The 72,089-nt window shown below is 46.8% G+C and overlaps 2 protein-coding genes across 2 annotated transcripts; both read left to right on the plus strand.

Moving 5' to 3' along the window:
- Positions 1–10,402: 10,402 nt before the first annotated feature.
- Positions 10,403–26,819, plus strand: LOC119448767 (sodium-dependent acetylcholine transporter). Its single transcript, XM_037711987.1, has 10 exons — positions 10,403–10,493; positions 12,704–12,835; positions 13,502–13,677; positions 16,868–17,043; positions 18,033–18,159; positions 19,732–19,866; positions 23,597–23,700; positions 25,383–25,507; positions 26,194–26,306; positions 26,811–26,819. The coding sequence occupies exons 1-10, from the start codon at positions 10,403–10,405 to the stop codon at positions 26,817–26,819; spliced, it is 1,188 nt and encodes a 395-aa protein (XP_037567915.1).
- Positions 26,820–49,723: 22,904 nt separating this feature from the next.
- On the plus strand, positions 49,724–65,012 carry LOC119448768 (uncharacterized). Its single transcript, XM_037711988.1, has 6 exons — positions 49,724–49,843; positions 55,482–55,634; positions 59,959–60,979; positions 61,478–61,644; positions 64,640–64,729; positions 64,773–65,012. The coding sequence occupies exons 1-6, from the start codon at positions 49,724–49,726 to the stop codon at positions 65,010–65,012; spliced, it is 1,791 nt and encodes a 596-aa protein (XP_037567916.1).
- Positions 65,013–72,089: the final 7,077 nt, after the last annotated feature.

A 72,089-nucleotide genomic window follows, 5' to 3' on the forward strand; every position in this document is an offset into this window, starting at 1 on the left:
CTTGCTGGGTAGCCCAGAGTTGGTCGTCGAGTTGGGAGCTGCGCAGGGCGGCGTGCCATCTCGACGAGAGGGTCACGGTATTATTTGTCGGGTATTGGTTTTTACATTCCCATAGCATGTGGGGAAGCGATGCTGCCTCAGTCTTGCAGATCTTGCAAATGTTACTAGGGTAGGTGTCCGGGTAGATCCTGTGGTAACGTGTTAGTGAGGGGTACGTGTTTGTCTGTAACAGGCGAAGGGTGGTTGCCTGTGCTCTGTTTAGCTTGTGATGAGGGATGGGGAAGGTTCTTCTGTTAAGATAGAATGATTTCGTGAGGTCGTTGTAGCTGGTGAGGCGATCGCGTTCCGCGGGTGCACCTGCGCTGTCTCCGGCACGGTTGACAAGGCCTCGTGCTACGGAGTGAGCAACCTCGTTGAGGTTGGTGAGGTGCGGATGTACGTCGCCAGCGTGCGCTGGGAACCAGACGAGAGTGATTTGCTTCTCAAGTGAGTGAGGGGCTTGGTTTAGGATGCGTAGCGCTTGTTTTGAAATACGACCTTTGATGTAATTGCTGATTGCCGTGCGGGAATCGCTCACGATGGTATGGCAGTCCGGATCAAGGGTGGCCAGGGCGATGGCCACTTCCTCGGCCGTCTCGGCGTTTTGGGTTACGATGCTGGCGGCATGTTTGAGCGAGCCGCTTACTGTGGTAGCCGCGGCGAAGCGGTGCCCGTCTTGATATTCAGCTGCGTCGACGAAGGTGACGCCCGTGGTGTCGCCATAGGCTTTAATGAGGGAGGCAGCCCTTGCCTTTCGACGTTCTTTATTGTAGTCCGGATGCATGTTTTTGGGAATAGGGTCGGCATGTAGCCAAGTCTGTACGTCGCGTGGAATTGGGTATTTCTCTCCATGTTGACGGTGGTAGGTGATGCCGAGTTTAGTTAGAATGTGCCGGCCCGTTTCTGTGAGGGTGAGACGCTCCAGATGAGACCGACGCTGTGCTTCGATTAATTCGTCTAGGGTGTTATGGAGTCCTAATTGGAGTAAAAATTCAGTGCTGGTGTTGTTTGGCAGTCCTAAGGCTAGCTTGTAGGCGCCGCGTATAATGATGTCCAATTTAGTCTTTTCAGCTTTGTACCAATTATGGAAGGCGGCGACGTATGTGATGTGACAGATGACGAACGACTGAACAAGGCGAATGACACTTTCTTCCTTCATGCCCTGTCGCCGGTTGGTCACCCGTTTCAGCAGCCGCGATGTATTGGCCGTCTGTCGGAGGATCTTGGATATAGCCGTTGAATTTGCGCCGTTGGCTTCGATGGTCATGCCGAGAACCCGGATAGTGGAGACCACGGGTATGGTTCCACCATCCCTCATGTGGAGTTGGATTTCCTCGTAGCGGCGTTTATGCGTAGATCGTAGTGGTGGGCGTCCACGGAGCGTGGGGCGGTATAAGAGGAGCTCTGACTTGTCGGGGGAACATCGGAGTCCCGTGCCTTCGAGATAATTTTCGACGGCATCGATGGCGTCTTGCAGAGCGGTTTCAATTTGTCCATCGCTGCCCGTAGTGGTCCAGATGGTAATGTCGTCGGCATAGATGGTGTGTTCTATGCCGTCGAGCTTCTGTAGTTCCTGTGCTAATCCGAGCATGACCAAATTGAACAGCATTGGGGAAATGACAGAGCCTTGTGGGGTTCCCGCGCATCCGAGAGTGAATTTCTCCGATTGAATATCTCCAACCGAGAGGAATGCCCTTCGGTTGGATAGAAAGTCTCGTACGTAGTTGTAGGTGCGCTCGCCGAGGTTTAGTAGGGAGATGCGTTCGAGGATAGTAGAGTGCGCGACACTATCGAAGGCGCGCTCGATATCGAGGCCCAAGATCGCCTTCGTGTGTCGGGATTTGTCGTCGAGGATTTGATGCTTGAGTTGGAGCATGGCGTCCTGGGCTGAGAGATGAGCTCTAAAGCCGATGATTGAGTACGGGTATGCGGACGTATCTTCGAGGTGAGAGTTTATGCGGGTAAGGAGTGCATGCTCCATAACCTTGCCGACGCACGAGGTTAACGAGATGGGGCGGAGATTGGCAAGGCTAGATGGCTTGCCAGGTTTTGGAATCAAAATTACCTTGGCCGTTTTCCATGATGAGGGAATGGACCCTTGCCGCCAGCAGTCGTTTATGTACTCGGTGAGTTGTTCCACCGAGGGGTCGTCTAGGTTTCTCAGAGCTTTGTTGGTGACGCCGTCCGGACCTGGGGCTGAACGGCTGTTCAATTTGCGCAGAGCAGCGTGTACCTCGGCCACGCTGAAGTCCTCATCGAGGGCTGAGTTCGAGGACCCCGTGTACGGGCCGTGAGGCTTTGCTGGCCCGGAGGGGATGTACTTTTGGCATAAGGTATTTGTGACGTGGTCCTGGCCGTGCGTCTTGGTTTCTGTGAATGAAGAAGAAGTCATTTCTTTTACTGCGTGCCCCATACCGCTCCATAATGGGGAAGAAGACCTGTTGTGCTGTGGGGTGTGTTTAGAGACTTGAACAAGCCGTTCGATCGGCTCGCTTGCCTGCTCTCCGAATTTTGCCCAAGAATTGAGTAGTTGCTTGATTGTTACCTGTTTTGCTAGTGCTGTTGTTGTTGTTTATTAAGTGCATTTTGTGCTAATCAGACCAGACAGATGCGCTTTTCTTCACCAGGGCCAGGGGCTTTCCTCTGGTCCACTTCTACTCCTCTGCAGGAGTTACCTGTGGATCTTTTATTGCGATAGCAATTATATGGACACTCAAAAGCAGATTTCTGCCGTCGGCGTCGCCGTCGCCATGAGGTTCCGTATGACGTCATTTGGAGAAGAAATCGTCGCCGATGATGATGATAAGTGGTTCTTGAGGGAAAGGGAAAGGTTGGCGCTATCTTCTGCAGCCCTTGAGGGAGCACGGCTCAACGAACGCTGTATGTGCGAGTGAAAGGGCGCGAGGGGCGCCTCTTTCACGGGGAGTGAACGCACGGCGGAGAACAAACGCGCGTTCTGCGCCGTGCTCGCTTAAGGGCTGCAGAAGTAGGCGTCTCTGTTCTCCTTCACAATCACCATGTATGTAGAGCAAACGCGCCTTCTTCAGACGAGCGAGAGGCCGTGGGGGAGGGGGAGGGAAGGGAGGCGACGTTTAGCTGCGGAACGCAGTGCCTATTTATATCAGAGGCTCCGGCAACAGTCACCAACGCCGCACGCATTTTGAGCGAACGCGGGCAAAACGCCTATGGCGTCGACAACAGTTCTGCGTGTTGCCGATGCTGCTGCATGTCCAAGTTCATACAGCTGATAAAGCTAATATCATTACTCCGTATAGCTCTCTACAAGTTTGCTATCGCAATTGATGCTTCGCCTTTCAGGTGAAACTGCGACAACTTTTTCTACACAACGGCATCAAATCGGTTCCTCTGGCTGTCATTCAAACCAATGAAGGCGTCATACGGATGAAGAATCTAAAAGCGATTGAGTCGGAATTGCGGTCGGCGACGAACGTACCATTTCGAGAGCATCACGGGGGTCCGCCAGTTTGGCAGAGGAGGTATTCTCTGCTTGTCCGCAGACCAGCCTTGTGAACAGGACCTTCTAAAGTGCTCGCTGTTTGCTTCCGATCCGGGGAGCCCATTTATTCATCCCCATCTGGCATTTTTGAAAGGGCTTGTCCCTGGTGCAGATGTAAACATGACACCAGCTGAAGTATTAAAGATGTTTTCACCGGCCGGCGCAATTTCAGTTTATCGGTGTGGACGTGTGGTCGACAAGAACACGATTCCTACTGAGTCGGTCATAGTCACACTTGCTGGGACAATTCGACCATCAGAAATTAAGAATTGGCCCCCTAATCTACTGAGTGGAACATCTATCCCCTCGTCCCCTCCAATGTGTAAAGTGCTGGAGTTATGGACACACTTCGAAAGAATGTGGGTCTAAACCCAAGTGCCGAGTTTGTGGTGAGGATCACTATGCCAGCTAGTACAAAAGCAAGGAAGAAAGGTGTTGCCTCTGCAATGACGCGCACTCTGCTGATTATTCCAATTGCTCTGCAAAGGCACGAGAAATGCAAATCCTAGAAATTGTGGAACGCAGACGTTGTTCACGTAGAGAAGCTATCGATGAAATTCAGGCGAGGACAAAAGGATACGCTGGGGTCACAGCCCGTCAGACGGCTCCAACGGACGCGTCTCTGTCACTATCTATCGCTGATGCTGTCAAAAGGGCAATGAAAAAGGCCATGGAGCGCCTAGCTGTAAACATTTGCGAGTCCTTGACACAAATCTTAACCAGTTGGCACAGATGTTCGTTACAACGACAGATATCAGTATAACTGCTCGAACTACTGACTGTCCACAGCAATTAATTGAAGTAGCTCCCAATCTAACGTCCAAGATGCCGAAACTGCAGGCCTATCTGTCGATGTCAACCAGAGTCAAGGTGAAGGCATTAATGATGACACACAGGGCTCAGATGAAATGGACATGGATCCCCGATCGTTAAAACGATGTAGATCCCCTTTGACAAAAAAAAGCTACCACAATTATTCACTCCAAGACCAAAAACTACCTGAAAGATAGCCTACAAAGGAAGATTTCTTAAAAGAAAGCATTTTAACTAAGACTGTTACTGAATAAATTTTATCGCAATCATAGGATTTCTTTAAAATTTTAATTGGGGATTGCCGATCAATTCACTCTGCCATAACAGATTTATTGTATTTATCCTCGAAATTCTCCCCAGATATAAGGCTTTGCAAGAAACCTGCCTTTCAAGGCGTCAGTCTTTTCACTGAAATAATACCGATCTTTCCTACTCGACCATCCATCGAAAGGTGGAGGTTTAGCATTCTTGCCACTAATAGAATTACCATCAAGGTGAAGATTTCATATAAACATATGTCTACTGACAATGAAATTTTTGCCTTAGATATAACTGTACCGAGGTGCCTACCTTTTTCGTTAGTAAACTTATATACTTCCCTGCGGGTGTGCAGAACACTCGATGTTTGGATTCCGTTGTGACCTCATGGTGTAAGGACAAAATTCTTGTTAGAGATTTCAACTCCCCTCACACGTGTTGGGGCTTGCGAACAGACCAATGTGGGAAACGCTTGGGGATTGGTCCGTGGATAACAATCTGTCTTGTCTGAATACTAGAATTCCTACATTTTTTTTGCAATCGGTCCCACTCTGCCTTGAATTTAAGTTTCGTCAGCTCGTCTTTGACTATTTCATCCTACATGGCACTGGACTGTGCCGCCAACATTGGCTACTTTCCACTTAAGTTTGAAATTGCTTGCCCGATAATGCCATCATGCTCTAAGGTCCACGTATTTCGCTAAATTATAATAAATTTAGAACTGATTTAAAGGTACATTTGGATTCTCTTTCAGAAGAACATGAAGACACAAAAACTGTGCGCTGTAATCAAATGAATATACAAAAAAGCAGAATTTAGGGTTGAATCTGCGAAGAGAGCATCTTATAGTCCTTGGTGAAATACAGACTGTAATCGAAACCACCGACGACGAAAGGCAGCTTGGAAGCCGCTTCTTTATAACCATTGCCCGAAAACTTAGCTTGATTACAAATTTCACGCTGCTGTATTTAAGCGCACCGTCGCTCAAGCTAAAGAAGAGTACGATAGGAAACACTACGATTTCCTTACAAAACCTAAAAACACAAGAGCGCTGCTTAGATATATGAGATATCGCAAAATTCTGCCACCACCAAATAATATTGACTTTGTAAATCTGTCTTCAGATGAAGTGACAAAATTCCTAGACCTCATTGCTAAAGGCTTGCAGAGTAGTATAACGTCATCCCCTATGCCAAATAATTTCCAAAAACCAACCCCAACGTCGGTCTTTATACTGAGGTTACATTGCCTGAATTAGCTCAAGTGATTCAAAACTTACCCTTGGCAGCTCCTGTTTCTGATGGAATTGCAAATACAAACACAACATTGATTACAAACACAACAAATACATGTGATAAAAATTTTATTCGATCTATCTCCTCGTGACCTCCTAAACATTATAAACTATTCATTAAAGAATGCCTTGAATACCATGCGATTGGAACGTAGATAAAGTTATCCGGATACCTAAAAAACGTGGAGTAGGGTACACCATAGAAAATATCGAACCTATTTCTATGACTTCTAATAGGGTCAAGCTCATAGAAAGGGTATAACATTGTAGAATTACTATCTGTTTGACGGATAATTTAACAATAAATACAAATCATTTAGGCATCAGAGTTGATTGCTCCATATGGTGTGCCATTGCTGACTTAGAGAGCCGCATACAACTTGCTCAAAAAGGAGACGATATTCTGCTATATGACAGCGTTGAACATCAGATTTTGTTGAATATCCTAGAGTCATAATTTCCCAGACTATATTATGGCGTGGTTGGCAGAATTTTTGAGATCAAGAAAATTTTATTGTTTTAAGGATGGCTGGCTCCTCGTCTAAATTCAGACAGACTCGGGTTGCTCACCAAGGGGCAGTACGGTCTCCAATATTATCCGATATATTAATGAGCTCAATCCCAACTTGTCACGACGTGCAAGTTTACGTTTATGCAGACGACATTGCATTCTTTGCAGCTGACAGTGACATTTACGCTTTATACCAAAAAATGAAAAGATACATGAGTATGCTTGAGATATGGCTTCAGACAATCTGTATGTCATTAAACGTAGGCAAAAGTGAAATCTTGGTCTTCCCACTCACGGATCTGATTGCGATTTCTATATCTTATAAACAAGAACCGATTCCCCCAATTGAATCTCTAAAATATCTGGGAATCATCTATGATAGCAAACTCAACTGGAGTCCTCACATAGAAATTGTAGCATCTAAGGCACAACGGGCTTTAGGTCTACAGGCACAACAGGCTTTAGTTCTACTGCGCAGACTAAGCAACCGACAATATGGGCTACATAGGTATTCTACATATTACAATATTACAATTCGGCTGTGTATTGCTTATTCCCAGGCAGCCCTGCTTATAAAAGTAAGCCTCTGGTTCTTTTGAAGTGTGAAGCGCTGCGCCTGTGTCCGGGACTCCCCAGGTTTGTGGCAAACAATGTTCTTTATCAGGAACCGCAATTGCCTTAATTGCCCCGCAGATTCCGCATCTTAACAATACAAACGTTTCTGAAATTTTACAACTTTCTGATTAGACAATCTGAATATGTCTTTATCAATGATCCAAACTCCTTCTTTCTTGCTCATTGGCCACGATTTCACACCCCACAGATTGTTTTTGTGCAAAAGCAATTAGACAGACTAAATGTGAACATCCGAGACGTAATCCCATCAAATTACCCAAATATATATATTAACATTGAATTCGATGATATTTTCCCACAAAATCCTAAGTTTCAATCCATCAGGTTACATAACCGGCTGCAAGAGTACTTTGCACACGTACACAGAATTAGCATAATAGCCACAGACGCTTCCGTTAACGACGATAAGACGGGCGTAGGCATTTTATCGCTTTTGCTTGGCTGGTCATTCTCTTTGAGACTGCCAGATTTCCCTCCCGTCTTTGAAGCTGAGCTCTTGGCAATAATTCTAGCGCTGCGGAAACTCCCTTTGAATTGAAACCAGTGCAATTATTATTACAGAATTTCTTGCCGTATGTAATTCGCTTACAGCTTCAACCAATTCATCACCTCTAAAGACGCTTCTAACATTAGTTCCCCATAGCTGAATCTTATAAATTTATTATGGGTACCAGATCACCGTGGATTATATTTAAATGAAATGGCCGATTCATTAGCGTGAACATCCCTGAATGGGCCGATAATATCGGTCCTTGCAATAGTGGCGCACATAACAGCGATCACATCGAAAATTTTCAATTAGTAGAGATGTCCCTGAATCAAGAACGACATCGACTGAATTTCAGCACCTAAAATTTAAGTCGAAAAAATTGGAGAATGCTAAGCTTCGCTTTTAAGAGTTGGAGCATGCTAGCGTTATCGGGCCCCGTTCGCATCGCGTATTTCCTTGTGAGTAGGCTTCACTGCAACACTGAACGTGGGAAAGCCAGCTTACAAAGACCAAGCTTACACCGATCCCCTTAAAGTTGGCTTCACTTTTCAAATGAAATGCACTGATGGCAAGACTTTTTTTTCAGGGGCAATATAAGTAGTCTTATACTAAAAAGTGAAGGCCTCTAGGACCTTTTTATTAATTTATTAATGGTTTGTTATTGCCCCGACACGCGCGCGTGTGCCAATTTGACCTGCCGGGGACGCGACCGCCATATGGATATGAATTTCGCAACTAACCTATCCGAGCGCGCCACTGTTGGTACGGTATAAATGCTGGAAAAGGGGTTTGTGTTTGAGTTTCCTCGTAACATAATTATGTTTTCTCGTACATTCAAATTACAATCCGACACCACCATGTCTGTAGGTTATGGTTAAGTCGTACTTTACCATTTTTGTGACAGATTTTACTGTGAGAAATTAAATTTTTGTTCACTAACACCTTGTGCCACGCGGAAGGGCCTGCGCGGTCGGGGCGGTTCGGGATGATTTTCTCCACCACGGACGCCGACGCCGACGCCGGATTTCCTGCGACACGGGGCCCTTAACGCTATCGCGTTAATACAGTGGTGTCCATCAAGACAGTCGGAAGTAATGATCCCATAATTACGCTGCTGTGTCTCCCCATTAAATTTATATCTACACCGGACTTGTCTGGCGAAATCGCCCCTCTGTCAATACTGCCAAGAACCAGAATCCCTAGATCACTATTTTTTTGTCATGCCGCCGGTATAAATTACTAAGAAAAAGATTCTAGATATTCCGCTTGCCAAACTAGGGTTAACCTTAACATCAGAAATAATACTAACTTTCGGTGCGTCAGCTGTGGTCTTTAGCAACAAAGATGTATTTTATGCCGTTTGGGGTTTCATTCCGTCAACAAAACGAATAGCATTTTAAATACCTAGTTTTACAATTCTCTTAGTGATATCTGAGTGTTCAATCATAGCCTTGCTATTATAAATTGTGCTATTTAGAGAAAAATTAATCTGTCTGTTTTGATTACTAAATTGCACAGTAATTGTAGTTTCTAGAAAGGACGAGGAGAGAAAGAGAGGAAGCAGAAAGAGTATCTCAAAAGTTCAGGTGCCCAGTTCTTGCCCAATCCCCCAGAGTGGGTGCGTGCCTTGTTTTGAGGATATCATCATCATCATTACTGCGCGTGCGTGACTGATTAAGAAGAACAACGCAGGTTTGGCCAAGGCTTCGTTTTTGCGGTGGCGCGCACCTATTACGCTGCTCCAGGTACCATGGCTGATTCGCAAGGCGCTAGTAAGGTGAGAGTTTGCCTTGCAACACATACCAGATAAGGGGGAGGGGGGAAGCTTTATTCAAGGCGAGACGAAGAATGTTTTCACAGTATGTGTCGAGATATTTGTCTGTGGTACGTGCCTCTGAAGCAAGGGAGAGGGAGAGAGATAAATTTATTTGAAGAAATTTAGTGGGGCTAAATTTGGAATCTTTGCATTGGAATTACCGATGCCGGGTAACTCAGAGCCAGTTGCAAACGTGACGCTGTTTTCTGAAATTGCCAGGGTTGCGCTACAGACCAAGAACGTTCCCGCATGTGCACAGAGAGCTCCTCTTGGTTTATTTTCTTTTAATATTGTCTGGTGCAAGGCAGCCAACCGTATTTAGGCTGTCAACATTGCTATCAGTCATCTCTTATTTCTCTATAAATTTTCAGAAATACAGGGGAGGATGATTCGGAAAAGCGCCACGAAAAATGTTCGAGCTTCTCGCAGACATTTAAATGCGTTCATACACTTTGCCTGCTCTAAATATTGAATGTTCCGTCACCTGTAGGTGCGGACACTGGTAACAAGTTCATAAATTTTCCCGTGCATGACTCAAGCTAACGAAATTATAGATTATAAATCGACGCTACGTCCGAAGTTCACAGACTCCTTATACAATATACGTAAAAAAAAACTTTTGAGTCATATGGCAGTTCAATAGGAGTCAAATTCACAGTTCGCACCGCATCACTCTTTGTCAGGTGTTTCACGTAACTTGAACCAAATATAAAAAAATAGCATGGTACACCTTAGCCAAATGAAACCAACGGCGTATTGTTAGTAGTCACCTTAAGGCAGGCTACATTTGAAGTTAGATTGTACTTTAAGTACGATAAGTTAATTAATTAAATCAATTATTGCAATATTTTAATGAATTTTTAAGTCTAAAACCGTAGTGGAAACGTCGTAGAGCGTACTCAGAAAGACCCGAATGAAATCCCTCACTGCTACGGCTTTTGTTTACAACACCTCCTTTGGCCAACAACACTCTTTCTCTTTCGAAGAGTTCACCGAAACTAAGTTGGGGACCCGGAACCTACCATAGCATGGCGCACAAGTTGGTCACCCTGTTCGCCATGACGGCCGGGAGCGCCAACGCGACCCAGTTTCCCATGATGGTCGTCGCCTACGGGGGAGGTAAGACATTTACCGAAATCAATCCTTCATGCGTATTAACCATGTATATTTAATGCTCATATCACGCTGGCTATGAGGCGCAGTGGTGCAGACAGTAGGACCAACAACAAATGTGGAACGTTTTAGCCTGCTCTTGGCACAGAAAAGTGCCCCCCCCCCCCCCCCCCCTTCTTTCTTGGGATACAAGCGGTTCGTCATAGAAATGCAAGATATGTGCGCCCTACCGCAGCGTTCCATGTGCACTGCAATCCAATCACTCCATATGTTATTCGTACGATTCCTTTTCAATTGATATTGATAAGGAATCCGTGTTTACAAGGGATGTGCATGACGCCGGTGCGGCTTAGAAATCCGCTGTTTCTGGAGATATAGTAGACGGTGACTGGGTGGACGTCACGAAGCTTTGTCCGCAGCTTCAGAATACACGCAAAAGCGCTTTCTGGGCTGATTAAGCTACGTCCAAACAGCGCGAGCAGAGTATGTGGTGCTTGCTCTCAAAGCGCGGGGCTAAATATGTATTCGAGGCTATGCAAACTTTCCGCTCATGAATTGATTCAGGATTATGGTGTTATAGTATTCGTTATTTATTTGGAAAATAACTTGAAGCAGCGACTTGTCACGTTTCTGACTCAATAATGTTCCTCGGTGTGGTCACTATCTCATCATTTTCTGCCTGATCACTCGTGGGTGTGCTCAGTCCCGTTAGATTTCTTCTTGCTACGCACAAGGCTTGAAACGTAGCTGTTCTGTACATTGTAATACCTTGTAGCAAATCCGTATTATCGGTAGTAACTCGCTTACTCTTGTGGACCGTCAAGAAACACTCAGCTTCGACCATTCGTGCGCTATCGGTGTAGTACCGTCACTCATTGTGCGTATATAGTGCACATATATGCAAGTATGCCACATTCACTTATTCTTGATACGTCGGCGAATGAGTGGGTGTAAGTTTCCGTGCTGGTTGGGATAGATGTGTGTAGATACTGTGCGCGAAACCTACTATGACAGAAAGCGGCACTACTCCCGTTATGATTGTTTAACGAGCGGTACTCACTCTTGCCGACGTACCGGGGCTGGAGCCCTTTCTTTGAAGGTCAGCAATACAACGCTGGCGTGTGAGCAAACCTGTGTATCCTCGAGGAAAGCCGTACATCTCGAAGTGTCGGAAACATGTACGGACAGTTGCAGCAGCGGTCCGTGAACTTGGCCCCACATATTCATTACATTCCATAATATGCCAGTCACTGTTTTTGCAGCGAACTACTGCACACGTCTTCAATCCACATGATTCAAACCAACATGAATGGATCACAGTGCGTTAACGAAAACCCAGTTGCATTTCCGACAGCTGATAGCACAGAAGCAAGGTAGAAGCGGTAATGGTTTCGTATTAGTGCGCGGTCGCTGAGGAGACGTATGGCGGGCCGCCGTAAGCGCCACCTCGTTTCTCTAGAACAAACTGCTCCGCAAAAAGGGTCAATAGCGTCGCCATCTTGCCTCCATTGGCTTCTGTGTAAATAAATTGTAAATAGCCTTGGGCATCAGCTACACGTAACAGTATATACGAAAAGCATACCGAACATATATAGAATTATTAGAATGGCTTACGGAATGTTTTAGTAGGGGCTGCCTGGAGCACTCTGAAAAGTAGCACCCCCAAGGCGGTTAAAGGAAACCAAGCACAGCTTATTAGCGGTATTCCAAAGACAAGAAACACTGATTTTAACTTTGTCCAGGTCCATCACCTTTAATCAACTGACACTTCAGCCTGTTTCGTACATTGCTGCAATGGTCGGTTAATTTAGCACGGACATTTGCATATGTGAATATCAGCATGCGAGGGCCTATATGAAAGACCACCTCATATCGTTAACGTATTACCAAGTTAAGCCAGCGATGCTCACGTCATGGCTAAAACACGTTAGAGCAACCATGCATATAAACGTTCACAAGTAGTTTACGGAAGCTGGCTTCCCCACGGGATCCGGCCATATCCTTGTCCTCTCTTTGCGCTCGGATGTTCCTTCTTATTTCTTAAAAACACGGCTGAACCACTACGCTTGCCAGCAATTCTCTGTGGTAAATTCGATGAATAGTGAGTTTCTCGTTTTCTGAAAGATAGTTTTTGTTAAAGTCGGAGAAATCCTATGACTGTGAATGCCTATTGCGCATTAAAGAATCTGCGGTCATGCCTATTCCTTTCCGTGCAGTGCCTTTCCTGCTGGCCTACTTTGCTTTCCTGGGCTTCGTGGCGTTTCCCGCCATGCGCCTGGAAAGCAACCTGGCCCAATTCGCCGGAGACGGAAACAGGGGCATCTTCAGCACAGTTCCTCTGTTCTTCGGTAAGTGGAGTCCACTTCAGTCACTTTGTAACTACAGCATTTACAGAAGTATGCTTTCGGTAGGCTAAGAAAAGGGAGTTGCAACAGATCTGCAGTGTTCCGCGGTTGCAGGAAGCAAAGTAGTATTTGTACTCGCACTAGTCGTTTTTTAAAAGCTCCATTCAAAGTACCGTGTAAGTGCTTGCTTACAACAGATAAAATGAAGGGTTGTTTTGCTAACATTTCATGAACTTTAGATTAAGATGCAGCACACATTCAAACGAATGTGCTTTTCGGACTGCACTCGTATTAAATATTTTGCTGGTCGTGTTGCTGGTAAAATTGTCGAATTAGAAATTGTTCTTGTCATCAAATATTTTCATTATCCCTTTAACTTGCTCTAAGTGGGCGTAGTTGGCCAAAAGGGTGGGCGATATCTTAGTTTAAGGAAAGAAAATGTTCACGTAGAATGAATATCAGCTGCTATGCTTCGTATACACTTCCCTTCACTGTGAGGTTACCACGAGAGGGATAACGCGATAACAGCTATACTTCTTGAATAGAGATCACTGGTCTAAATCAGGACTTCACGCCTGGTCAATAATACAGTGTCAGTTAGTGTTCTTTAAAATAGGTGTACGCCATTCGTTATTACCAATAACTACTCGTGAACGATATATGGTGCAGGCATAGGCTACACAATAACGGCGTTCGTCGTGTCTCATGCGGTGGCCGACACCATGGCGCTGTCAGACGCCCTGGCATTGCTCATGACCTGGACTAGGTCGTTCGACTGGCACCACGACTGCCCCGGAGGGTGGATGACACGCAACTTCTCTTGCTACGCAATTCTACGCGGATCGGTGGGTATAGTGCGCCGTTGTGTGACAATATCGAAAAAAAAGTCTGGCAGAAACCATCTCAGGGTTAGTGTCGACGTTTATGCCATTAGCATCGAAGCAATGTAGCAACTCACCATATTGCTGCCACCGCCGAAACGTGTCATGTATGGCGCGTGTACTGCACCCGTGCTGCTATCTCTCGCTTCCCTCTCGACGCGCTACGCCATCTGGCGGCGCGTGTCTGAACATGTTCTCAGAAAAGAGTGTCGGAACATATATGACACTATTTCGACTCAACCCAACACCAGATAAATTTTAAAATTGTAATTGAGCAGCGGCACGCACCCACTGACACATACCAAACAAATTGGTGTGAAAGAGCTTTGTTGAGTGGCACATACACACTGCATTCGTGGCGAATCCCGCTAAAGCGTCTATAGCTGTTGGGATGGAGGAATCCGTGTGACGCAGATTCGATGATATGCAGCACCGGTCAGTTGGTTGGCTGGTCGGTCAAGTATATCGCCGGATACTATTATCAATATATGTGTATTTCTTCCAGAACTTAAAACGCAATCAACATTGACCGACAAATGTCGCAGTTTCGCCCGAAAGGCGAAGCATCAATTGAGATAGCAAATTAGTAAAGAGCTATACGGAGTAAGGACAGTAGTTTCATCGGCTGTATAAACTTGGACGCATTCGCTTACTAACTGAATTAACAAGCATGGTGTCAGCGCGCACAAGCAAACTTGAATAGATCGCACCCGATGACCGCACACAACTGCTGTCAAAGCGCTGGCGTGAGCGAGCGCGCCAGCAGCAGCGAGTGAAGGTTCGCGCGGTATATTGCTTCAACGAAAACGGAGCGGCGAAAGTACAGCACATACAAAGGTAGCAGTCGTGTTGCAGATCGTTGGAAGATACGGTGCGCGCGACCAGCCGCCCCCGCTCAATGTACGCAGTTGCTCGCAGAGCAGAAGCCCCTCCCGCGCTGCCTTCCCGCTTTCCTCTTTTCGCCTGCGAGATTCCAGTTCCCCTAGCGCCCGGTCGCAAGATACGCATTTGGCGCCGCAGCACAATGTCGCCCCCCCCCCCCCGCCCCTCCCTCCCTTCCATCCCCCCACGGCCTTTCGCTCAACGGAAGAAGGCGCGTTTGCACTCCACTGTGCGTTCGCTCCCCGTGAAAGCGCGCGTCCCTCACATGCTTTCTCGCGCGCATACAGCATAGAGCGCGCGGCGACGATTTTATCGCCCTTGGACTTTATACGGAACCTCACGGCGACGATGAAGGCGACGGCAGAAATCCGCTTGGAGTGTCTATATAATTGCTATCACATTAATATTTCAGCGAGCGCACCTCTGTTCCGCGCATTCAACTGATACGCGCGTATCGTACCACAAGACTTGTATACAGGGTGTCCCGACTATCATGCACGAGATTTAAAAATATGCAAATGCCACGTGCCTGGACAGAACCAAGGTAATGTTGTTTGCCATCGCTTGGAGGTAATCAGATTATTTTATGCATTCCACCTAACTAGATAATTAGGCTTAATTAATCATTTTCTCAAATATTATAATTAGATGAAAAGTGTCAATGAGAAATTTGTAGAGAAACATGAACTCCCGATACAGCTTTCTGTTGCTCAGTACCTGCTACATGAAAATTTTTCTGAGCGTGAAAAAAGCTCGCGAATACACACAACACTGCCGCGCGACTGACCACACACATTGTTACCAAAATTACAGCTATCCGTAAGTTACCTAAGGCGATGGCCTAATGGCGCCTCCATGTATAGGTTGTCTAAAGATATCCACGGGCGTTAAAAACAACTACTGGGTACTTGAAGTTTGTACCGAAGAAAGCTGACTGGTTTCGGGTTTTATCTGCTAGGTGCATTAAGACGAGGTGTAAGCTTTGGCGACCTTGGGACCCTCTTTGGTTATGCAGCCCGCAGAAACCTAAAGAAGGATCTGATATAATCTGAAGGATGTGACCTGATGGTGGGCCTACTCTTCTACGGGAGGGCACATAGTGTTTTGGGCATCTGACGCAGTGCTTTAGAACACACATCAAGCGCTTGCACAACTTGGCGCTTACTGAGGCCTCGTCGTCGAACTGATGAGCTTGCTTTTTTGTGTCGCACCCTGGAAAATTAAGCCGAATTGACTCAGAGCCAATGAACTGTATTACATTGGTTACTATAGCATTGTGGCATTGACGTAGTAACTCCCTGCGTGCTCTGTGATGTCACTTATTACTTTATTCTTCTCCTGCGTTTATGCTACTTTGCAGAACTATCACCGTTGCTCACGTTGCTCTGGCTATGTTTCTCAGAATGTTTCTTTATAAAATCTGTGAAATGTCCAGCAGTATTTATTACAACGACAAAGCAGTTCCTCTAATACGTACGTCTTATAGGTCCCTTCGCCTAATACAGGAGTACGAGAACTTATATTCTATGAAATCGCTAAGCAGCGTAAGTTTGCGCACACTAAAGCTATGCACTACAGGACTTCTAGTAAACGCGTGAAATATATGCGCACCACAATACACCGGATGGTGTACTTTCTGGGTAGCCCTCTCCGTCAACCATGTATTACGTATCGTCAATTACGTTACATACTCTAGGCCGCATTGGTTAGCCCTTCTGCGAAACCGACTCACGTTTACGATCGCCTTCACGTACACTCACCGCCGCTGTGTTGCACTTGCACTTCAGCCTCCTTAAAATCTGTAAAAGGTGCAGTCGTGGGTAGCCCGACCTATGGCGATTAATTTGCCCTTTTAAGTCAGTGCTAGCACACATTTCCCAGATTCGCGTTGCGGCTAACCTCCACTCACACTCACTGGCGCTTACGTTCAGATCCAATGACACCTAGTGGCATTCACTCACACCTACGATTGTAGAATGGATGAATGTGTGTGTGTGATAACCAGCGTACCTACCTATGGCAAATATAGCACCTATTATGGTGTCACAAGCGTTCACCGGTGTTTTGCGGTCACTCTAACGGCTACTTACACCCGCACTCACTCACATTCACGCCGAGTAACGATAAATAGTGCAAACGTATGACGTTAGAGTGAGTGTGACCGTCAGCGAACCCATTTGCAGGTAAGTTTGCAGGATGTGTGAAGAATATGACTTCGTTCCCGGATGACCCGAGCATGGCCGTTTAATCTTACCGTTCATATCTCGCGTAGACACCGTGCAAGCTGGCGAGGGATGAGCTCACTGACACCTTCGGCCAAGGCATGTCGACTGAGGGCCTCCCAGTAGCTAGCGGGAACCGAGTGCTTCTTGTGCCTTCCAGACACTACAAGGCTGAGGCGGACGGTTGCATTCCGGACTTGCCTGACACAGCAGCGCCATATCACTTGTGAGTGGTCGAGGGTAATTGTTTCATTTCACCGTAGAAGGCGGAGGTGCCACAGGACTGTTATTCGTGAATTCCCAAATGTTGGTCCTCTCCTCGGCGAGGAAGCTGTGTGAAAGAATGCAAGGATTAACAAAATGTAATGGAGGCGCTAGTTATATGATATAAAACATGTTTGAACCATTGCTATGAAATTTGTCCCCAGAACAGCGTTTTTTGAACAACAATGTTACAATCAAGTTAAATAATTCTAAATCATGAATGCGCAAAATGCGGATACATTTGATAACGTGAAGATCACGTGTGTTAGATACACGTTTGTCACATGTTACACAATGAAAGGATAGTGAATAGCAGGAACATTTTAGATAAAGTGTGCTTATTACGAAAGATAATTACGAACGAGAATATATAGTGATTAGCAAGTTTACGTTGTGAAGAAGCATATTTCGAAGGTTAGAAAGTCATACTGAAGTGCATGTAGTGAGGTGGCTGTTTAGCTTATTCAATAAGGTTAGTAATTTATAAACTAATGGAGGCACTTTTCATAACAAAAAGAGTCTGCTTCCACATATTTGGCGTTAAGCCTCCTCTCGATATCACGGTCGGTGTGTTACGCCATGGTTTATATGACATCAAGTAAAGGTTAAACAGATCTCAATGCTGAATTGTAACTATAGCTGCGTAAAAGCAGCACGGCAAGTAGTGGGCTATTTATAAATTGCTCCTGTATTACTTCCGTTGTTGGTGCCTTGAAGCTATGACAGAAATATAACATCACAGCCATAAGGCTGTTCTATCAATCTGAAGGTGGCAGTATCGCTGTTAATTCAAAATTTGAAAATGCGCATGTGTGTAAGTGTTACCATAATAATGTACAAATACATCAGTCTATGATGTTATAATGTAACTGGGAGTGCGATTGCTGTACGCCCGGAAGGCTGTATTCCCAATAGATCACAAGGCATGTCTTGCATGCAACTTGCACACAGCCGTCGGCAGGCGATCTGGGAGCAGGGGGCGTTCGACCTATTCCGGACAGAGCCGGTGTTTGCCATCGCCGTCATCTGGCTGCTGGTGTTCGCGATCGCTCACAGAGGATTCCTGAAGCTCAAGACAGTAGGTGTTCGTTCCGTTGACGTTAACTCTTTGAAATCTGCTGCCCTGCTTTATTGAAGGAAGAAAAAGAAGTCGCAGTTTCGCCTGAAAGGCGAAGCATCGACTGCGATAGCAAATTAGTGGACAGCGATACAAATTAAGTGTAATAGTTTTATCGGCCATATGAACTTGTAGACATAGGCACACTAAATTAACAAGCATGGTGTCACGCGCGCACATGCAAACATGAACGTATCTCACTCAATGTCCGCGAAAACTCGCTGTCAAAACGCTGGAGTGAGCCAGCGTGCCAGCAGCAGTGAGCGAATTGAGCTTCGGGTCGGCGCTCGCAATCGGAAGTCGTGGCGTCTACGTTAACATCCAAAATGAAATTTGAACTGCGCGCCAAGGTGACATTTCGAAGACGGAGTGTTGTGGCCTCGCCCCACTCTGCCGTAGCCTTCGCCGTGCAAGGCATTTAAGAAGGAACGGGAGCACATCGGAGGTCATGTTTTATTGCTAATAACTCCGCTTCGGCTGAACGCATTGGAGTACTGTTTGCGGCAAAGTATTTCTGAAATAGCCTGTTTTGAGTTCAAATGCCTTTCTCCACTTCGATAAAGTGGTTCAGGAATCGTTCAAAAGAACGCCTCAGCTCCAATCTCTTGCTCACCTCTGCGGAGTCCTTATAGTAAAGTGAACGGTAGCGCCACGCCTTGACGGAAGTAATATCTGCTCTGCAATGACTACCCTTGTTAATGGCTGTATTGAAGTGAACGTAGAACATGCTTGACTACAATATTACAGTTCCGAATGACAAAATGATGTTATTGACAGGTAGTCCCTACTTGAATCTAGGGAGGATGTCGCCCTTCAATATATAGCCAGTAGTAGGGCCATACGTTTCTTTCAAGTTCCATGGTTTATGAACACGAACCACATATCATTAGGGCTCATAGTAAATCCCGAATAAATATACATGTAACGAGCTTTGTGTCCTCAGAAACCATACCGTTTCAAAGGGGAGGAACATATTGTATTTGTTCATTTGTCGGCTAGTGTTCTCGAATATGCTCTTCGAAGCCTGTATATTCTGGAGCAGCACACGCTGGAATGCTAGTAGGTAGAGTCGAAGAGAAGATTCTAGGCGAGCCGCACTTTGTGAGCATGGGCTTGACAGGTATGCATGAGAGTAAGTGCACCGTATACCGTAATTGAGTGAGTGTCTCCAGTGTCACTCAACCCAATTGGTGGGAGTCAAAGAGAGGGAAGTGATAAGCGAAAGTCAGGGAAGTTAAGCGGGCTGTGTCGGGTTGGCTACCCTGCACTGGTGAAGTGGGAATGTGTAATAAAAGATAAGGGGGATAGAGCTTCGGAGTATGCACGGACACACTCGCAATGTAGCGTTCATTGCTGTGTTCGTCGCAAGCGGCCGTAAAGGCTGCTTCTAGGAAACAGCAATGCCGCTGTTCGCTAGGCAGTAGTATAGGGCGTATCTCTTCAGAGGGCGTTTGTAACCTTACCTGTTGTACAAGGGATTGGGCACTAAGTATTAAGCGGCTATATGACGTCAACATATATACTATTTCACAGTTCTTCTACGCCATCATTCTCCTGCACGTTGTTACTACGCTGATGCTCCTGGGAAGGGCCTCCACGTTGACCGGCGCCACCAGTGGGCTCCGGCTGTTCCTGCGAACCAACTGGACATCCGTCAGCAATCTGGAGGTACATTACACGGATTGCACAGATTCGTTCCTCAATGAAGACTCAGCTTGTTTTCTGCATATGTGCCGACTACAGGGCGATCTTCAGCCCAGAAGGTCATCGTGTGGCGTCTAAAAACAAACAATACGAACAAACACGGCAACGTATTGACAGTATGGACGGCGGTGTAAGCGGAAATATTTAACAGCATTGGGATGCAATATGTGAGAAATATAAAATATGAATTAATTCCTCTGATAAAACTCAGGCTGGAAAAAATGGATTCGTGAAAACACCAAAGCCCATCGCTTTTGGATATATTGAATAGATTTTGAATTCAGTCTAATTGCTGGCATTTAACGGTAGTTCTAATAAGAATAGTTAGTGCTTCTTTTTTGTCGAAAAGGTACGCATATTCCTATGAAAGTCCTTTAGCTGCCTTAAAGCAGCCTAGTAAAACTGCGTCCGGTCGCCTGTACATAAATGATTGTTAGAAGTGCGGTTCAACATGGTAGACACATGTTCTACTCCATAGTTATGGCAATGAATTCCACAAATACATTAATAAAGGTTTTACGAATGGCATTGTTTCTAAAGCTCTGAAGGTAGTTAGATTGCTGGTTTTATTTTCTGTAGATACCACGCATTGGTATCGGACAAAGCGCGTATGTTTTACTGAACCTTCAGCTGCAGTAGTAATAGATAAGATTGAATGAATTCTGGAGTTTTATGTGCCAGAAAGCACGATTTGATTACGAGACACGCCGTAGTGGGAGACTTCTGATTAATTTTGACCACCAGGGAATCTTTAACGTGCCCCCAGTGTGTCAGACACAGGCGTTTTTGCATTTCGCCTCCATCTAAATGCGGCCGCTGCGGCCGGGACTCGATCCCACGACCTCGTGCTTAGCAGCGCAAAACCATAGCCGTGAAGCCACCGCGGTGGGCATAGATAAGCTTGGTAAACACTTAGGGAAAAACTGCGGAAGTTTTGCACGCTGTTTACATTTATATCGTATGAGATGTAGAAGTAGCCGCTTTGCACTTCGGCCTGTCCAGGTACAAGCTGCAGCTGACGATCTTTCATGTCACAAAGCATACAATTAGCATTCGTGAAAGATGCTTCGTAGTGTATGCCTTGAAAATTGAGAATTAGAGGCCGGATCTTTAGGCAGTAAAAAGCGCATTTTAGGCGCCAAAAATAGGCAGGCAAAACAACGTTTTAGGCCTCCAACGTCGTAAATATAGGCACAATAAATTTTTACATCAATGCGTATAATTTCAAACGAAGACGTGCGCGACCTGTATCTGTGACAGGAAAACAAGAAATGTTATTGTTTATGATGGCACAAATGCGCCAACAGTTGAACATAGCCGTGCAATTGTCCCATAAAACTGCTCGACTAATGGCGATCAATTGGCTTAATTCAACAAGCATACTGCTCATATTCATGTTCAATGGCGACTGTACTCGAGTGTCTCATTTAGTAAAACAGGCATGAAAAAGAATACTTGAAAGCGGGGGCTACTGGTTAAAAAAAGCGCTACTTTATGTCTGCCTTACGCAATTAAATTAAGATACACCAAAAACAGACAAATTATAAATGCAAGAGAGACTACGATTTATTATGAAATTGACATGTTCTTACAGTAGGACTCTTTGGTACAACTCTGGCAATTTTCTCATATACAATGACATTATCCGAATTGTACACACAACACGTCCCAACACTGCCAAATACACTTGGCCCATTTGAAGTGCACATGTTTGAAGAAATCTATTTGGAGAGCACGTGGAACGTAGTCTAAGAATCACTGTGAAGATTGTGGAAACAATAGCAAATTACCACCATCTCCTGATTTTTGGATTCAAAATTGTGCATGTTGTCACTTGGCATCTTGTACGCTGAGAAGGAACGCTCAATGGGCGCTGAACACCTTACAAAGTAAATTACAAACACAACAATTCACATCACATTTTCTTTCTTCGTTTCCTATTCACTCTCCTTTCCCCTGACGGCCCTCCGCGGTTTCGCATTCGCCAACCGCTCGCGCCATGTCAGCTCAGCGGCGTATACTGGCCGGCGCGTCCCATTTCATTGCTTCTAGCGGTTGTTTTCCGGGAGTTGGTTTAACTAGAGGACTAGGTTGAACCCCATAGAGTTCCGAACAATGTTGCTCGGTAACATGAATAACGATCTCTAACTGCACTCGAAAGCGAAACTTGAGGCTAAATCGTGTTCATAAAGGCGCCGATATTTAAAATAGGCATTTATAGGCGTTTATAGGCATTTAGGCACAAACGCCGAAATAGGCATTTATAGGCACTATAAAAACACTATAAAGGCCCTCCTTAACCTCTAATTCATGCTCATATATCAAATAAGGTGATAGGAGTGCAAGGAACAAAAAAGGCATTTGCCTAAAATCCGGTCTCTATTGATGATGGTGGCCGGACATCTCTAAATAATTGCCGGTCATTCAAATAGAACGGCTTGTGTTTATGCAGCCTGTATACCAATTAGTTGTAATTTATTATTTGGCCAGTTTAGTTACGTTTGCGTTCCTCTAGAAAAATGTCTGGTGTTGTAGTGTCACACTTTCCGCCTTCTATTGAACACAAATATATACAAGCAGCGGGTGACATGCTGTTTTTATGTTTCATGTTTCATCACTGCCATTGACATGGTGCTTCAATAATTGAAGGCCGATATTTCAAACTTGCAAGGCTTTCAAAGGTCACACGTACGGACGTGTGATTGCGAGTCGTATTACGTCCATGAATAGTCGTATTACATCCATGAAGCTTTGTTTGCCTATTTCTCACGCTTTTCGGGTGCTGGCTGTTGGTTGCTGTCTGTCATCCACGATTGGCCGGTCCCTGGTATAGTTCGAACCTGTACGGCGTATAGTGCAAGCGAAGAGGAGGCCCGGGGCGACCGGTGACGCATGCAAGCGCGGAAATGAGCTCGAACTCAAACAGGCCACTGTCGTCATGGTGTAGTCGTCATTTCATCGCTTTCATCCCATACTGTGACCATTCCTTTGTTTTCAAGCCATAGTCATCATTCCGGCGGCTTCAATTTGTTGTCGTCACATCGTTGTCAATCCGTCGTTATGAAGCCGTGGTCTTCGTTCCGGCCGTCTCCATTATTTTAAACATTTCCTTTCATTAGATTGCGACGGTATAATTACCATTATGCCATCGCATTATCGCTATCGTCTTCGCTCCGTAATGACTGAACCGTCGTAACGATACTGTCGTCATTCTATCGTCATCGTGCTGTCATAGTCATTCATTCGTCGCCATGCTGTCGTCGTGACGCAGTCGTTGTCATGCACTTGTGGTCACACCAACGTCGTGGTGCCGCAATGGTCGTTCCATCGTCGTCTTTCAGTCGTCCTCATTCCACCGTCGTCGTCCCATTATCGTTATGCCATCTACGTCAAGCGGTCCAAATTATGCCATTGTCGTAATTCCAACATCGTCCTCCCATTCTCATCATACCGTAGTCGGCATGCCAGCTGTGTTCCGTTAACGCAGCCACTAAATGCCTGTGACAGGGAGGGTGGGGCGTCCCAAAACATTCACTCCCTTATTTCAACTTGAGAACTCTTACACCGTGTACATCAGGTGGTTAATGTTTTGGTCTCATTAACATGTGAAGATCAGTTGACCCAGAGATCAACGAAGAACGTGACTGAAATACTTGCATGAAATATTTGCATAAATGCCGGAGTTTTATTGCAGATGTGGTCAAACGCCTTGTACGTGTCACTGGAGAGTGTCGGGGTGACGGGGACCATCTACCTAAGCATCGAGCGACTCAACTGCTTCAAGAACAGATTCCAAGAGTGAGCGCCCTTAGTACATCTTCTTGTGATGTTACCTGATGTGGATGTGCGCTCACGTACTGCGCATTCGACGAGTATATGGCCATGTCCACAATATCGCGATTCGTATTACAAGTACTAGCAATACTTAATTCCTTGTTTGAGGTGCCTAAGTAGCCCGGCGTGAATTTTAAATGTAGAAAACTCAAGTTTTCTTTCACCGTCGGCGCAGGCCAAATTGAGTGGAGCTCAATTATAATAAATCTGTTACGCCTAGGATGGCTCGAAGGGCAAGAAAGGGAGCAGCAGAGCAATCGAATTATGAAGAAATTAAGAAAATGAATGAAACAATTACAAGCGACGACTGACACCGGAAACACATACAAAGTTCCAGAGACGGTGCAATGATTCAAGTTCCCGCAATGATGGAAACCGCAATAATAATAATGTCGTGCATGTTGCTCATCGGTGAATTGAACCACAGACACGCCAAAAAAGAGAGCTGTGCAAATATAGCAATGAATTTGTTTGCATAATCTTGGAAAAGTGCGACTCAGCAGAATAATTTGATGCACTTTGAAAATGTTCTCCTCTCAGGCACCTCGTCTTTCTCCATACTGTGTATTTAGCTTCTAGACATATTTGGCTCAGTAATTTCTCCAAAAATAGTTTTTTTTACTAATCTTAGGTAACAACCATAGCCTTTCTCTCGCATCTTTTTTACAGAACAATGTTTACAAAGCCAGAAACAGAACCAGCATGTTTGCAGAACCATGCATAACATTAGTCTACAAGACCCATGCCTAACACGTGGCTGTGCATAAAAAAATCTGTTTCTTCGCAAAATTTTGCTTAGCCAACTGATACAACGCTTATTCCAAAATAACGGCTTTCCAAGACAAATTTTTTTGCTCATCGTTACAAGAAGTGATGTTTGTTCATGCTGCAGAAATGTTGGAGAATTAAGACTGCGAAGTTGAATAACTTACGCCTATAATGGACTATTGTTGCAGCTATAACCTGTCTGAATAGGCTGAACCTATTACGAATTTTCTCCTAATATGTTGCGATATCCATTCATAATTTGGCGAGGATGTACTTATCATGCCCGAGATATAGAAAAATATAATAAATGTGAATAATATTTAGAGTGAAGTCTGGTAAAGCATGGCTGGAACATTGGTAACGTAAAAGCTACCGATGTTCTAAATCCCAGAGTGAAGAGGACAGCTTTTTGTAGGCACAGATAATACCTGGCGCTTCAATGTTTTGCCAGCACGTTTCTACTAGGAGTCACAACGTCCGAGAAAAGATAAAAAAGAAAAATTTAATGCTAGCGAGCCTGGAGATAGCGGGAAATGAGGAAATGCTCATAAACGGCATTTACTGAAGCTTATAATATTTTCCCTAGCTGGACGGAAAATGCTTCTGAATCTTTGTGATTTCGTGGTTCGTGCTATTACCGGTAAATGCCTGAGTTTCACTTTTCTAACGCATTTGATTTAATTCTTTAAGAACCCCAGGTGGTCCAAATTTCCGGAGTCCCCCACTACGGCGTGCCTCATAATCAGAACTGGTTTTGGCACGTAAAACCCCATAATTCAATTCAGGTGCTTCTGACAATGTCTAATCAGAGTTGCATAATAATGGTTGTGTTGCGATAAATGTACGCACTCAAACAAAGGGCTTGAAAAATGAAACAGGGACGTGATGTTCGTGCTTGTTGCGGACACGGCTAGCAAGGGCATTGGCACTATCGTCTCCTTCCTCTTCCTGGGACACCTGTCGTACGCCACGGGCATCAACATCCACATGCTCATCCGCACAGGTACGTTTGCTGTCAGTTTTACGCTTAGTAACGTCTCTATCATTTGACTTCAGAGCTTGTCTGGTTTGTAAAATCACACTCTTATATTAGGTGTTATCGGGCAGTCGACGCACTTCTCCATCTGGTTCGTCCTGTTCTGCTTGAGCAACCCTGTTGCCATCCCCGTACGTGACCTGTGCTTTTTTTTTTATTGCTGTTAGCCAGGAAGACGCATGCCAAGCATGTTACCAGAGGCTCTTTGAGACGAATAAGTTTGTGAATGGTCTCAAGGTGTGCGGTTTTACTGTCGAGACCAAAACTTTATATTTTATTAGTAAGCAGTGAACGATTTCACAGCAAACACTCTTTATTAGGTGTTATCGGGGTAGGGTTCGGGAAGTTCAAAGTGGATTCGCTACGTGTTGTTATCTATTGCTTGCTTTCTGGTTTTGCAATTTTCACTCGCTGAAAGAACTATACCAGTTTGGTATTAACAACATGAAATCTGCCTATCCAACTTAAGTTTCATTTCTTTTGATAGATTTTCGACACCCCGGCTTTAACCATACGCAACCCTCATGCCCCATACGCAATAACCATACGCAACCTCGCATTCCAATAAAAAGCAAGAAACAGCCCTTAGATGGTAACAAACCTCGCTTCTGAGGGGGTTCAACACACGCACGCGATGTGCAAAAACTTCGCAGATTTCAACTTCATCGTGAGCATCCTGCCTCAAGCTGTGAGTATGGTGCCATTCCCGGAATTATGGAGCCGCATCCACTCCCTCTGGGTGGTTTCCATGATGCTACCCAAGTTCGTGAGTAATAGTACTGTATTTATTTGTCTCATTCCTGAACACGTGACCAAAATTTATGACTTCTCACATGATAACGTGCTACCATTATTGACTGTTTGCTAATTGCGCTCTGCGGAAGTGTTCGTTTAAAGGAAAAAAAAAAAACCTCGAACATACTACTTAGCGCTTAAATAGAAGGTTTACCTGCTATAATAATGCATAAGAACGAAGAAATAGGTTTTCTCAGCATTTAAATAATTTGTTTAAATAAAACAACTTTCGGGAAAATATTTCTGATTCAGGCCATCCGATTTTTGCGAACTATAGCATTAAGTTACAACTTTGCCTCTCACCAATGAAGCAGGATATCTTAATTCTGTTTGCTGTAGCTCTGAGACATCTAAAGGAGGCAAAATTGATGTATTGTAGGTGGCTCTGAAGTACATCCGTTTACGTGTAAGTAGGACTTCTGCAAATTATTCTTACGTCAGCTCTAGCACCACATATTGATTCCTTGCGCTTCAGGTGGCCTAACACATTCAGTTGGGAGAATTGCGACATTAAATTTGGTGCAGAGTGACAAATCTCTAAAGTTTGTTCTTTCAATTTCTTAAACTTACCGATTTTACCGATTACGGTAATATAAAGCCAAAATAAAATCTGGCCATAAATCAAAATTATTCTTCCGAATGTTGACTTAATGCAGCTTTCTCTTTTAAATGCAACAAATTATATTCAAATAAGTTGTCTGGCGGGAGGAGGAGAAGGCCGAAGTAACTTTATTGCAAATAAATAAATTAAACATAAGCTAGCCAGTCTTCCTGCTAACGCTATAGAGGAGCCCTCAGTCCAGGGCTCTTGCGGCTTTCTCAGCCTCCCGAGTCCGCCACGCCCGCTGCTGCTGGCCCCGAAGCTCCGAGCCAAAGATGATTTCTGTGCTTCAGATTTACTTGAATAGGTTAAATCAGAGATTAATAGGTTAAATCTTAAACGTCCCTCCTACGGAGCCAGCACAACTAGCCATGAGCGTGGGGCCAAGAAACATTTTTGATATGCTTTCTCAGGTGAATCTGTATCGCGTTTCCTTCCTGACTTTGGTACCGCTCAAGCAGAGCTTTGTTTTTGATACAACACTTATCAAAATAAGACTCGTGTCTACGAAATATTATTGTACTTAACATCCGAAGGAATTATGTGTGGTGTTATTTATTTTCTTAAGACAATGGTCCTGCCGAGACAATCTGTCGTGATTCCTTTGTGGACGTAACATCCCAAGGAAATATGTGCAATGTTATATCTTTTCTTAATACTCGTACAATGATTTTGCCGAAACGTTCTGCCATGCTTCCTCTGTTGCAAAGGAAAGCTGCGTGCTTGGAAAACAGCTGAAAGCGTCATACCTCGGTGGGACGAAAGCAGAGCTCGAGAGTTAGGGAAAGTAGGAAGCCGCTATAAGGATACTTCTGAGCGGACACCGAACTATTACAGCCTTTAACAATATAGTGCTCTCGCAGCTGATCGTGCCCGACATCATCATCGAAGCGCTGTCCGTGTCCCACCCGCCGATGCTCATCAACAGGAAGTCGACGCACTTCTCTATCTGCTTCGTCCTGTTCTGCTTGAGCATCCCTGCTGCCATCCCCGTACGTGACCTGTGTGGTTTTTTTTCATTGCTGTTAGCCCGGACGAGACATATGAATGCCCTAAGGAAAGGCTAAATTTTCATGCAAATGTGCAAAATACACCGACAGTATATCATATTCACCACCAGCACCACCACCAATAGCAAAAACTGAATATATTGCGGAAACATTACCAGTTAAGGGGGGTGGGGGGTGGCAGCACTGGAAGAGAGCAAACCACCTATTGCTTTGTTAAGAACTTGTACAGGTAGTTCTCGTCGGATGTGAAACATTGTTCTAGATCCAATTTGCTTTACATTACCTGTGTTATAGCATTGCAGCCAGTGATCTTGCATATGTCTGCTCCGACCGTGCTTTCAAAAGCATGGTAGTCGTGTGCCAAGCTTTTTTTTCGTCCTTTATTTCTGGTGGAATCCAAGAAATTACGTTTGGTGCCTGTCACTCAGTATTAACTAAAAATATTTAACATGAAGCTCACTACTCCAAACCACAACGTTGCCTGAAAAAAAATATGTTGGTATTTTGCCCCTAATCGACACTCGTTCAACACTCGTCCGTAAAACTTTCTGCATTGTCTGCTGTTTACTCTACAAGGCCATCTTCTCACCAGTCTATATAATTTGTTCTTATTATTGCGATAGCAATTATGACACTTCAACCGGATTTCTGCCGTCAGCGTCACCGTCGTCGTCGCCGTCGCCGTGAGGTTCCGTATAAAGTCCAAGGGCGATAAAATCGTCGCCGCGCGCCGTATGCGCGAGCGAAAGCGCGCGGGGGACGCGCGCTATCACGGAGAGCGAACGCACGGCGGAAAGCAAACGCGAACGTCGCGCGAAAGGCAGTGGGGGTATGGGAGGGAGGGAAGCGGGGCGACGCTGTGCTCCGGCACCAAAGGCGTATCTTGCTACCGGGCGTAAGGGGAACTTGCCACTCAATCTCCCACGTGAAAGCAAGAAAGCGGGAAGGCAGCTCGGGAGGGAGGGGGGGGGGGCGTGCAGCTTCTACTCTGCCAACAACTCCGCTCGTACTTTGCCCGCGGCTGTGACGGTCACCCGCACCGTCTGTTATCTCCACACGGCTCTGACCTTTGTATGCGCTGTGCATTCGCCGCTCAGTTTCCGTTGAAGAGATAAACCGCACGAACCTGCGCCCGCTGCGGCGGCTGCGCTTGCTAGCAGCGTTTTGACGGTCGTTGTCTGCGGTCATTCAGTGTGATCTATTCATGTTTGCTTGTGCGCGCTGACACCACGCTTGTTAATTCAGTTAGTAAGCGAATGTGTCCAAGTTTATGCAGCCGATAAAACTACTATCTCTACTCCGAATAGCTCTCTACTAATTTGCTATCGCAGTTGATGCTTCGCCATTTGGGCGAAACTGCGACACTTTTTTTAACGGCGCGTTTCTATAATTTCACACCACTAGCCAAGAAATGACCTGCCGTTCTTGCTGGGATAGCCGACAACACTTCGTTCAATGGTAATGGCACATAGGCGGAACATAGCACAGAGGGCGAATCAAAATATCAGTTAAAGCGATATAACATACAGAAAGCGATATACCATATACAAATACCACTGCTGCAACATTTAGTTTCAACCATAAACTACAGCTCATCCTTATCATCCCAGTATATCTGTAGGTTCATTGGTACTGAAAAATGTTCATAAATAAAATGCGCGGCCTTGTATGTTGCTTCTTTTCTGCAAGTACTGTTGTATTGTACGTCAGTGTATAGTGGAATCTATGGACATTTACGTGTCCGCACCATTCCTGCTGTAGCCACACGTGGGAGTGCATTGTATCCACCAATTATCTGTTGTGAAAACTTGCAGCTGTGTTTGTTATGCCACAGTCAGCGTTACCGTAACAGTACGCCAGTATTAACTAATAGCAAGTCGTCATGCTAACTATTCTATAATACAATACATTAGGAGTAATGCATACAAAAGCACTTAGTCGGATTCGAAACTGCGACCTTTTGATCTGAAAACGAAGCAATGGTTCAGCCATGTCACAACAAAAACAGTAAGACGATGCCAATTTAAAACTTACTTGATATTCTTAATTGAATTGCTTTCATGTTGATGATGGTGATAACTATTGAAGTTTATTGGCGTGGGGGCCAGATGTCGTCGCTTGCACTTTGCAACAGAATAATGGCATTCCGTGAGATCAAATATCGCATGTAAATGTGTCACTGCTTTCGTCTTTCTAGCATGCACCAAACAGAACTGGTATTTGCTTTATGGGGTTTTATGGGAGGCAACGTCGGGTGTTTGATTTTGAGTTTCTGTAGAAACCTTAATTCATCAAAAACCTAATTGCTCCCAAAATTAAACAGCTTGATTGCCTTCAAAAATCTAAAATAAAACAAGCAAGCACACTTTGCTGACATCTGTTAAGCGTTTGAGAGTACTTGGGCCTTTTATCTGGGAGAAGTTCAATAACGAGCGACCGACCGAGTTACCATTTTCATGCGAGATACCAGTCTGAGCTCCAGTTTTTGTTAACGTTCTTCTCTCTGCAGGGTGGGGCCAAAGGACTTGCTGTTCTGTCGAACCGTCAGAACAACCTCCGTCTCTTCTTGCTGGCACTCGAGTACATCGTGATACTTCAGCTATACGGTAGGGACTTATGGATGAAAGTCATTAATACAGTGGTATTATCATGCCAACCGTGTACCTGTGTGTGAGTTAGCAAGGAAGAGAAGTGGGGCTTGTGATAGCCATCTGAGTAACGAGTATCGTCTATTGTATTATTGCCATTTCCGGTTGGGGAGACTACCGTCTAACTAAATTCTTTGCGTGCCGACAACGTGCACATCAAGTGCACCTTCGTGAATCCGGTTTCAAGGGCAATTGTTCCCGAAGCTAGTTTTCCGTACTCTAAAGTGCGCTTCACGGGCATGCATTTTTCGTTGAGAGTTGGCGCCAACGTAATCGGGTCGGCCAAAATGGCAAACAAATTTTACGAACAGCATTTTTGGTACACTTTTGTGTACGATGTCTGCTGCAGTGGAACGGATACTATGGTATTTTGCTGCTGAGCGCGAGGTCATCGGGAGGTCATCGGGTGATCGGTCGAAATGCGGGAATCGTACCCGCATTTCGACTGGGTAAGAAAGCAAAAGAGCACGTGTACTTAGGGTTTACGGACATGTTAATGAACCCCAGGTGGTAATAATTATTCCAGGGCCCCTTACTACAGCGTCTCCAGCCCTCAGCCTGGTTAATCTAATACGATAGCCGCCACAATATTAAATAAAAGAAAACGTCGCAAAACTTCATATAAATTGACAGTTGGGGCCTTATAACGTAAAACCATTCTAATCTGTTTGATTTCAATCACCTGACATCAAATTTACGTAACCGCCAAAGCAAGCATCGGGCGATGACCCGCAGCGTTGTTGAACAGCCCTATGAAAGGGTCTACTTGTTTACAGAAGGTGGCTTTCGTTTGCTTTCAAAGCGAATAGCATTGCCGGCCTTGACAGGTACTCTTTACCTAATTGGCTGACAAGACGCGAGGAACACGCAAAAGTCCAGAGGGGTTTGGTGGAGCCGAGCTAGTGCAGTAAAAGTAGATAACCGGGTGAGGACGGTGGTGCCGGCGTCTGCGATTAGTCCGCTTCTCTTTGCTTATAGCTTGCGGTGGCTCGTCGAAAGTCACCGTGACGTGCAATCGAAGGATAAAAAAGCCGCTATAACAGTTCCTAACCGAAGAAGAATTGGCAGAGCGACTCGTATACGGGTCAAAAGGACTCAACAAAGCTATACCGCGACGCAAAAATGTTTATTATACGGAAATAAATCCATTCTGCCGAGCAGATTTCAGTACCAGAGTTATCAGCGGGCAGCAATTTCTTATTCCTTTCGGAACTGTGCATCTCCGGCGGCTATTAAGAAGATATGGTTGATCCCTCTTTCGTAAGAATCGGCAGCACACGAAAGCGAAACGTATCTTCACGGAAGCCGTTGCATGTTTGCTTCGTGAACTCACGGTCTGCTGCGGCGAAAGGCGCGCGATTTGGGGGTCAGCGACCGTGTTGAAGGTTTGCTTGGAGCGCGGTGTTCTGTTGGGCGAGCGCCGTCCTGCTGCCGAGTCACTTCGGCGAAGGTACGAGCATTTCGGTCCGGCTCTGTAGTACCTTGGGCCGCCAGTTGAGTTGCGACGCGCTCAGCTTCAGGAATGAGAGCACAGAGTTCGCAGCGGGCGCCGCGAACACGTGAAGGTCTTCTGCTTCACGCTGGCGTGTGTGTCGTCGGACCAAAGCGAGATTCGCCTGTCGACGTCGTTGCCTTTCTACGCCGCTTAGCGCAGTAGTTTTCTCAGTTGGTGCCATCGCAAGCGCAGCCGTAGGCAGCGTGTAAGCACTGCTGATGCACGTTGAAGCTGCACTCCGTATAGGTGACGAGGCGCCACATGCTAATCGGACGCGAAAGACAAAACATGTCGGAAACTGCGTCGTCACCTGAGCAGAAGGCCTGCATCAGGATATTACGCGTTGAAGCCTTCTCTGCGCTGAGACTACAGAAGCGCTCACTGTCGGTGCTCGTTAGTGTCATGATCAGTGGTCATGATGCAGTACCTTCGCTTCACCGCTCCTAGAGGACGGCGCCATCCCTGTCAAGAGAGAGAATATTTTATGCGTTCGTGCCAACGTCACATCCCTTACAGGAAGTTGATAGTGGACTCCGGCATAAAACACTTTCATGTTAAAATAGAAAGTCACTTTTGTTCGGCGTAATAATTTATCTTTAATGCATACACGTTACTTTGACACTGTGTGTTCTCGCGGTTTTGGGACGTCACGCGGCAGACAGGCGAAGTGGGCGCCAGCCGAAAACTTTTGAGCTATAGCGGAGGGCTAATGGCGAAAAGGGTGTAGAATCGGAAATGGTTATTTTTCTTTTGTGCTGTCTGAACATGCACAATCAGTGTGCACACGTCAGCGTGTCTCTGGAAGTTTTTGCGGTTTTTGAGACGTCGCATGACAGATAGGCGAATTTGGAGTCCCTAAAAATGTTTGACACATTCATGAGGGCTGATTGTAGAAATGGAATTGCAACATTTGGAATAGCTTTACTCTAAAGCGCCCTCAAGATATTTGCGATTCTGCATCAAAACAATTTCGTCATGTTACAATAAAAATAGGCCAGCTAACATTTTTATAACTGTTCACAATTAAAGTTTCTGAAAAACGAAGAGAACGTGCCACAATTTTCTAATACTTGTGAAGCGTTTGCTCAAAAAGGTGTGCAATATGAAGCAAAAGAATATTACTAACACATTATTGCAGGCGCCAAGAGGCTAGAGATTGACTCTCGGTTGATGACAAGCCAAGTGCCGACACCCTTCGTGAAGCTCTGCTGGACGTCAATCATTCCAATGACGCTAACAGTGAGTGTCAGGGGAAGAATTAAAAACACTGGCTCTCCCGCTATCGAGAGTAGATGTAAGCATGAAATGGCTACCATATGGCTGTTTATGCTGCCTGTGGTGCCGCCGCCTTCAACCAATTTGCTTCTTCCAACAGTGCAGCGCGCTCAGCGTCTGTCACTACATTTAAAGACGATAGTCTTTCTTGGGGAACTTAAACGCTGAAAATTTGGTCTGTCTGTCTGTCTGTTTGTCTGTCTGTCACCCGATTCAGCCACCCGGCCAAAATTGGACCACTTGCTTACCGCCCACACTACTTAAACTGGTACGGCTGTTCATACTTGTGAACGTTATCGATCACAAAGTAAATATTACGCATATCTGAGGCGCAACATCACTAGGTAAGTATTAGGAGGTGTGTTCCTTTAATAGAAAATACATAGATACGTAACTCTAAAGACCCTAGTTTCTTAGGCTGCGCTGAAAACGCCATGCTATGCGCGTTTTATTTGCAGCCCGTCGCTACAGCCTCACGTGCAAGCTCGCGCGAGCAAACGCCGCTGGCGCGCAGCGAAGCATAAGCCGCGTTTACATGAACGCGACAACTGGCGCATCGCATCGCATCACATTAATTTTCTAGTGCATCGCATCCATGTAAACGGGGATAATGCGCTAGGAAAGCGCGTCGCATTAATGCGTCAGGCAGGGGTGGATTGAGACGCGTAAGTCGACTTTCGCAATGCATGTAAACGCGATTACAGCGCATTAGGAATTATAGGAAATACAATTTGCTGTGGATCTGCTGGGCGCTCGCCGAGCTGCTTCGTGGCGTGACGCCGGAAGCGTCTGCAAGCGCTGCTTTGCGTTCAATGTGCGTGTGCCGCCACCAGCGCACCAGGGGCACGGAGGAAGATTATTTAGGAGTAGAAACTCCTAGCGGGCGCTCGCGTGCGACCAGATAACGTCACATTATTATGCGCCGACGGGGGCGCATGCAGTGGCGGCGCCTTGCGGCACGTCATGCAAGCAGCAGCGAAAAAAAAAAAAAAAAGAGCAGCAGCCCGGCGGATCGGTGGTGCCGCTCGGGCGCGTTCTCTTCGGCGGCGCCCGTGTCTCCCGCGCTCAAAGTAGACGACACAGGCGTTCGGCGTTCGCTTCAGCGTGCACGCCGTAGCGTTGTTTTTGTGGGCCTTAAAGTCAAACAGTAACTGTTCTTGTCGGTACGTGTCTGTTCGAGGGCCGTAATACTAACAGCGCTGATACGTGCAGTGTACCCTTGTTCGGAAATTGCTAGCCTAAGATGGGATACAGGTGGGATGCGTGATTGCCCTCAGTAGAAGTTGTGAGGCGCGCGACCGAACGGGAGCAACGCGCGCGGCCGCGAACGAGAGAAACACATGTGACCGGTTGCCTTGACAACCAAGACGGCGGTAATTTCTTTCTCAGCCGCCAGGTGCCGCCAGCATGATAGTGGCTCCGCGGGCTTGTGACATTATCTGGTCGCCGCAACTGGCGAAGTTTCCACTCCTAAAGGTTTCTTGCTCCGTGACCAGGGGTGATGCGCTACATGTAAACGCTAGCGCATCGCATTACTCGTGACGCGCTAGGAAATGTGATGCGCTACTGTCGCATTCTGTCGCATTCATGTAAACGCTGCTATAGACCGCTGCATAGACGGAACGCACGAAGTAATACATTTTAATGGTCGTACTTCTTGCGCAGCTTTTACAGCGTTGCACCTGGCTGATGTATGAAACAGAGTATAGGATGGCTAATTTAGCAGTACAGAGTTTGGAGGCACATAACCGTAATCCGTAGCATTCATTTAATTAAGAATACATATTGTACTGGTTTTTGCGTTAGTAAATGAAAAATCAATGCGTTAGAAATGGCGTCGAATGCATTAGAAATGGTGTAGGAAACGCTACGCGTTAAAAGAAGCCGACTGAAGCCGTGGCTCTGCAGCCGGCTTTAAGTCAACGGTAATAAAAGGTCCCAACAGATGGCGCGAGAGCAGGGCGAACGCGGTAAATTTGAATTGAATTCAGCAAAATCTCCATTGCATCCATCATGGGAGGAGTGAGAGGGGAGGGGAAGAGCGTGAGGGGTGGGAGGGTGGACAAGAGAGGGTGTTATTTATCAGGGGTGGCAGAAGATTATCGTCTTTCGATGTCATTTGCAGTGAAGCAAGCAGATATGCGGCCAACTTTTTATTCTTGCGGCGGACCGCTCATGGCTCACGAACCGCTGGCGTTCAAAAGACCACAGGCAACCCTGTCACAGCGCCAAAAGATGACAATCAAATATATGGTGCCATTTACCTCCCTTTTGAACGTCGCTATTGCAAATGACAAATAAAACTTCAGCGTACTAGAAGTTACAGTTTGATTGATATTGTGAACAATAATTTGGGAGAAATCGGAAGCAATATTTTATTAACTTGTTTGGGAAGTAACTAGCGTATGGCAGTGCGGTCTTGTACAAAGGCTTGGGGGCCAGATACCGCATTTTCTTAACTTTTGACTGGTTGCCCGGATGATCTCGTTTTGCTCTCGCAACGATGCCCGCATGTTCTCATCTGGGTGCCCGGATGATTTCATTTGATTGCCCGGATAATGGCTTTGGGTTTTGGCTCAAGGTGACTTGAAGGTCACCGACAACGCGAGCTAAAAGCATTTTGTGCCTAATATCGCTTTTCATTTTGCAAGATTTGTCTTGTACCTTCGCAGCGCTTCCACTATATGAAGTTGTTGGCTTTCAGTGGTTGGACGAAGCTGTTGTTACCATGTAAATCCACGTTGCTCGTACTTCACATAACGAGAAGTGATATGGCGTTTCTACGGATTTCGTATTACTACGGGGCGCAAAGAGATTGGCTAGTACACTTAAAAGGGCGTTGCGGTGTGCATTTCTTTTACGACAAATTTAAGAATCTGGGTTCAAATTTGCTATGCTTTAGCGCTAATCCGTTGTGGAGGGACACTGGACCCTGTCGTCTGAAGGCTTTTGTCGACTTGATTATTTGCTTCATTGTGGAGTAGAATATCATTGCCCCAGCTATCAAAAGACCACTGAATTTAAGTAATTGCTATACAAAAGCGTTATCGTCCCGTATGGTGAATAACAGTTGTCCAACAAGGAATGTCGCTGAAGCCAATGATTCAACAAGGAAACATGTCTTCATCAGGCCATTAACGAACTGAAGTCCCCCTGTCGAAACATGAGTTTCAGAGATGTCCTCGTGCTTCCGCTGGTAATCACTTCAAGGCTCCATCTTCTATACGATCGGAGATCGGCCTGAGAGCAGCAGGTACGTTGATAAATACAGCTGTGGTACAATAGTGGCCCACAAATGTCCCTCTGCTTTTAATTGTTTTGCAAGGAACGCTTCACAGGAATCTAGACAAGAAATCGGAAAACACCACATTAGGGCGCGGAAAAAATGTACTAATACTAAAATGTACTCAAAAGTGCATATGTGGCACTCGTTATTAAGTGCAGCTAAGTAAACAGCGCAGGTGCCACCATTATAGGAAGTCTACAATGAGCAACATTCTGTAAAAATTCCCCTTTAAGTATTCGGAAATTCTGCAGTCTTGGGGAGTAAAGAAAGCACACTTTTGCGCATGTTCAAGTTACTCACTGACTATAATCTTTGGCTTCGCAAGTGATGTATGATCATTAGTGTCGTCAAACTTGCCATGTTGGTAAACACCTGTCCTTGCATATTTTGTTCGCCGCTTGCTCAGCCTCGTCACGTCCTCACACCACCATGTCTTGCTTGACGTTATAGCCTTGTTCATTCGGAACTATGGTGTGAACAATGGCGTAATTTTATTTCTTATAACCTGGAACGTGGAAGTCAATTACAATTTTTTTTCCGCAGGTGTTGCTTTCGGCGAAGATACTGCACCCTATTTTTCTCGACCGGCAGTACCCTCTCTTCGTGACCGCGCTGATCGCTTGGGCCCAAATCGTGGAAGTCAGCTTCATTCCGATGTACGCCTTTGTGTTCCTACTTTGGATGAAGCTGGTAAGCAAAGGTGGATAAGGCAAGTAAAGTTCAGGTTCTTCTTTACCACTCTTCTACTTGGGCGTCCGAGACGCACCGCCAGAGCCGGTTTACGCAAGTAGAGGATGTATACTGCCGCTAACGATAGCGGCGACTGGTTCGCTGGATGCTTCTGCTTGATCGAAGTAGACACAGATGACGAGAGAAAAGAAAAACTTTCTATTTACAATTATTTACAACACTTTACATGAAGTTACAAGTACACATAATAGACGGAACTGGTACACATAGGGGGCACCCGCCGTGGTTGCTCAGTGGCTATGGTGTTGGGCTGCTGAGCACGAGGTCGCGGGATCGAATCCCGGCCACGGCGGCCGCATTTCGATGGGGGCGAAATGCGAAAACACCCGTGTACTTAGATTTAGGTGCACGTTAAAGAACCCCAGGCGGTCCAAATTTCCGGAGTCCCCCACTACGGCGTGCCTCATAATCAGAACTGGTTTTGGCACGTAAAACCCCATAATTTAATTTAATTTTTTTTTTTTGGTACACATAGGGCGACCCTATAACGACATAGTCGATGGTGCATAGCACCGAAGTTTGTCCAGCTCGCTTGGACGGGGCAGCGGGGCCACGTTTTCAACCCTTCGGTGCCCCGCCCCAAGCATTTACCACCCAATTGCCACGGAGTGGCTGTGAGTGGTCCGCCGACGCACCAATCACGAATCCTGTGCCGGCGCTTCCAGCATTGCGCTTCTTCCAAGCGCCCTTTCCTCTACCGCCTTTTACGGTATCATTCTCACTATCCCCCAAAACAACATACAAATGACAACAACGTTCCAAGAAAGGGGGGGGGGGGGACAGGTGCATAGGATGCGTGCTCCCTGGGAGAGCCACAGCGCCCAGCACAATGGGCTCAATAAAATCTAAAGAACAGGCGGCACCTGGAAGCTGCAGCGATTGACCTTTGCTGTGACCCCTTCTCCACTCGTACCTATACGAAAAACCGATACCGTAGTAGCTACGGGTCCTTTGTCAATGAAACGTGGCGACCGACACTTTGGGCTCACGTACCCCTATTCAGTAAATGCTTGCACGAAGAAGCCTTTCGCGACGGCCGATTGGCAACGGTCTTCCGTCGTCATGCGCCGCCCCGTCATTTCTCAGAGCCAGTCGGTCCGCAAGTACATCTGGTCAGCTGTAATCGCGTCCGTCTCGTTTGAAACCACTCGAAAGCGTGTCTCCGAATGAATTTCTGAACCGTGCGCCACAACCGGCAAGGGTCGTTGACGCGTCACGCCTTGCTGCCACAAATCGCCCCTCCACGTGCCGGTTTTAATCTGGCATGTCATGAGCTGTGCGCCTGCTCACCTCGGCGCCGTCAACGCGACATGCATCCACCGCCGACCAATTATCCCATTGTGTTTTGCCTGTCAAGCAAGGAGCATTGACCAAATACGCTAGCCGTCTCTTAAGCTTTCCTCTGCAGCCGTTCCCTTCAACAGGATGAAAAGCGTGCAAAATGCCGGTTTCAAGCTTGCCGATCTATAATTAAAGACAAAACTCGTTCTTTTCTAGCAGCAGGCTTACACCCCCCACCCAAGACTAGGCAACCACTTGCTTACAGTGTTGCCGAAGCGGAAACCAGAAAAAGCCGGCTGCATGTAACATAGCCATTATGCAGCAGCTTGACAAAAAGAAAAAGAAGGAAAACTGCAAGACTGCCGTAAACATTCTACTATTACGATTAGCTCCTTCCTACCGAACTAACCATGTGACAGGTGCTACACCTGGGATGTAAAAAAATAACAACAACAAACTACCTGTTGCACTAGTTAGCTTACAAACAAATACACAAAAAAAAAACAGCTGAATTCTAACCCTGGCGCGACCCTTCAAACACGCGACATTTCATGCAGAACATGAAAATCTAAAAAAAATATCTTAGCCGACAACATAGTGCATATGCAATAGCACAACTAGGGCAAGCACACGCTGCCCGCATCAAAAATGTTCGGGTGCCCCTTGTGGGGCAAATTGCAAGAACAATAGAACGTCCCCAGTTTAAAACAAGCATATGAAACATGACTGCACCCAGTATATCATGCACCACATAAATACAGGGGGAAGTAAGCAACGCTAAAGTTGGACACAATAATAATAATAATAAAAAGAATGCGCACACTGTGAGCACAATCAATGTTCCCGTGTCCATTGTCCGGCACTTCACACACATTGAAGTTGCCCTAGTCTCACCACTCGCTCCTGCGCGCGGTCGAGCACTGACGTGCTAAAGCGAGCACTTTACGTCTGACAAAACCCCACTGCACCCATGCGGTGAAATATGGCAAGGTGGCCATCACATCTGAAGCTTACTTAACATATTGCGGGCGGCATCGGATTCTACACTGTTTGTAGTCCCCCGGGGTCAAACACATCCACGGACAAAGTCGCGACGAATGTGCGGCCGCGGGGCGAGCGCCGTAGCAAGCCTAACCCCAACTGCTGACCCGCTCCCGGTGCGCAGCGCCGACCTCGAGTTGTCAACGAAGCCCTAAAATCCCAGGGAATACCTCGCCCGCTAAAATGCACTAGTGGTATGCAGCTCTCCCTGAACGTTAGTGACACGCTAGCTACTCCGTGGAAAAACTCTCCGTCGTCTTTGGAAAGCATTCCGCCATGAGATTGCGATCCATGCCACTGAAACGCAGGGCTGGTACTCGCGGTGTCTTCTTTACCAGGGCGCGCCGGTGCGCTCGCGCCTGCTCTGCTCACGGTGTTACTCGCGTGAGCGTTTGTCGCGATCGCCACACCCTCACTCTGCTGGACAATCACCGACATCCCCTTATTGTCCAGACTTTCCCCTACTGAGCCCGACAAGTGACCTTTGCCTGCCCCCTGCAGCTGTATTGCGGAAACGACGTCCGCAGCTTCAAAGGACACTGCCATACAAGCTGCCCCGGGCGCGAGACCATCATCGTCATCCCTGTAAGGCGGCTCATGCTCTAAGTCGGTCACGATGATGACAGGTGTTGATATGGCTGTCGTCAGCTCAGAGCCGCAACAACCATCACCGGCCGGGTCAGCGTTTCCAACTACCAGCTGGCCCTGTGAATCATGCTCATCTCTTACTGAAGCACTTTCGCGCTGAAAGCTTTCCTCAGCCTTGCAACCAGCATCCGACACATGATAGCCCTCAACTGCCTGTGTTGCGTCTAGCGCAACTAGTGCCTCAACTTCCGCCTCCACTATCACCGCGCCCTCATCCTCATGCCCTGTCTCGTACGCGCCAACCAACGCTGCTCGTGCTTCCCCCGAAACCGCCTCAGTGGAAGCGCCCGAGTCCTGCTGATGGTCACTGTCAACGCTTTCATTTGTACAACTGCTCCTGTTCCGCACTGGCGGCTTACTCCCTATGTCATCCCGATCCAGTGCGATCCTGCAACCGGGAAGATTACCGCCCTCAAATGCCTGAGGTCTACCCTCTAGCTCTGACGGCACTTCCTCAATTCCCTGGCTCTGCTGCAAAGCTCTCGCTTGCTTTACTTTAGCTAATTCTAGCTTGAGCTCCAGCTGCTGGCGGTACTCCTGCGCCCTTTTCAAAGTGCGCTGCATTTCTAGCTCCGAGAGCTCGCCTGTCCCCACGCCGCTGTCGCTCATCCCTTCTGGCCACACGTACCTCTGCAACGTCCTTGACCAGCCTACCGTCATTTCCGTTGGCTCGAACACGACAACAGGAGCGAGATAAAATGAGACTAAAACAACTCACTCCGTTTTGCCTCCTGTCTCCGTTGTCGGTGGCTCCGCCATTTGCGGTGAAAGGTGGTTCCGCTGTCCGCTGGTGATGAGTCGTCGAGGGCTGCCTTAAACCAGCCGCGCCTCGTTGCCGTCCGAGAAGGCACTGGAGTCTGCGGCGTCCAGCCGCTACAGCTTCCTGCTGCAAAGTCTGTGTAGACGGTGTCGATCAGAGATCGAACTTCTGCCGTTGCAACTTCCTGCTTCGCCCGAGGCGATGTCTTGCTCGTCTTCGTCTGTCTTTGTCCTGCGAACCAGTCCTTGCCGACTGCGCCAGTAAAGTTCAGGTTCTTCTTTACCCACTCCTCTACTTGGGCGTCCGAGACGCACCGCCAGAGACGATGTACGTACGTGAGGAGTTCTGCCGCTACGAATAGCGGTGACGGGTTCGCTGGGTGCTTCTTCCGAGATTGAATAGGCAGAGATGACGAAAACAAAACACACTTTCTATTTACAATTATTTACAAAACTTTACATGAAGTTACAAGTACACATAATAGACGGAACTGGTACACATAGGGCGACCCTATAACGACATAGTCGATGGTGCATAGCACCGAAGTTTGTCCAGCTCGCTTGGACGGGGCAGCGGGGCCACGTTTTCAACCCTTCGGTGCCCCGCCCCAAGCATTTACCACCCAATTGCCACGGAGTGGCTGTGAGTGGTCCGCCGACGCACCAATCACGAATCCTGTGCCGGCGCTTCCAGCATTGCGCTTCTTCCAAGCGCCCTTTCCTCTACCGCCTTTTACGGTATCATTCTCACTATCCCCCAAAACAACATACAAATGACAACAACGTTCCAAGAAAGGGGGGGGGGGGGACAGGTGCATAGGATGCGTGCTCCCTGGGAGAGCCACAGCGCCCAGCACAATGGGCTCAATAAAATCTAAAGAACAGGCGGCACCTGGAAGCTGCAGCGATTGACCTTTGCTGTGACCCCTTCTCCACTCGTACCTATACGAAAAACCGATACCGTAGTAGCTACGGGTCCTTTGTCAATGAAACGTGGCGACCGACACTTTGGGCTCACGTACCCCTATTCAGTAAATGCTTGCACGAAGAAGCCTTTCGCGACGGCCGATTGGCAACGGTCTTCCGTCGTCACGCGCCGCCCCGTCATTTCTCAGAGCCAGTCGGTCCGCAAGTACATCTGGTCAGCTGTAATCGCGTCCGTCTCGTTTGAAACCACTCGAAAGCGTGTCTCCGAATGAATTTCTGAACCGTGCGCCACAACCGGCAAGGGTCGTTGACGCGTCACGCCTTGCTGCCACAAATCGCCCCTCCACGTGCCGGTTTTAATCTGGCATGTCATGAGCTGTGCGCCTGCTCACCTCGGCGCCGTCAACGCGACATGCATCCACCGCCGACCAATTATCCCATTGTGTTTTGCCTGTCAAGCAAGGAGCATTGACCAAATACGCTAGCCGTCTCTTAAGCTTTCCTCTGCAGCCGTTCCCTTCAACAGGATGAAAAGCGTGCAAAATGCCGGTTTCAAGCTTGCCGATCTATAATTAAAGACAAAACTCGTTCTTTTCTAGCAGCAGGCTTACAAGGCATATCGAGTATTATCACCTTTTCGCGAAGCTGATAGCTCGAAGGAATGATATGATCAATATAAGCAACAATAAACATCAACTCAAACGGAAAACAGTCGATTAACTACTCTTGTATACGTTCAAAACAAAGAAATATAACTGCATAAAAACAGAAAAGAAGCTGATCACATGGGCTGAGAACTCCTGTTCGAAGTCGTAGTACGTGCTTAATACCAGGTATTCATAGGCCTAGCTCCTCGGAGCGATCATTATTTTTTTCATCTAGTAAACAGGCTGGGCACACGAGTTTGATGAGTATTGTTGGTTTTTATTGGTGAATAATCTGTATGCACCTGAATGTCCCATCGGTTTTTATCACACTTTCAGCTAAATAACAGTTTCGAGCGAGTGAATATGCCATAAACAACAAAAATACCCACTATGCTTCTAGGAAACACGTCGGGAAACATGAAAGAAAACGAATTCACTACTCCAAATCTCAGTTTTACAACCACTGAGCCCCGGTGGCGTCAAATTCATGTACCGCAAAATGAGCGACAAAAATTCCTTCGCTTATAATTTTTTTTTCTTGAGCAGCTATTCAACATATTGCTACGAGAGACACATTCTGCCAGGGGCAGACGACAAAGAAGACGGTTCTGTCGGGTGCTGGTGGCTGTCCACCATCTTGGCTACTGTGTTTGTGTAGTGTAAATACAGTTTAAATAGTCCCGCCTTGTGTCGTTTTACGTAACATCTTTGTGGTGGAGGTGCTGGGTCATAGCCCCTGCGTTATGTCCATGTCTCAGTTTCTCCAGATTGGTGACGAACAACGCCGTGATGCTTCTTTGCGATCGCTCATTGACCGGCTGGAATCGGCACCTAACGACGCCTCACTGCGCATGTTCGTCCTCGTGAATGGCACACTTTACCGTCGTAACGTCCAGTCCGATGGCCTTGAGCTGCTTCTCGTTGTGCCTATATAACCATCTGCGTTCAATGGTCCTGCATGAGCTTCCCGACGAACCAACTGGAGTCACACTGGAGAATCCCGCACATACGACCGTGTCCGGCGCCGCTTCTTTTGGCACGGTCTCACCCGGTCTGTTCGACGTTACGTGACCTCCTGCGATAAATGCCAACGTCGGAAACGTCCTGCTGCACCCCCTGCTGGTCTACTTCAACCACTCTCTATCCCGACCGAACCATTCTTCCGTGTTGGTTTAGACCTTCTCGGTCCTTTTCCTGAGTCAAGATCCGGCAACAAGTGGCTCGCCGTTGCTATCGATTATGCCACCAGGTATGCAATCACTCGAGCGCTCCCCACCAGCACTGCTACTGACGTTGCCAATTTTTTGCTCCACGATGTTATTCTACACCATGGCGCCCATTGCTCACAGATTGAGGCCGTGCATTTTTATCCCGAGTAATTGACGATCTTTTGCGCTCCTCCTCAACGCAGCACAAGTTGACCACCGCCTACCATCCTCAAACAAATCGTCTCACCGAGCGCCTAAATCGCACCATCACGGACATGCTCTCAGTGTATGTATCCTCCGACCACCATGACTGGGCCCTGGCGCTGCCTTACGTGACCTTCGCCTACAATTCATCGCGTCACGATACCGCCGGTTATTCACCCTTTTATATGCTCTTTGACCGTGATCCGACGTTACCAATGGACACCCTACTTCCGGCTGCTGCCACGCCGCCTAGCGAATATGCACGTGATGCCATCGCTCGTGCCGATCATGCGCGTCAGATCGCCCGCTCTAGGCTGTCGGCCTTCGCAAGCGACCCAAAAGCACCTCTATGACAGCCGGCATCACGACGTTCGCTTCTCACCCGGTGCCTTAGTTCTCCTGTGGTGTCCATTCCGTCGGGTGGGCCTGTCCGAGAAGTTGTTATCTCGGTACACGGGTCCTTACCGAATCATCCGCCAGGTCACGGACGTCACCTACGAGATTGTTCCCATCTCTCCGCCTTTGCCGCCTGCGATCGCTGCCAGTGACATCGTTCACGTCAGCAGACTGAAAGCACACCACCCTCCTCCTGACGACAATGTCTGAAGTGCGCCGAGACTGCGCTTCTACCGCCGGGGGTAATGCTACGAGCGACACATTCTGCCAGGGGCAGATGACAAAGAAGACGGTTCTGTCGGGTGCTGGTGGCTGTCCACCATCTTGACTACTGTGTCTGTGTAGTGTAAATACAGTGTAAATAGTCCCGCCTTGTGTCGTTTTACGTAACAATATTATAATTGCGCAATGAAATTAAGAAGCCAGATGCCCAAGTTGTTTGGCGCTGACGATGTCTTAAAGTGAAATGAAGAAAGTTCCTGCTACTATTTATTTTCTTAGTTGGATTTTATTCCGCAGAACGATGGTTGTCTTGCACCATTCGACCTAAGCATCTGGAAACTGCCCCAAGACTGTCCTCGCTTCACGATGAAAGCTTAACTTTTTTCTATTTACTTTGGATTATGAATTGTGTGGGGAGCTTTCTGTAATGTCGTCAGTGTTCACCTTTGTGACATACAAGACAAAAGGTGAAAGCTACCTAATCACCTTATGACACTGGAGGTGCCACCATAATTTAAGGCACTCGGACAAATCGTCCATAGCTTAATGACAGCATAGTGGATATGTATTTGCATAGGTCATGTACGTCAGACGCTCATAAAAAAGTAAAAGCAGGACCCGAGTATTGCTAGTTCTGTCCGCTTCTCATTTGCGTTTTTTTTGTTCGCGTCATTCATACTTTCCTTGATCTCTGACAAAAAATTGAAGGACGCTTAAGCTTCGCCTTACGAAAGTAGAAGGCGATAGCGTTATCGGGACCCGTTCGCATCACATCGTTCGCATACGGCACGTAGGCTTCATTCACTGCAACACTGAACGTGGGAAAGCCAGCTTACAAAAACAAGCTTACACCGATCCCTTTATAGCGGGCTTCACTTCTAAACTGAAGTGCATTGCTCGAAAGACGTTTTCCAGGGGAAATATAAGTGGTCTTATATTAAAACGTGAAGGCCCTAGCACCTTTTTCATTATTACAATATTTGTTTGCTATTGCCCTGACGCGCGCAGGTCTGGTAGAAAAGTTGGAAAAAGGTTTGTGTTTGAGTTTCCTCGTTGCAGAATTAGGTTTTCTCGTACATTCAAATTACAATATGACGCCGATTGGTAAACAATCTGACAGCGAATCCGACTCCAAATGGTAAAGTCGTACTTGACCATTTTTCTGGCGGATTTCACTGTGAGAAATTCAATTTTTGTTCACCAAAACCTCGCACCACGCCGGCCTGCGCGGTCGATGTGGTCGGATGATTTTCTTCGCCACCCGCGATCACACGCTGGTTGCCGACGCCGGAGTTTCTGTGACACGGGACCCTAAACGCTATCGCGTACAAGAGACTTCGCCTTGAGTTTCGTTTTTTAGGCACGCGTCGTACTTTACGGATGAGCAAAAAAGAAAAAAAAAAACGAAAAAAAAACGCACTTTCCTCCGAAAGGCGAAACATTCATAGCGATATCAAAGTCATAAAAACAGCATGAAGTAAGTTGCGTAGTTTTATAGGCCGTTGTTTCCTTCATAAGAACAGATTCTTTAGAAAAAAAAAACTGTGGCTCCAATCCACGCTGTGAAGGTGGTTGGACAACGAACTGTAAACGACACCCATAGCGATCACCCATTGTGACGTCACTTGAATTCACACACGTGGCACACCCTTTATTACTTCACAACGACATTATATTCACGCTGTTCTTCTGGCGTCTTTACTTTCCGTGGTCTACCCATGGTAGCATGGAATGAACTGAATGAGTTGCTAGACTATGATGACATTACTACGTGATTTCTATGCTGTTGGGTACTTTTACACTCGGAGTAGCTTATACAACCGTAATTTTTACCGGGAAACATACGCGGGAGAAGGAACGCTGTGAACGACACCCGCAACGATTACCCGTTGTGACGTCACTTGAATTCACACACGTGGTTCTACAAAGAGTGAAACCAGAGACACTGGTTTCACGAAGGTTTTCAATGACGTCAATCCATTTCGAAGCAGCTGCAAAACTAGTCTTTACCGGAACGCGTAGGAGGGTGTTCCCATTGTTGACACGCGCCTTATGATCCATCATGTGGTTTTGATGCTTGTTTTGTGCTTTTATTTAGAACGAGTGCTTAGCTGTATGCCTTATGCCTGATTTCAAAGGAGATATGATGTTTGTATTAAATTTTTAGCCTCGCGTTCTTTGCTTACGCTGACATGAAAATTTCCTTGGCTGGTAGAGGTATACAGCTTCGCTGTAAGAACTAAGCAAGCATGGTGTCACACGCACTCACAAGCATAAACAGACGTGCTACAATTTCCGTATAGGGGTCGCAAAGATTTTGTGGCCCCAAATAAATAGCGTTAGCGCCACTGTGCATTCGCAAGACGCAAAGAGAGTTTAGTGCTTGCGGCGGCGACGCTATTTCACAGAAATAGCCCTCCCATCTAAACTCGACGCAAAAGTTTTGAGTCAGCGAACAGAGCTGTATCCATCGAAGTGACGGCTCTCACCTTCTATTACATTCGACTCCAGTCCTCGCGAACCTGCAGCCATCAAAAGCAATGAACGATTTCATAGGCTTTCACTTTCACTCATTTCATATAAAACTGTAAGAAAAAGTAACAATGGTTAAACGAGAAATCATTGTTTCTTAGATCCGTAGCAGAACTTGCAGGCGGCCAGGCCTAACACAAACGCACCTCGTAGCTAGGGAGATATGCCCGTCTCGTTGCTAAGTTGGCCAAATGATTAACTGCAGAGCTTAACATGACAAAATTTATTACAAACACTGTAGATTAGTATCAGTCTTGCCATTCTTGGTGAAACACGTCTCAGGAGAGAGAGGGATATAAGGAAGGCGGGAATGTTAAACAGTCAAGAGTCCGGTTGGCTACCTTACGCTGGGGAAAGGGAGAAGGGGAAGGGAAAGAAGGAAGTGAGAGAGAGGGTGGAGGTATGGAGACGTGCACTGACCGTACTGCAGAGTAGAGCACTGCACGGGCTCGGGCTTACCCGAAAGCCCGGGCCTGGCCCGGCCCGTGGGCCGGGCCTGGCCGGGTAGAACAGTTTTTTGATGGGCTCGGGCACCGCGTGTGCTTTTTGACCCGGGCCCGGGCCGGGCTCGGGTTTTTTGACGCGGGCCCGGGCCGGGCTCGGGCTTTCTGGTGGTGTGCATGTAACGTGCAGCGAGTTATTATCGGGTGTCTCAACTCTGAAAAACATTATTTTTTGGTGTTGGGCCGGGTTCGGGCCGCTTTCGAGTTGGGCTCTGGCCGGGCTCGGGCCTAAGGTAAAGGGGTGGTGGGCCGGGCCGGGCGGGTAACGTAGATTATTTCCGGGCCCGGGCCGGGCCCGGGTCTCGCCATAAAAGTTTTGATCGGGCTCGGGCGGGCCGCCCAAGGTAAAAACGGGCCCGGGCCGGGCCCGGGCTGAAAAAATCGGCCCGTGCAGTGCTCTACTGCAGAGTCAAAGGCGCTCGTACAAACTAGACGCACTCAGAAAGCACAAAAGTGACTTCACTGCCTTCTGAGCTAGTATAGTATAATCTAGTATGTTCTAGTATAATCTGTTCACTGAGAAGACGATCATCTAATTTCCTGAATGCGTTAATCATAAATTGTCTTTCGGCTTCAAATTGAGTACAGTGGCACAGTAACTAGTGAATGTTCTCGTATCCGCCTACATAACATGCAGGACTGTCAGCCATTCCATTAGCGTTGAATAAGCTTTCGTAAAGGCAACTCCCAACCACAACCGACACAGAAGAGACGCCTCGCGTCGGTGCAGTCCGGCCGGAGGACCGAGTTGCACATTAGTCTGTGCTGTCTGGTGGGCGTTGTATGTGCAGTATTCTACTCAGCTAACGAGAGCGTGCGTGCTAAAAAGCGAAGCTGTCTCGCAGCGTCGGTCCTTGAGAGAGGAAACACGTGTCAAAAGAGCAATTGCTGCACTACAGATTACTTTTTGTTGAAACTTCCGATTTCGCTCGTCGAAGCTCTGCAAGCGCTCGGCGCAAAGAGCGAGCGCTGAACCCTATTCTAAAAATCGTTGCTCTCGTGTGACGCAAACGCCGATTGCCCAAAGCTCTTTGTGGCCGCAAAGATTAGGGTCGCTATTCTAAAACAACGCTGGCGTGAGGAGGAATACAAGCCGCCGGAAGCCGGCTCTTTTGCCGAAGCGAATGCTTCATGCTGTCTCTCGCTTTACAATTTCCGCTGTGCTGCATCTGGGAAATTTACATTACGCTACCTCCAACGCTAGGCGTGCGAGAAGGTAGCGCACATGAAGGCGCCAGCCATGGCCCCTCGGCTTTCGACGTGGCACCTGCCATAGGTTACATCAAACACCTGGCGCGCGGGCCGCGCATGCGCTAGTACGCGCTCAGCGTCACGGGCAGCCATGCGCAGTCATGGCCGGGCTAGAGGAAGAGACGTGCGCTCTCCGCTCCTAGCACGCGCTTGATCACGTGAACTCCAAGTAAGGGCGCGCTGGAAGACAGCGCGGATCAAGCTCACAGTACCTTACAACTTACTCTCCAAACTTTTTTAAGGCCTGTTGGTAGGCTAGTCGGTTCTGAGATTTAGTGAACGAATAACAGCGCGAACTGACGTGGACGAGATTAATGGGCCACACACACATGTGCTGACTTACAACTACATTTATTTTCGTAGGGGCATGAAAGGAAGGGCTCGTCGCGCCCACAGCAAGGGGCACGTGGGCTCATCAATCCCCTCGAAGTCGTACTTTTTTAGGAACGTCACGGCGACGGCAAAAATTGGCTTAGAATGTCCACATAACTTCTATCGTAATAAAATTGTCTTGGCTGTTCCACTGATGTGTTCATTCAGTCGAAAGGATAAGCTGTCGTTTTGCGACTGAATGACTTAGTGATTTGAAAGTACTCCTTTAGTGAAGCACTCATTGAATGACCTAATTTATGGATTCATTTCAGAGTTTGAGGGATTGCCTAATCCCACTACCAACGTGGGTTCCTGCAAGCTGGGAACAGGCGATGCTTTATCGTCAGCAGCTCGCCGCTGAAGGACTGGATGCGCACAATTGCGAGCCACCGCCTGTTGCTCAACAAGCCGAGCCGACCGTGGCAGTTCCGTCTCCGACGCCTCAAGACCAGGTAAGAGCCTAAATCTATGGTATAGAAACTTCACTTTCCTGCCCAGCATATGCAACCGAAAAGAAGTAAGCAGTAAAAACTTGCCATAGGCTGGAAAAGTAAGTCCTCTTATCGGTCGTGCCATCGGTGTTCTAAATCTGAGTTTATTGAATAAATACAAATTCTCCAGATGTGAACCAGTGCGCGTACTTCGTTTTAACACATTTGCAATAAAGGTTGCTCTAAATTAAAAAAAAAACCAATGTGAGGTAGACGGTGCAATAAATGCTGCATTTTTTTACAAACGTCAGCTGGCGCCTGACACTCGAATATTAGCAAGGATAAAAACTCTTTTGTGCGTGATTCTAGACATCGCAGTCGGGTCGAATCAGACTCTAGGATCTGTCCTATGCGTCCGTGTCTACACACATTCTTTCCGAGCGATTTTGTTATGCATATTGCCGCGCATATCTTCCTCGTTTACATTAAAGTGTGGCGGAAGACTTATAGCAATGAATTTACATAGCCTGCATAAGACGGGTTTGTAGCCCTCACAAGCTTCTGCGCTTGGAAAAAAGTCTGCCGTACGGCGACTTTGCCTCAGCATGTCTATATCTACGGCAGAGCACCCTTTACAGGCGTACAACGAAATGTCAATTTTAGATTAAAGCGGCGTTAATTACACCCGTACAGTTATGTTCCCCACCCTGCGACTAATTTTTGCATCTGGTGGGTACACCCGAAGCTGCCTTTCAGACACCATTGGCTGGCGCGAGCCCTGCTTAGAGCAAGCGAATTCGCTCCATTTCCCAAAAGTGCGCCGTACGGTGGCTTTGTCTCAGCATGACTATATCTACGGCAGGTGTACCCTTTACAGGGGTACAGTGCAATGTCAATTTGAGATTGTATTGGCGATAATTAAACCCCGTAGCAGTTTTTTTTTTTTACCAACTCTGCGACTAATTGTTGCATCTTGTAGGCACCGCCGGAGCCTACTTGCAGACATTATTGCCTCGCGCAAGCCTGGCTTTCTGAACGAAAGTTCGCTGAATTTTCAAAAAAAAAAGAAAAATTAAATTTTATGCGTAAGTGTCAAATGACCCACTCAGCGAAATGCAGCTCTACTAACGTGAAACCTGGGGAGGTGCGAAGCATGCAGTGATGCACCGCTAATGGGTTCACACTGCCTTAAGCAATGTCTCATAACCCCTTCAACGCGGTCTCTCCATTACGACGACAGAAGAGAAGTAAAATTATACGCTGGACTGATGAGCGGCAACGCAGCCAGCTGTGGAAGACGACGACGACAACGAGAGTGGGAGCAGTGGAACGAGCGCGAGCACGAGCCGCTTGCTTTTGAAGACGATGACGACGGTGAACGTATGAGCAGTGGCACGAGCTCGTGCCGAGCGCGAGCATGAGCCGCTTGCTTACCGTGACTACGACGACGACGACGATGCCAGGAGACGCCGACAGCCCGGGCGCATAAGATGCTTCGCACCTAAGAGTTTTCCTCATCCACCGAAAGCAAATCGGCCTGCCACATTTAACTTGATCCATTTCGGGCTTCATGGAGCTTGTCGAGTATAGAGGGGCAGTAAATTATTGATGATGATGTGTATGCGTGGTTCTTCCCCAATTCTCGGCGTGCGGGACGTACAGTTAGAGGTGGTCTGCGCTAGTGGGCTAATGAGTGACTCCGACCCGAAAAAAGCAGGCGCTGATGTATGGACAAAGAAAGCTTGTATGCACAAAAAGGTCACAAACGTTGGTTTCAATGTTACATCGCTTACAAACAGTTACAACATTCGCTTGGAAAATATGGCAACCCTATATGAGCCGAGCCGATGGGGCTTAGCCCCCTAAGTTATGTACACAACGATGTTTGGAACGCCGATGCCGCAATTTCTAGACCCCCCACGCTTCACCCCAAATGCTTACTGAGGAATCATTGTTGGTTTACTTTGTGACTTAGCGTTTGTTAAAATTTCCATGCGTGATGCCACAACACAGTTCACAGTGTATAATTCTCACCCAATACACAATATACAACAACAAAGCAGCCAGGGTGACGCTACCCATATTTGTCAGAAGTTGCAGGAAACGGCATGCAAGCGCAGCTGGTGTAATAAAATGCTCACAGGCCAGACATATGCACAGATAGTGGACGCGAGAGAACGTCGGAATTATGGCGCCAGTCCTCGAACTCGTGCACGAAACGATTAAATTCTAAGAAGCCGAATGCCATGTGGTGCCGTAAAGAGACACTGTTTTGCGTGTAAACCTTTCCGTGACGGTACACGGGGTAACTGTTCCCTAGCTAAACGTCGACCACGCGTCTGGACCGTAAGACGAGAAAAACATTATCTTGGCACCTCAGATCCGAGTCAAAACCGAGTGCTTCTCGTGCGCCTCTGAAGAAACCGCACGACAGCCCGGCACGCGAGGGCGCATATGCTATAAATGTAATGGCGGCAGCCCAAACACCGGCGTTGCTCGCGATTCAAACGACCGGTGTTGCGACACGAACCACGCACATTCTAATGCTACACGCCAGAGCTCCGGTACGGAAGTCACACGCGGAACGGAGTCGTTTGTCACCCGTTGGATGAGGCCGCCTGTTCAACTAATCGGCTCAACCTCAAGTTGTGAACCAGGTCACACCTACCCGTTTGCCGCGCCCAAGAAAATCTCCTTCTGCGGTTCGGAAAGTGCACCACAGAAGGAGGTTCAATGCCCCTCGTCACTGTCAAGCGCGATCGCTAATGTGGCACCGTTAGTTTTCTCCGTTCCCGAGCTCTGCGGTAGCTAGGAGCGCCAGCTAGCTGCGTTGTTTGTTATATTTGTGCGGGAGATCTCGCTCCGTGTGCGCCTTCGACAGCCGTTACTAAAGTGGGCATCGGTGCACGATGAGCTCGTCGAGACGACAGCACCCTGCCCAGATGGCCCGTGCGGCGCTTCTACCGTTCAGGGTGATGGGCTTACAGTGGTTATCACCTTTTTTGGAAATTTATAACGACGATACTTGCCAATACTCCCGCGAAATGAGCGTAGTCAAAATAACCCAATGGTGCATTCTCCAACAAAGAATACTTTCGTGCACTGAACGTAAATTGCTCCGGGAAATGTTAACTAGTCATCTCACCTATTATTCCGTAACATACTCTTCCCTTACACTCGAACCTACATTTCCTATTTTCTCAATTACCCTGCCGAAGCAATGTTGCCCTTTTTGTAGCTGTCCTTTTTTTTGTTCTATGTTCTGATATTGCCACGTAGAATAAGACCCCTTTATGGGGTGGGGTGACTTCGGGCCTATAAAAAAAATGTGGTTGATCCCTCTTATATAGGAATCGGTATAGAACACGAAAGTGAAACGTGTCTTCACAGAAGTAGTGTAATGTTTATTGCACATTGATATATAATGTCTATTGGTGTTTTGTGGCTAAAGCGCCCTTAGGCGTTGATGCACCCACGCTGACGCCTGGTGGCACGTCTCCTCCATCACGACTACCAACGTCGATGACCATGAGCAACCGTCGTGCATATGGAAGCTGCACTACGCTGCACACGCTAGCACAACGCGAAAGACGAAGCACGTAACTGACACACTAATACAACGCGCAAGACAAAGCACGTAACTGAATCGTCACCGAGTCAAATCAGCGCGTACAGCGAGTCGTAATTGCAGCCTCTGCGATCAACTTCAGAAACATTTTCAGAGCTAATTGCGGAGGCCACGCTCCGCTGTGCTGAGTACGGTGAACGCCACCTAGGTGGCGTTGGTAGTGCTTCTTGATGCCAGCGTCCCTTCGAATGCTGGCATCGAGGCGTCGTAGTGCTGAGACCACCGAAGCGTTCACTGTCGGTGCGCGTTAGTGTCATAATGCAGTACTTCTCTTTTCTGCTCGTAGGCGGCGGCACCGCCCCGAGCAAGAGCGCGGGTACACGGAGGAGTGTTAGATATATAAGGCGCGTCTGTGTAGCTCTCTGCAAATGCGTTTGTGGCGCAATGGGTTAAACGCTCGCGTCCCTCGCCCCCTCTTCACTCGCACATACAGCGTTACGGCGGCGCGCGGCGACGATTTCCTCTTCATTGACGTCATACGGAACCTCACGGCGACGGCGACGGCGACGCCGACGGCAGAAATCTGCTTTGGAGCGTCCATATACTTGCTATCGCAATAAAAAATGAAATGAAATACGCTATATACTTGTCATGGTGTCTCAGTGACGCGGCGTTGCGTTGCATAGCCTAATGTCGAGCGTTCCATTGTCGGTTAACGCGACCTTAGTGCAAGTCGGTGGAGCGTAATAACGCCCGTGTATGATATTGAAATGCACTTTGCATAAAACTCAGATCCCGATCCGAATCGCTTTTTGCATTCAATCTGCTTAACTAGCGTGATGGTGCTTAGTAGCACTGAATCCAGCCTTGGATGCATCACGATTAGGGGCTGATATGTCATACTTCATCAGCGGACTCAGTGATTTGGTTTTGTTGAGTTAATATATCTACAAACAACTTCAGGTTGTAAAACTTAATCCGATGCCTTTCATGCCACGTCTCTCATAGCTTAGATAAGCGATGGGGCTGTATACACATGTCGCTAATTTCAAACTGATTGAGGGTCACCAGTTGTTACAATAAATTACGTTATATTATATTACATTACGCTACTAATGCAGGCTAGTTAAGTACTGCGTTAGGCCAAGCGGACGTTTCTTAAACGACGGCCTGCATGAACATGACAAAAAGTTCAGAGCCCGTCCCCTGTCGTGAAAATGAGGTTAAGCGAAGCTTGTGGCAAGATGACACTGTTGCAGGCGTTCCGCTTCGTTTGCACTAAGCTCAGGGTCGGCGGCTCTTCGCTGACGTTTCTCCTGGGCATCGGAAGCCTTTACGATAGAATCGGCACGTCGAGCTTCACTTACCCCCATTTTATCGACAGGGTAAGGACTGGTGATTTTGTCTCTTTGGGTCCCTCGTGGGACAAGGGTAGTTCAAGGGCCCGTACAGGTCCCCGATCCACAGGGGTACGTGCCATTGAGCTTGGACCCTTTCTGCACTTTATCACCAAGATCGGCCCACTTTTCAGCGTGCCACCACCACCGCCACCACCACCAACACTTGTGAGCCTGTAAAGCTTCGCTAAAAATGTGAGGTAGAGCACGGATGGACATTTGGCAATACATTGCAGAGAGTCTGGCTGCTGACCTAATTCTGATGACTGCGTAATTCCAGTTAATGGCGAGAAAACAACAGCGAAAGTAATTTAGGCAGCCGGGACTGCGCGATGCGTCAATACGTGTGTAAGTGTTTCATCGGTTGTCCTGTCCGACAAAAATATTATTTGAATATCACCGTGCCTTTGATGTGACGTAGGAGAACCAGTTGCTCTACATAGTGGTTCTTATTTCGCTTCAAAGCGTTTTCAAGTTTGGTGTTTCCATTGCGCAGTGCCTACGTAGGTGTTCCTTTTTTGAGTACTGAAATTTCTGGAAAGCCAGTGCTGTCCGCGTTGTTTCTGGCTTTTGGCCATGTTTATTTTTTTTTTTACAATTTAAGTGCAGAGAAGGGGTACGTCATTTGAAAATATCTCAGAATACGCTTGCCTCTATTTACTGACATAACGATTGCTTTCATTGCGACCGTCAGCACAAGTCGGAGTCGTTGAGCGACCAACTCGGGACGCACCTGATCCTGACCACCGAGGCACAGATCAGCCCTTCGACCAGCGACTGGCGCTACGACAGCTCCGAGGAGCATAACGGAGAGCCTCCCGTCAAGTTCCGCTCGCCCCCTGATAAGGTCGGTGCCAATTTGAGTGAAATCATTAGACGTGCATGATGCACCTATTACTCAAGATTCATGAGATAGAATTAAAAAAAATTAGCGCAGACTTTGTTCTGTGGATTTATGGCTCGCGATATCAATTTACAGTCTGCAATAGAACCCTATCTCGCGTTTCCAGAAAGTACATTCAGATTACTAGGAAATGAAAGTCAAGCCAAATTGAAAAGCCGTCCTTAGAGGTTAAAAAATACTTTACCGCATGTACACGCAAGGCTTTTGCTTACTTAAATAAAAAGGCTTCCGAGTAGGAGTCCGATTGTCTCCTTACAGCGACAACTATTAGGGATTCACTCCCCTCAGTCCACAATCTGTGATAAATACAATCTCAAAATAATGCAACCAACACAACACAATCAATGCAATCTGTGATCAGTAAACACGGTGCACAAATTGCTAGAGTGCGGTGTAGGTGGCACTACTAGTTACGGTTGCTATCTACTACAGGTTAGTGAAGACGTGCGGTTGTCCATATGTGCACTCGCGTAGACATGCAGACGTGCAGTAAGGGGCAGCGCAGCGACGTTGTTACGGGTAAAATGCAGCAACGTATGAACGTGAAATTCTGCTTCGTACTTTGGAGAATGCCAAGGGAGTATCAGGACATGCTGTGCCTGGTGTGTGGAAGGAGTTCTTCATTAAAAAAAAAGAGTGTGTACGAATGGTACAAGTGCTTCCCTGTCGGTCATGGCGGCGTGAAAGACGTGCAATGGCCAAGTAGCCCCACGACATCGTGCACCGTCGAAAAAAAAAAAATCACTGGACTTCTGCATAGAAGGCAATCAGTTTGAAGGACAATAAGCTGTACTCCAGTGTACATATGTACCGCCCTTCGTGCAAGTAATAAAATTATGAATTCACCGTATTTATTGATCACAGGTTTTATGTCTACCGACGTTGTCTGTCACAAGAAATATCGAAATGCGTTGCGAGAATTTACAAAAAAAAAAGTTGTACAGCCGCGTTCGAGCTTCGGAACCACAGATTGCCAGTCGCAGATTCTACATCTTAGTCAACCACGCTTCAGAAGGAATACTTCCTGGAAGCATGAGCCTCCGCAGCCAGTAAAATGATTGGCAGATTCCACGCTTTGCAGCTTATCCGTAAACCAAAACCCATATGAAAAAGAAAATTTAATTGACGGCAGATGCATGAAGCGAAGGACAGGAAAAAAGAGGACGAAAAACGAAGTTTATTTCCACTTTACAACCAGGGAATGCAACCGCCGCATACACGACTCAGTGTTAATCTACATCTTCTTCTCAAAAGGAGATTGTTCGCGCGCTCTGTGGATTTTTACTCCAACGGATGCTGCACGAAACAGTTTAATACTAAGTGGGCGTAATAATGCCCCAGCTATCACGTCACTCTTCGTATTCTGGGTTGTACTGAAACTGTTTTGAGATTATTACATGCCTTTGTGCGTGGTATTTAGTTCTTTGTTTTGTGGCAATAAGAATACTCAGATATGCAACCAAGAAAAACTAGCTGCGTATGCAACGCAGACGAAGCCAAACACCATCAGACTTTGCAGTGGTTTGCAAATACAGTCAACGGAGCGTAAAAAAATTGTTTTTAAACATTGCTTTTGGTTCCAACAATGCCCTGGCACTTATGGGTGAAAAATAATAAGATGCAGAATATATTGCATCCTAATTTTGAAATATATATACACGCAAAGTGCCTCGAGTGAGCAGTCGCGCGGCAATTCTGCGTGTATGCGCGGGCTCCTTTCACACTCGGAAAAACACTTTTATGTAGCACGTACTGAGCAACAGAAAGCTGTATCGGGAATGTTTCATGCTGCTCTACAATTTTCTCATTGACACTTTGACAATTAAGACAGTACTTCTCGAGTTAGATAATTAATTACAATTAGCTAATTAAATCTCAGTAACGAAAAAATTACTGGCGGCTACTCCACTGCAGTGGAAACAATACGCACTAGGTTTGCTTCGCGTGATGCCGTTCATCTTTGTTAAAATCGTGCTGCGTGATAGCTGGGACACTCTGTATATATATATATATATATATATATATAGATATTGTGTGGCGCTTACACGCGGTAATGATCAGGGGATGTCTACTCAATTATCGTGTAAGGTCCATTAAATTGAGGGAGGGATTTTTGGCATAAGCCGGGAACGGGTACAGGAGTCCACACAAGCACTTCGCTGCCATGAGAAAAAGTAACAGCACGATGAGTCGAGTCATAGCGAGACTTCTGAGCGTCCTTCCGAGGCGAGCCAAATATTGCTCTGAGAAAGGAGCTGCTGGGGGTATAGGAGTCGAAAAGAACGATACATCCAGAATGATACTCGGTGAGCGGCCATAGACGAGGAAACAGGGAAAAGAGCCGGTGGTACGTTTCGTAGCCGTGTTATAAGCGAATGTCACGAACGGCAGTATCGCATCCCAGCTCGTGTGGTCGGGGCGGATGTACATTGCAATCACGCCTGAAAGGGTACGATGAAAACGCTCCGACAAGCCGTTGGTTTGCGGATGGTAGCTGGAAGTCGTCTTGTGAAGGGTGTTTGAGGCGCGCAGAGCTTCGGTCAGGATGGAAGAGAGGAAGACTTTGCCGCGGTCGCTGATGAGAGCGCGCGGAGCTCCATGGCGTAAAAAAAAGTTGCATAGAAAGAAATCGGCGACTTCAGTGGCAGTCCAACATTGTAGAGAGGCTGTCTCTCCGTATCGTGTTAGATGGTCAACGGCCGTCACAATCCAATGATTGTCATTTAAAGGTCGTGGGAAGAGGGCCGAACAAGTCTATTTCAACGACTTCGGAATGCGAAGCGGGACAAGGAGAAGGTTGTAAAAAGCCACAATAAGCTGTTGTTGGTCGTTCGTGGCTTTGACAATGAACGCAGGATGCGACGTACGTTGCAAAGGCTGAAGAAAGCCCAAGCCAGGAGTAGCGACTTCGTATTCTGTCGTATGTCTTATGGTATCCTAGATGACCGGCCGTCAGATGATCGCGAAAGACTTCGAGCACCTCACGTTGCAGAGAACGTGGTATGATCGGGTCCCATTTGGCTGCCATCGTCGTGATAAACTGTAGCGACGTAAAGTCCCCACTGTGCAGATTGAATTGATTAAGTTGCCGAAGAAGTCGGGCTTTCGGAGTGGAAAAACCTTCCATGCATTCGAGAATATTTCGGTAGTATGGGTCGACACGTTGGTGGGACACAAGGACAGGTGGGATGTCGGGGCTTAACCAATCGAGCGCTCCTATGGGTAAAGCCGATGAAAAGGACTTTGGGTGTTCGCTATTATGAAGAGGTGATGGTGAGTCGTCATGGTTCGGCAGAGGGTAGCTAGATAGAGCATCCGCGCCGTGATGCTTCTTGCCAGAATTGTAGGCGACATCGAAATCGCACTCCTGTAAGCGAAGCACCCAGCAACCAAGGCGACCGGATAAAGTCTAGAGCGATGAAAGCAATATATATATATATATATATATATATATATATATATATATATATATATATATCTTAGATTTGTAGTAAATATTGACGACAGGACAGGTTAAGGATTAACCTAGGGCAACTTGCCACAAGAGTTATGTGGAACGTTCTCGCGTTTAATCACACACACACACACACACACGCACACACACACACACACACACACACACACACACACACACACACACACACACACACACACACACACACACACACACACACACACACACACACACACACACACACACACACCACACACACACACACACACACACATATATATATATATATATATATATATATATATATATATCTGGCGTGTCCTACATTTCATCGACATATTCCAATTTCTGAAAAAAAGGACATCGCACACCTTTAGATGATGTACTGCACCGCACATTTCTCTACTCAAGCATGACATTCTGTGCAAATTGCATCCTATTTAAATGAACGTACAGAGGTGGCTTCCTTCACTTTGACACAAACTGCGCCCTGGTCGCAGCGCTTGCTAAAAGTGGCATTTCGTACGTGTGCCTTTTTCATGTGTCTTTTGAACTTCATCGATGAGTGTGTGCGCCTGCGTGGGGGCGTGGTGGGCGTGTATGTGTGTGCGAGTACTCGCTTGCGTGCGCATGCCTGTTCGTTCCATATATGGACTTTTCCAAGCCTATATGTCATGAGTTCTAGGTCATGTTTTTCAGAAATATCTCTGTTCGTCTAGTAGGCCCACCAGTTTTCGCACTTACGTTTCATCTACTTGAATGCTGGTTTATTGAGGACTTCGATTATTGATGACAGCGAGCATTGTCTTGCAGGCAGTACCCGAATCGGGCACCTTCTACAAGTCTCTTCCGCTCAGTTCGTTGTGGCGCCTTGTCAAGTCGAAGGCAGCTGGAGGAGCCACCTCGCCACAAAGGCCACGCAAGAAAGACGCGCGCCAGACTGGAACGCTTCGCAGACCAAACACAAATGCTTCCGATAAGCCGGTGGTGGCACTAGCTGCAACTGCGAGCCAAGCAGAACCCCTGCAAAAGCTGACGACATTTCATGACGACGACCATGAGCTCACAATACCGTGCACGAGCCCAGACGTAGCCCTTCCAGCAGCGGTTGCAAATCACGACCATGCGGCGTGTAGCGACAGTGAAATGGTACGCACAGCCGGCTCAGTTGTACACGAGCGCCTTGGAGCAGCACCCTCAGAAATGATGTACCATAAGTCTTCCCCACCAGGGCAGGCGCCGTCTACCCCGAACTCAAAACAACTTGCAAGAGACCGCGAGAGAGCTTCTGTCGTAGTGGAGCAGTCACTTGGTCCAGAGCCTCAGGCTCTTTCGAGGCTGCGGCGTTTGCTTGACGACGAGCTGGTGGGTAAAGTAGGAGTCACCAAACCACCTTTAGGCGAGGATGCAGCACCAGATCCCGCTCCACTCTCACCGTCACCCTCACGGCGGTCATATGTGCGACCTTCCCATGTGGTGACCATGGTACCCATGAAATCCGAAAGTCCATCAGCCACCCTGCTGCGAGCTGCGACAGAGTCTGCGGATGCAGAGGGTCCACCCGGTTCCCAAGAACATCCTGTCCCAGCGGAATTGCCTAGAGGCGCTAAAAAGGGGAAAGTGTCAACACCATCTACGAAACAGGGTTCCAGGTCTCCCCTCAAAGCCGACCAGGGTGCGACGATGTCACCTCCACTTCCTGCATCAGGTGGGGTGAAGGACAGTATTTCCCCGGAAAGCGTCGGTTCACCAGAGCTTCAACCACCGCCGGCCAAACCATCGCACCACAAAAGGCACCACGGTTTTCCCACCAGGAAGTCGAAGTCAAGGAAAGGTGTGTCCGTAGCTTCTACTCCTGCCAGGATGCATAGGTCACCTTTAAATGCGTTAGGCGGGAGGTCTCCGCCAGCTGGCGTCCCGTCCTTCTCTACCGCAAAATCCACACACGCTAACAAGGCCGCGGGATCACGGAAAAAGATCGGAGGAGCAGTCGACGTGCCTTCGCCGGCTAGCGTTGCTTTACACAGCCCAAAACGCCACAAGTCGCCGGACACTAGGGCAGTGAATTCGGACATGGCGTTGGTTTCGGATAAGAAGAAAGCTGTTCTCAGTGGCGCAGTTTCTTCTGCCATGGAAGTTCCATCGCCTTCGCGTAAGTCGGCACCATCTCCTGGCAGAAAAGCCCCTCATCAGCACAGGCACCTAGATGCGGCAGTGGCGGCACCATCCTTGAACGTGCTTGAAAAAAAGCCGCCTGCCAGAAAGGGGGCAGCCCAGGTCCAGCCATCTGGAGAAACGCTTTCGCCCGTGCCATCACCGACTTGGCATGCAGTGAACGCTCACCAGGTGGTGCTGCCGTCGCCTCATTCGAAGGCCAATAAGAGCAAAGCGGTGGCTCACAAAGCCACCTCTAGAGAAAAGACGCAGCCAGGAGCGGGCAAGCCTGCAGCTCTGGACAGCAGCGCGCTTGTCGCGCCATCTGCTGATGGTTATCCGTTGGTAAGTTTCAAGAGCTGCCCTAAGCGTGGTGCCGCGAACGTTGCCTTTTGGGCAAAGGTGGTGTACAATGGGAGAGGTGGCCGAAAGGAGTTGTTCCACATCTAGCATTGCGTGTTAGGCCTCTAGTATGTGGCGCTTTGCGCCTCCTACCCCCTCCCACTTCAGCATTTTGCTCTGACAGACCGAAAGTTGCTCTAGCACTTGGAACCTCACAATTGATTTATTTATCCACTACACAGGCTTACTCATTCGACTCAGCGACATTGCACGCAAGCGATATCTTTTAAATCGCCACACCTAGAGAGTGAAGAAATTGTTGCCCATGCTTTTTTTATCACCTCGTGCAAGGGTTCAGCATTTTCCTAGCATATTTCTTTCTTTCCTCCGTGTTCCAATCAAATCAGATCACATTAACTTTACTTTCCAGAAACATCTGAATGTTTCTGGTACCACAAAAGGAAATAACTTCTGATCAGCAAGGACACCCACCAATTTAGTACTGCTTTGCTTGTAAGCAAAAAGAAATCCATCGCTGACGTTTGCCAGTGTTACAGCTTGCATTCTTCCGAAGTACTAACGGTCTTGCGGTTAGTTCCCCGCCCTTTCGATGCACTAGGGGTCCTCACTGGCTGGTCAAAGAGGAAGTCAAAGAGGAAATTTATTGAGTTCTGTATCATATGATTACAACTTAGATGCTTCTAATTGTTTCTGACAGTTCCCCAAAATAATAAAAATGAAAACAGTCATATGAAGCATTTTAAAATCCTATGAGAACGGGCAGGCACTTTACCAATTATTTCTGCCAGCTAATTTCAATAATATGCGATCATATATAATATTCAACTTTACAACATTTGCAATGCACTCTTTAGAAATGGCATGCCTTTTATACTGTTTATACATTTTTATCTGTGTTATTGTTTCAATTTTATTCAATATTCTGTAACTGCCATTTCAAGTTCACGTTCCCTTATTTTGAAAAATATTGTGCGCCAGCGTCGTAGAAAGGACGCTTCTCCGTATGTTTCTAGTTCGTTTGATAGAAATTCCTATACCAATAGTCACACTTTTCTTTGTTGGGAACGCTGCTCTTTTGGACTTTTTTACGCTATTTATTATTCTACAAATAAGAATAACTGACCGCTCGATCTTTTAAATACGTAAGCATTTCTACGCCTTCCCAACGAGTAAACCAATCCGTCCATCCATTATCCTTTTGTCACACAATACCAATCGCCATAAAGAATCACTGTAAAGAAAAAAATAATGTATAAAACAAAATTAATTTCAAAGGGTAAAGGTTGCTGGTGGTTAGCTTCGAACGTACGACCTCAGGCTGAGAAGGCGAGTGTTTCACTGACTGGGTTAAACACCCAGGCTCGCACAAGGTGAATATATCTGTACCATATGAATGTGTTGTACCGGCGGTACAAAACAAGTGACAAAGGAGAACCCTTCTATGAAGACTATGTTGGGAAAGATTTGGTGATGGTGCAATAAAAGTCATCTCTAGGATCACGTGTAGAGCCGACTTTGGGCGTTGTAGACATCAGGAAAATTCCGACTTTGCTGAACTTTAATGCCAAACATGCCACATCCCCGAAGTGTTTCGGTGATTTTGGGATGCGCCTCCCGTTGGGCGTTCCTTCACCGACCAAAATGTCACCGACCTCATTTACTTCGCGTCGCGCAACAGTGACAGATAAGCAGTGAATGAGTGGCTAAGGATGATAAGGAGTAATGAGGGGTTATGTGGGTCTCATCACGGTTGATAATGGTTAATTGCGGATGGATAAGGTGCTAAAGAGCGATAAGGGCTAATAAGAATTGATAAGGGTCGGATCGAATCCGATAAGATTGATAAGGACCGATAACATTTGATAAGAATCGGATCATGTTCGATAAGGTTGATAAGGACCGGAAAGTGTTGATAAGGATCGGATTGAGTATGATAAGGTTAACAACCGATAAAGGTTGATAAGTGATTATATGGTCGGATCAAGTTTGATAAGATTGATAATGACACCTGGCTGTGTAGAGATCTTGAGCAAGTGGCACAATGCTTACACATACTTACACAACTACAATGGAGTTTCTGCGGGACTTCTTTATAGTCGCGACTCCCACTCAGAGTGCGCTGCAGCACCACGTTGTTTGTAGTCGTACGACCGCACTGTCGCACTGCAGTCGCACTGCAGCCGTACGACCTACTGGCTGACCTCCAACGTGGATCTAGTATAACGGAGGAAGAAAACAAACTGATTACTGCTTAAAAAAACACGCAAATAAGTGTTTGTCTACTAGACTGAGGTATACGTAGAACGTAACCTTTATTTTATAATCTTTGTTCATTACGTTTCAAAGCGAATTCAGGGCTTCGGCACAGTTTGCGTTGGTTTCACATAGAATGTCGACAACGCAGTCGCATGCTGTGGTGCGAAAACCAATGCGGAACTTCTGTAATAACTTCGCTGTAAAACTGACCGTCATTTTTGTTTTAATGCGAAAGAGATATATGCCCCACTACCCGAAAATACGGCGTCGGCGGCGTGACCTAGCAATGATACCAAAATTCCTGATGGTGCAAAGAGTAAAAACACGCAATAATGCTCGAATTCACGTCAAATTTCTGAGAGAGGTTGCTGTAAACAAAGTAAATTAATGGCTTTAAAGAGAAAAGTTAGTACATTTAGGTCTAGCTGGGAATCGAACCTGGCTTCCGGGGTGCGAGACGAGCACGCTTCCCCGACGCTACGGCAGCTCCACGGTTCTGGTTGACTATAGGTGTGGCCTAGTTAGTGCGTGCGTCATTGGGCACGTGACGGTGCAGCCAATGGGGAGCAGGTGGCACCACGTCATGAGTGTAATAATGAGCGCGCTGCCTCCCAATCAAAAACATCAATCGAAAACATTTCACCAAAGGCACTATAATGCTTTCGGATGCCCACATGTAATCAGTCAAATTTGAAGTGTGTCTGCCCCATTTTTTCTCTAGGAGGAGTCTGCTTCACCGGCCATAGGCAGCACGACGTCGCCACCTTGGAGTGAGTGTGAGGAACCGGAGCATGCAAGCGACGAGCCTCACGTGATGCCACCACTGGGAACTGGGCATTCCGTTTCTACCACAGGTGCGAGAGAACACTGCCGCAGAGGAACCCAGGAGTTCCGACCACGCCAGCCAACTTGCCCTTCAAGACGGCGCCGAGCTCAAGGAAACGGCTGCGTCATTACCCGTCGACGCGGCGCCGTCTGTATTTATAGCAGAGCTTCCTGAAGGACCTGCCACAGACACACCGACATTCCAGGCTGACCTAGGGAGCCCCTGCGTCTGCGCCAGTGTCAGCAGAAATTTACGTGGATCGAGCTGAAGGCCTGGAAACAGCCGAGAGGAAGGCAGAGCAAGGCCTGGGTTTACTGCCGAAGCAGGATGATTTGGCGAGCCCAAGCGTCCATGCCAGTAACAGGACACTGCCTCGCGAGACCTCTGCTTCGCAAGACGGCTACAGCAGTGGCACGCATCACCAAAGCTTCAGTGCCGGGAAAAAATGAGCGCGGGGTGCTCATTGGCTCGCAGATGATGTCACTAACGGTTTCACAGACGACCTCGCAGACGAACGCGCAGAATTCACGAATGGTTACATAGTCGATAACAGTGGCGGCGTACTGCTGAGTGAGCACTTAGTGAATCGAGTGATACGCCGCACGACCTTCCAGTTCTAGAATTCGTATCATAACATATGAACGATGGTGTCGGATGTATATGACATATCATTAGTAGGCAGGATGTCTTGTCCCGGCGCTCTGTGCAATAATGTGTGATTGAACGCTTGCGCACTGAGTCGTTTCAATGTCAGCCAGGTAAATTTAGCCGCCGCTCTTTCGAAACTTGTTAATCAATTAATAGCAAGTGCGTTCGACAGCCTCGCAATGAAGGCTGTCGCTTGTGAAGATCTCGTTTGTCAAGAACATTGGTACTACCCCTTTAATTCTTCATTTAAAAAAATTGCTGTGCGTGTTTACCACCCGGTTCCATGTTTTCAATGCGGTTCAATGCGGATCTCCCTCGGTATAACTTGAGATGAAGAGCCTCTGTCGTTCACAATGTCAGTTTCCTTGTGCATACCAGGAACTATTTCCAGAGGGCCAGCATACAGTGTGTACTGTGGTGATTGCACAACCGGGCTTCCCTGCTCCCATCTTCAACGTATTCGGCTTTTGTGTGCCGCTGGGCCTGACAGGGCTTAACATTGCGAACTAACGGTTTTTATAAGCCCCCAAGCGCCCTTGCTCAAATATGAGTTGCGGACATTTAAAGTGAATTAGACCAACTGAACACAGCCTTAATGATTTGGGGCCCGAGGAAAATGGAGAATAGGGTCACCCATGGCATCAATGCGTAGCAGGACGGCAAATTTGGGAAACACGTGAATAAAGAGACTCTTGTAATTTGCATGCGACAATGCTGCAGATGATCTTGCTCCATGATCTCTCTGGCTGATGAAACATTCCGTGTGTGTTCTGCTGGTGAGCAAAATTCTGGGCTCCTGTCATGTAAGGATTCTTTTTTTTTTTTTTACTGTGCGGATTTTCTTTTTTCACGCGTTGCAGAGATTGGTCGATACCAACGATAACAAAGGTTTGGAGTCTTGATATCCAGTTAGGAAGGATCAAAAAGATAAATATATTTAAAGGATGCAGTCTCTGGGACCGTATTTGCGAAGCACTTCTTCCCAAGCTAATACGGCTAATAAGAACAAGTGCCAGTCAACAATTGCAACGAACGTATTAGTTAGGAGGTCAGCCAATGAGAGAAGTCTTGCAAACACAGGCACACTAAAATAACGGAATGTTTACAATACAGATACTCTCTGATAGAAAAAACTTCTGCAGCCAATGCACGGCGAGAACGCGCGTTTGTTCTCCGCCGTGCGTTCACTCGTTCGCGCCATTTCACTCGCACATACAGGCACACGTATACGGAATATCTGCTTTTGAGTGTCCATATAATTGCTATCGCAATAATGCACTTGGTGCCGCAGCTAAACACCCCCTCCCCCATCTCGCGCGTCAGAACTCTCTGATAGAAAAGGCGCCTACTTCTGCAGCCCTTAAAAGTGCAGGTCCACTCCCCGTGAAACACATGTTGCAAGCGTTCGGCGCGCGGCGCGATTTCATCTCCATTGTGAAGCGACGGCAGTCTCGCTTTTGAGTGTCCAATAAAATTGCTGTAAATTTGCTAGTTTCGTTCCTTGGACTTTATTTGACGTAAAGCAAAGCTAATGGCGCGCGCTAATTGGCAGTCAACAATTGCAACGACCAGTGTTGTATAGGAGGTAATGAGAGAAGTCTTTGGCACACTAAAATAACTTATATAGATAATCTCTGATAGAAAAATAAAAAGTGCAGGGCCAACACACATGTTGCAAGCGATGTGAAGCGAAGTCATCGCGAAAATCCAACTGTACCGGCCGCTTCCTGGCTGATCGCCCGCTGTTGGTATGTGCCATTGTGTGGAAATCATCACCACCATTACCAATAAGCAGGCCCTTCATGCCCGATCTTCCGTTGAGTTAATGTATGAAAATTGTAATAATCCTCATCACGCATCGATCATGTTTAAAGCTAGCTTATGGCACGATATGTACCGCCTGTTTCTAGGCCAGTACTCCGTTGTGGGTAGGTGGCATAGTATGGAAATCATCATCACCATGAACATGCGGACATGGTCCTTGGCCCATGCCCCTGCTGTGTGTGTGGGCCATAGGTGAATCGTCATCATTATCAATACTCGTACACACTTCTTGACAGATCCCTAATTGTGGGGATGTGCCATAGTAGGAAATCTTCATCATAAACAACACGGGGCGACTATCCGAAACAGCTGGTTGGTGTTGGCGCGAATGAAATGTATGTACGTGCGTTTTTTTTGGCCTAACGTAATTGAAGGTGAATCCAAAAACATACACTTAAAAATCGGGTAATGGAGGTTAACAAAGAAGCTCGAGGGACCACACAAAGAGCGATTGAACGAAAAATACTAGGCCTAACGTTAAGAGACAGGAAGAGAGCGGTGGGAATCAGGGAACAAATGGGGATAATCGATATTCTATTTGACATTAGGTGGAAAAAAATAGAGCTGGGCAGGTCATGTAATGCGTAGGATGGATAACCGGAAGACCATTAGAGTTACAGAATGGATACCAAGAGAAGGGAAGCGCTGCCGAGGATGGCAGAAGACTAGGTGGGGTGATGAAGTTAGGAAAATGGCCGGCGCAAGCTGGAATTTACCTGTCAACTTCTAAATTTACCCTTTCTTACCCCACGCTCTGCTATGTAAAACTATATTGTGGTTACCATCCTAATAACAACACACGTGAAACCAGCTGCTTCTTGGCCAATCTCATGTAGTAGGTATTAGCCATTGTTTGGACCCCAGAACAACAAGAACATCAGGATAACGTATCTATTGTGCGGCATTTTCATAGGTGTTTCTTGATGTCTTCTCTGGAAACAAAATATTGTAAAAACAAAACTGTAGACAGGTAGTATTTTGTTGCCTATTTCACAGTGGCTAAAGGGAAGGCTGGTGACCTGTTTTCTATTCAGTAGCAGAATAAAAGTTTAGGGTTAGATAGTCATTTGACTTTCGGGAGCGTTCTTTCTTATTTTTTCTAGGTACAGATATGTTATTCAGCGCTAAATATGGCTGAAATATTGAAACGGGTGAAACATCTTGGGAGGTTGTCGTGAATTCAATAGCAAGCTCGGATGAAGAGCCTATCATTTCAGGTCTGGCACGTGACCACTTGTTTGGTAACTTGGTTTTAGTGACATGAGCAAACGAGTGCGACGTGAGAGCAGGTGGAAGGCAGGTGAACAAACAAAAATTTTGTAATTCAAACAACTATGTATTTTTTTTCCTTTTCGTAGCTACAATTTAAGGAAGGCTGTGGCTAAAGGTACGTCCAACGTCTACCTTCAACTTTTGTTACAAGTACGTTAGACGGATCCAGCAGCGTTGTCATGCAAGTACGTCCTACGTTAAATTTTGTATGTTTCACGTTAAGATACATGGGGCATAAGCACGCTAAACAAATAAAATACATGCTTCTCTCACGTCAGCGCTAGTTCCGCGTGTGTTGCGGTGCAGTGTGCCTGAGTCAGCGCAACCCGTGGCGCAGATTGGCGTGTTCCATCGCTGCTGCAATAACTGCACAATCTGCTTCCGCAGCGTTGATGCGCGCCAAGAAAAAAAACTGATTCCATTCGGTGCTCTTCGACGCTACACAATGATAGCGCGTGCTCCTCGCAAATATACCAATGATATAATTGCACCCGGCTGCCGATCCACCTAAATGATTTGCGCGAAGGCGTCCATGTAGCAGCATTTCGCTATTGCGAGGTTGTTGAAGTCGAAACAGCGATTCTAAAATTAAGTGAAACAGTAACTAACCGATGCAGTTAGAGAAGTGCAACTCTTTTCCGAACAGCTTAGGTGCGCTGGCCGCTTAAGTCGCGTTCAGTTTTCGTTCGCGAACAGGCGCGAGGGATGCTTATGATACCTATTGCTTTGTCACTCAAGGCAGTTCTTTCTTGCCGCTTCTTCAGTTTCAGTTTTCAGTTTATTATTCTATAAATACCACGAGAGACTGATCTGATCATACCACTATGCAATTGCAGACCATTAATAAAAACTTCAAAATTGGTAGCACGAGTTACACCTGTCGTATGAGGCGTCGTAGTTGTGCATACGTTTAAAAGCACTATCGCCTGTGTACGCATATGCCCACGTCTACTTTGATGCTGTTTTGCTGACTTGAAGTAGTGAACGATGTCCATATGGAGTTCTCCGCAAACGGAATGGAGGTTATATGTGCAGTAGCCCCCTTCAATGGTAATCAGTGCCACCGCAGTGGAGGGCTCGCTTTTCTAGCGAAACATGCAATCTCTGTTTGTGTTCAATACTGCATAGATAAAAGGTCAGAGTAGAACGTGGATAAAGCCCACAAAGATTAGTTTTTAGAAACGCCGAAATGGTCAATTATGCGGCAGAAACCTCGACGCAATTGATCGCAAGTCGGCCGATTTGTTAGCGCTGCGGTAAAATCTCCAATTGCTGCGCGGGGTACCTGGGTGGGATACGAATTCACTATTTGTTTTTCTTTGGTTTCTTTCTTTTTTTGTCTGCGGCAGTATCATGCGAAAACGCTTGACAAAACAGAATAAGACGGTTATAAAGGACACGCATTTCGGTGCATAAATCTCGGCACCTTAATATGAAAGTTCATATGCCGAACTTCACGAAAACTTACAGATCCAGGGGTTTAGCGCCTGTCATCTGTACTTCGTCAGCGATGCGCTTGCGGGTGGCTTGCGCTGCACTTTACAAAAACGAGTTCAGTAAACACGTAGAACTCATTGTTTTGTTAATGCAACTTCGCGTAATTAATTTACATACCATCTAAGGCCGTGACAATGTCAGACAATTCTATTATAATCTTACTCCTGTTTTGAGCTTAGTTGGGGATAGGAACGTCATACAGTCCAAGTTATCGCAGGAATGAGTGGAACGTTAGCGGTGCATGATAACAAAGAAATAGAAGTGAGCGAAATGAATCCTTACTTTATAGGGGGCCAGCATACAGTTGCTGTTCTGCGTCGTTATAATTCTATTGTTAATGATTTACACCTGGCTATTTCAATACTGTAATACTAATTAGCACACGTCTATAATAAAGAAGTCGAACATCATGTAGTTTCGATAAGTGAAAGTCAATGTCCTCTGCGGGAAGAATGTGCTGTCTGAGGTGCTTCAGGTGAAGCACAGAAGAAATGCGAGCCCTGATTCGTGGCATGCTTAGACAAAACGTTGCCACATGTAAAAGTCATAGCCACAAAACTAGTGATTGTCTCAGACGTTTCTGAAAAGCAGTCCACTTGTGTGCGCATATACGCCATCTATCAGCAGAACGCCAAAATTTTCGACCCCACTGCATTGGCCTCCAACATCGACCCGCAACGTGGTGATGTCGGAGGCGACGCATCTGTTAAAACAGTTCTCGTCCTTTTGAGAGATGGCGCAAGTAAGTGCGCCTAATGCACAGTCTTACATTTTCGTTTGACTCAAATTTTCTGTAGGCTGGTTGTGAAGATGCTGGCTTTGCTCCAATGAAAGTGCTCTTCATGTACTCTGGTTCTTCTCATACAGCGTCGCGTACCACCGTAAAATTTTGACTACCTGGGTTACGCTGGGTGAAAAGAGTTATTCCAAGTGACTTCGTTGAGAGCGAATTTGTGCAATGACTTGCAGGAGCTGACCCGAGTTAAAGATCACTACGCAAAGATGTGCGGCAGAAAGCTTACACACGTATCGCCCCACATTCAAGAGACGTAGCACAATTTTTGATTGCGCTGGTAAAGCTTTGCGTTAAAGAAAGTGTTTCTAGTTCCAAGAGGAGCATCAGGACCACAAAACTAGCGATTGCCTCAGGTGTTTCTGAAAAGCAATCGACTTGTGTGCGCGTGTAGTACGTTTATGAAACATATTACACGCACAATACACTGTTTACCATTATTTTTTACACTGTTATATGAGCGCAGGCTGTGTGTGCATTCAGACTCGCGAACCAGACAAGCAGTATTAGAAAAAATAAAATAAAAAAATAAAAAAGTGTGTTGCCAAGGTAATAGGTGGAGCTCGCGCACACGGGCAATGCCGTAATACTATAGCGGTGTTTGTCTTCGCATTGAGTAAATGTGGCGTAGGATGTCCTGAAACGATTCTTGGGCTGCGCCTTGGTGGCGATCATGCCGAGAATTTCACATCTGCCGGCAACTTTTTCTTTTTTTGTGACCATTAGGGTCCGCAGTGATTGCGGGCACTGAAAATGCTCCACATCAGCCTAATCAAAGCACCATGACCATGAACAATCAGCACAGCAAGCAGCGAATTGTATAGGTAAAAATAAATTTAGGGTGCCCAGCTACCACTATAAAGGTGTTGTTTCTTTACTTTGTTTATTTTCCTAGTTAGCCATATTATTATTACACAAAAATTATTTTAGTGGCGGAAGGGTACAGATGATTGAACACCGTGAACATTTCATAACCGTATACTGTACCATTTTCTTAAAGCTTTGCTAACGTTTGCTTTGACACCTTGTATATTTTAAGGTCTAAACAGAACCGGCCTTTCAGTGACACCGTATAGTCGGAGACACGTGGGGTTCCGAACTAACTTCAACCACACGTGATCCTTTAAATCACTAACAGAACTTGCTCTGCGAGCATTCTTGCAGTGGGTCCTACTAGAGGGCCGAGAACTGAGCTTGTGGCATCGTCCTTGGCAGCGTAGAGCCCTTTCCACTGAGAGACTGTTCCGGTCTTAGGAAGTGCATGACAGCTCGCCAAATTAAGAGAGGCACATCGACACAATGGAATGCTAA

This window comes from Dermacentor silvarum, chromosome 4 (assembly GCF_013339745.2).
Source record: "Dermacentor silvarum isolate Dsil-2018 chromosome 4, BIME_Dsil_1.4, whole genome shotgun sequence".
Lineage (NCBI taxonomy): Eukaryota > Metazoa > Arthropoda > Arachnida > Ixodida > Ixodidae > Dermacentor > Dermacentor silvarum.

Bases quoted from the DNA above. Each gene is read 5' to 3' on its own strand.
- LOC119448767 (XM_037711987.1), top strand. From the start codon at position 10,403: ATGGCGCACAAGTTGGTCACCCTGTTCGCCATGACGGCCGGGAGCGCC. The intron at 13,678-16,867 runs GTGGGTATAGTG...TATCTCGCGTAG, and splicing joins ACGCAATTCTACGCGGATCG to ACACCGTGCAAGCTGGCGAG. The intron at 19,867-23,596 runs GTACATTACACG...GTTTTATTGCAG, and splicing joins CATCCGTCAGCAATCTGGAG to ATGTGGTCAAACGCCTTGTA.
- LOC119448768 (XM_037711988.1), top strand. From the start codon at position 49,724: ATGCTTTATCGTCAGCAGCTCGCCGCTGAAGGACTGGATGCGCACAAT. The intron at 60,980-61,477 runs GTGTGTCCGTAG...CTTGGCATGCAG, and splicing joins GAAGTCGAAGTCAAGGAAAG to TGAACGCTCACCAGGTGGTG. The intron at 64,730-64,772 runs GTGATGCCACCA...TTTCTACCACAG, and splicing joins ATGCAAGCGACGAGCCTCAC to GTGCGAGAGAACACTGCCGC.